The 60,948-nt window shown below is 35.8% G+C and overlaps 1 protein-coding gene and 1 long non-coding RNA gene across 2 annotated transcripts; one reads left to right on the top strand and one right to left on the bottom strand.

Annotated features, from left to right (window-relative positions):
• Window positions 1–4,065: 4,065 nt before the first annotated feature.
• On the top strand, window positions 4,066–49,882 carry LOC116151843 (uncharacterized). The gene is made up of 3 exons (XR_010379954.1): window positions 4,066–4,330; window positions 41,037–41,086; window positions 48,591–49,882. It is a non-coding gene; the product is annotated as an uncharacterized LOC116151843 (long non-coding RNA).
• On the bottom strand, window positions 8,498–27,601 carry LOC135320676 (serine/arginine repetitive matrix protein 2-like). The gene is made up of 12 exons (XM_064483799.1): window positions 27,574–27,601; window positions 27,052–27,485; window positions 26,163–26,971; window positions 24,198–24,313; window positions 24,011–24,092; window positions 21,775–22,710; window positions 20,350–20,417; window positions 18,190–18,394; window positions 16,787–16,894; window positions 14,820–14,934; window positions 14,378–14,440; window positions 8,498–12,149 (listed from the first exon to the last, which is right to left on the bottom strand). Exons 1-4 carry the CDS (start codon window positions 27,599–27,601, stop codon window positions 24,235–24,237), a joined length of 1,350 nt encoding a protein of 449 aa, XP_064339869.1. The 3' UTR covers window positions 8,498–12,149; window positions 14,378–14,440; window positions 14,820–14,934; window positions 16,787–16,894; window positions 18,190–18,394; window positions 20,350–20,417; window positions 21,775–22,710; window positions 24,011–24,092; window positions 24,198–24,234.
• Window positions 49,883–60,948: the final 11,066 nt, after the last annotated feature.

Genomic DNA, 60,948 nt, shown 5'->3' with positions numbered 1-60,948 from the left:
TTTGAAGCTAAGAACATGGTCACAGCGAGGGGTAAAAGCTGAGATGCTACAAGGCTGCTGAGAAAGGGGCTTGACTATTGAATTGTAAATGTGTAATTTAATTTAAAAATTAGCCACCTGGGTGATAAGAATTTGCCCCTAAGGGCAAAATTGGCCACCTGACCCCTGGGAACCCCTCAATTCCAGGATGTAATCATCTGAGCATGGAGGGGGCTTAAATTGGGGTGCTGTCCTCTCAGTCATGGTGCACCTGCCCATGTATGCACCCATGAACTGCAGTTCTCACACATCAAGGCACCTCTCATGCCCTGCCAAGGAGGTCCAGGTCATAAGGAAGGGATGACAGACTGTGAGGTCACACGTGTGCCCCTGCAGGGGTGAATGTTGTATAGGGAAGAGCCACCCCCCACTCTCACCTCCAGGAGGGGTGCTGGAGGGAGGACTCCTGAGCCCCTAGGCTTAGCAAGCATCCTGGCTGAGGGTGGGGAGGCTGTCCACTCTGAAGTCATAGGTCAGATGGTAGATTGGGGTCCCACCCCCACAGCTCACCAGTGAGACCGTCTAGTCTGTTTTCTCTGTAAACTGGAACCCAGTCACCCTCACCCTCAGAAGTGGGGGCAGCCTGTGTAAATTACAACACAAAGCCCTGGGCTGTTTCAGGTGCCCAGGGGTGTCCAGCCCCCCTAGGCCGGGCAGGTGGGAGAGGAGATGTATGAGTTAGCAGGTGTGAGAGCAGAGTTGAGACTTGGCTGAGTGCATGCACTCTAATATCCAGGAACTGCGAGCTACAACTAGCAAATCTGTTCACTGAGGCCATGTGTACTCTCCCTTGTCATTTACAATCCCCTGTTTGAACAGAGGCCTCTGGAGTCTATTAGCCACATTGTTGCCTGTCACCACACTGTTTGAGTTCCAGGGTCTCCATTTAGCCAGCTTGAAGGAATAGTCAAACTTTTTCTTAAAACCAGTGACAGAAAACCAAAGTGGCTTAAAGAAGCAAACAGGGCAGGAGAGAATGACTTACCTAACTGAGACATCCAAAGGGAGATAGCTTCAGGCAGGGCTGTACCTGGTGCTCAGTGACATCAGCAGAAGTCATCCTTCCCCACCTCTGGGCTCTGCCACTGGTGTCATCTTCACATGGCTCTGCCTTTATGAGAGCAAGATAGTCACCAACTGCCACAGGCTGATATCATCACCCCTCAACTCCCAACTGAAATAGAACTTCTCTGCTCCCAGGATTCCAGTAACTAGGCCTGACCTCCGTGGAGCCTGATAGGGCTGGTGCCCAGCCCTGAGCCAATCACCGTGGCCAGGGAGGATGGAAAATGCTGATTGGCCAGATCAAGGCCATGTGATCATCCTCTCCAGGAAACCTGTGAGCTGTTCACCTGTTTTCAGGTTGGGAGAGTGTGATGTCTCCCAGAGGATCCTGCTACTAGTACAACCTGCAGGTGGCACAATGAGCTGAAATGAGCCTGTCTGCTTGGTGACAAGTGACAGGTCACTTAGTGGTTCCCTGCTCCAGGGAGGGAGGCATGTCCAAACAGTATTGGGGCTTCAGAGCCAGAATGTAGTAGAAAAGCCTCCCAGTCTCCCAAAAGGTGGGAAAGTGAGCAGTGACACTGGAAAGGCACTCCTCTCTGTGGCCCTTGGCTTTCTCCTTGTTACAGTGGAGAGTGCAGTGTTGCCCCTGACAGCCCACTTCCCTGCTGGGAGGCCTTTGCAACAGGTGGAGAGTGCTTGGAAAAGCCCACTTATTCTGAGGAACTGTTATTGCTCCTGGTGGCATTATTATTTTCATGTCACTTGTGAGGTGGGCCCTGAGGGGTCCCTGATCTGGGGGCACAGACACCCACAGAAACTTGGCCCAGTATTGCTGTTCATTCAACAATGACTTACCGAGCACCTACTGTGTGTCAGATTCCCAGGGTAGAGCAGTGGTGTTGACAGCACAAGCCCCTGCCTCACCTCATCTCTGCATCCCAGGTGGGGTCACCAGAATGGGAGTTCAGGAAGCAGAGGACGTGGCCGAAGCCTTGTGGGAACCCCTGGGTTTTTCTCTGTGCTGAGGGCACTAGCAGCACACCGATTGTGGGACTCAGTATCCGCAGGACCTAGCATTGATGGGTAAAGGAGAGGAGCATTTCTACAAGCCCATCCTCACTAACCCCAGGCTCCAGAGGGCAGCTCCACTCTGCTCAACCCAAGGGGGCATCTTCCACCATCCTGATCACCCTCTGGTATTACTCCCCGCTCAGATACACTTTTCCCTGTGGCAGCTACACTCAGAATATGTGTTTGTTTCTCTCCCATGTGGTTAAGTGGACTTCAGACACATGATAGTGATGGAGTGGCTAAGCCTCTGGGCAGATTGCTGGGTGACCCATGGAAATTGCTGCACATGGTGAGCTCCCTTCTGCCAACCAATGGGCCAGGCCCCACCACTTCTGTCTGTTCTACCTCACTTAATCTGCACAGACACTCTGTGCAGGACATCCTGTTATCCCCCATCTCTGATGACCTTGGGTGGACAAAGCTTGGATTTGAGAAAGTTGCCCAGGTCACATTGTTGACAAGTGGGGAGCTGGGGATTTGCACCCTGGTCCCAGGATTCTGGATCATGGAAAGGCCTGGGTGGGGCAGCTTATTGCCAAGGGAAGTCCTGCCCAAGCCTCTCCCATGAGAGCCCACCCAACAGCACATCTAGCAGAGTCAGCATTTCCTGGACCAGATGGACAGAACCTCAAAACTTCTTTGCAGATTGTTTCCATGTTCTTTTGCAAACACAGAAAGGCCACAGGCCAGGGAAGGATAAGGCCAAGAGTGTTTTCATTGGGGAGAGTGAAGGACAAGTGTGAAGACACACAGCACTCCCAGCAGCCTTCTCGGCAGAGCCTGCCACTGGGTGAGCAGCTACCATGACTACCTATCATAACACTGTGATGTTCATGCCTGTACAACCCTGCCTGTGAGAAGAGCAAAGTGAAGCTCAGAGAGGTGTGGGGACACTCCAAAGACAAACAGATAAGGTGGGATCATCACCACCATGCTGTGCTGGGACAGGCAGTCACCTGTCACACTGCTCATGCATGGCCTGCTGGGAGTAGTGAAGGCCTGATAGGAGCACAGGAACACTGTGGTGAAGGTGATGTTTCTACCTGGGACAGCTGGTACCGGGAACTCTAGCTGATTCTTCATTTTGCCTGCTTTGAGTGTCAGAATGTTGCAGCCTCATGTAGGGGAAGGGCTGTCTCCTTTCCACACCGGTGCACAAGGAAGAGCATGCACACACTGGCATCACCATAGACCATCGGCAGGATCAGGATCTGGAGCTCAGAGCAGAAACTGCCAACACCAGGAACTGGTGCAAGAGGAGGACCTGAGTGCCCCCTGAAACATTTCTAATTTTAAAAACATACTTAATTAGGGGGAAGTGATAAACAGTTGATCCCTTCAAAATATTCTGTTTTCCAAGGAACAATAGCACCTCAGCATTATAAGAGGATTAACTCAGTCGTCAATAACCATCACTATAGGTATGAGAAAACAGTGTTAGGAGTTACAAAAGGGTCTCAAGATCATGCAGGTCATAACTGAGAACCGTCCAAAGCATGTGCTGCATGATAGCCTCTCTAAGCTACCTGAGGCTTGGTCTGCTCCTGACACAGGGCAGATGGTTCTGAGAAAACTACACTCCTCAGGGGACCCCAGGGAGTTGACAGAGTTGAGTTTGGGTTCCTGATCATCTTCTAAGTCTGGAATTTTGAGATTCTTCTGCACCTGTCCTTCCTCCAGAACAGAATCTGATTCAGGCGGGATTCCAAAGACTGAGGCATGTGCCAGGCAAGAGAGCAGGCGTGGCTGGATGAGCGCATCGCCAGTGCCACCAACAAAGAGGCCAGGGCACTGAGATTTCCAGTGATTTAGCATCCTGGCTGGGAGGGGTCATGTGTTCTACAGTGAGTTCTGAGTATACTGCACCGACCTCGAGGACCTGCAGGGGGCGCGCGAAGCCAGCGTGTCTTAGGTGGCGGTGCGCATGCGCAGTCCGCGTCAGCAGCCAGCATCTTCCCTGGGGGCGGAGCTTGTTTTCCTCAGCACTGAGCGGGCGGCGCCATGGAGGCCCCAGGACAGCGCTGCCTGCGTGTCCGCGGGAGGAGGACGCTCCCCGCCCGCTGTCTGAAGTTACTCCGGTTTCCCACTGCCTGCGCCCGCTTCCTGCCGGGGTGTGTGTGGACCTGACCGAGCTAGGGCCCCGGCCGGCTGGGCAGGAGGGGATGGGTGTGCTGGCGTGCCCGCTTCGACTATTCTCGCCCGCCGGGAGCGGGTGAGTGTCCTCGTCCCTGGTCCTCACTGCCCGGTCCCCGCTCCCCCGTGTGATCGGGGGTGTGTACACCGCGGGTCAGGAGCGGGGACGCAGGTGTAATGGGAAAGGGGCTGAGAAAGTACTGAAAGAGTTAAAGAGAAGTGTGTAAATCACATTATGTTAATTTTTATATTTTAAGTGTGTCAAAGTCAGAGTTTATCATGCTTTTACTTTCTTGTCTTTAAAGGCATGCAATCATTTATTTTATACTTAAAATATGCTTCTCAGCTTGTCTCGTTTTCAAGTCAAAATACTGCCATGGTTGACATTTTCTCATAATATAGTGACAATCTTCAACATGTGTGAATATAAACTCATCGAAAAAATCTTGCACAATTCCATGGTGAGTAGTCTTGTTAAAAATAATATCCGGGCCATTACTAAATTATTACAAAAATATAAATTTTTTGAATCACTTTTAGAAGTTCCACACACAGTGGTATTTTTAAAACACCAACCACTGCATAGTGCTTAAGACCATTTAAGATGAAATATATTCAAACCTAAAACTTTAGAATACTCAAAAGGCAGGATAATGGCTGTTTTTTCATTTCAAATACATTTTTTCTTCGTAAGTGCAAAATACGAAGGTATTCAGCTAAATTTTGTATATCTTTATTCAAAAGGTGAAATTAGAATATAATCTCATTTTTTATTTTAAGGCTATATTTCCCATAAAAATTGGTATTTTTATCTGTAGGATTTTAATTGTCCATTCATTTGTTTTTTCTTTTGGTTTATTTTCTTTAACAGAGAGTGCATTTTTGTGTCTTGTTAAGAGTTTTTAATTCTCCTAACTTATTCCAAGAGACTTTCTCACACTGATAGTAAATAAGGGGAGAGCCCTTATAGTAACTGTGCATCTTTTCATGTAGTCAGGATTTTTTTTTTTTTTGGATGACTTTTTTTTTTACAACTTCCACTTGGTTCACAATATTCCTATTATGACAACTCAATAAAAAATTGTGATCTATTTACACCAAGATACTTATGTCAGCACAGTGCTTTTGCTGATATGATTTTACATTAGATTATAATATAATTATTTTATTTGATTTACATATATACTAATACATATTTTACATATGTACACACATATATGAATATCTCCTAAATGCCATTAATTTGCATGGGGTGGTAGCTGGTAACATGTGATCTTTCTGACCATTGGTTATTCTTATGTGTGTCTAACGTACTTCTTAGAACAGATACTAGAACATCACACCTCTCATTATACAATATTTTAAAGGTTATCTTTTTTTTAATTATTTTTAAACATTTTTTATTGAGTAATAGTCATTTTACAATGTTATGACAAATTCCAGGGTAGAGCACAATTTTTCAGTTATACATGAACGTACATACATTCATTGTCACTTTTTTTTTTTTTGCTGTGAGTTACCACAAGATCTTGCATATATTTAAGATTCCACACATGAGTGATCTCATATGGTATTCCTCTTTCTCTTTCTGTTCTGCTCCACCTAGAATAACATTCTCCAGGAGCATCCATGTCTCTGCAAATGGCGTTATGTTGTCAGTTTTTGTGGCTGAATAGTATCCCATCATATAAATATCCCACATCTTTATCCAGTCATCTGTTGATGGACATTTTAGGCTGTTTCCATGTCTTAGCTGTTGTAAATAGTGTAGAGAAATCAGCTGAAAACCTTATGGGTGTTCCCTTGTAACTCACTCTTTGTTTTTCTCTCGTTTCCTTTAGGATCATTTCTTTATCCTTGACTCTGGCTATCTTGATTAAGATATGCCTTGGTGTGGGTATGTTTGGGTTCTTCCTGTTTGGGAACCTCTGAGCCTCCTGTGCTTGGATATGATTCCTTCTTTAGGTCTGGGAAGTTTTCAGTCATGAGTCCTTCCCATACCTTTTCAATCCCCTTTGTTCTTTTTCCCCTTCTGGAACTCCTATTATGCATAGATTGGCACACTTTATATTACACCATAGGTCCCGTATATTGTTTTCATTGTTTTTTATTTGTTTTTCTCTCAGCTGTTCTGATTGGGTGCTTCCTGTTGTCCTGTCTTCTAGATCACATATTTGTTCTTCTGTATTTTCTAGTCTGCTTTGCACAGCCTTTAGGTCAGCTCTCATCTCAGACAATGAGTTTACTAATTCTACTTGGTTCTTCTTTATAGTTTCTATTTCATTTTTGACATATTTTATATCCCTAAACACTATTTTTTTTAGTTCCTTCAGTACTTTGATCACTCTTTTTTTGAAACCTTGATCTAGTAGGCCATCAATGTCTTTTTCCTTGATCATGCTTTCAGGGGATTTCTCTTGATCTTTTAATTGGGAGTGGTTTCTCTGCTTCTTCACATTGCTCATATCTCTCTGGCACCGTGGCTTAAGGAGTATCAGTTACCTACTTAACCTGGAGATGGTGTGCCCTTAATGATTTGATCGAGAGGTCTTTGTGTCTTCGCCCTGCTTCGCGAACTCAGCTTGCTGTTTCATAGGCCTTCTGTTGGCGCCCTCATCTGTGCTGCTCTCAGTGGCTGTTGGCTAGCAGATTGTGTCCCCTTCTAACACTAGGTCAGGTGCTGAGCTCTTACCCGGTGGGCGGGCAGGTCACTCCCCCTCCTGATGCCACAGTCAGATGCTGTGATCAGGGGGAGGCAGGTGGGCAGATCACACCCCGTCCCAGCACCGTGTTCAGGTGCTGTGTTCCTGCCAGGAAGGTGGGTGGCTGCCCACCTGCCCTCTCCTCGTGCTGGTCACTCTGCTGCGCTGTGCAGCTGCCTGCTCTGCCTCGGGTAGGCGGTCTGTAGGTGGGCTCGGGGAAGACTGCGGAACAGCCCCAACTATGCTCTGTGCCAAATCTGAGCTCCTTGTTTCTCTTGGCAGCACAAGTTCTCTGAGGTGTCAGGGTAGAAAGATCATCTCTGCCTCGGGCTATAAACAAGTCTCAGTCCTGCCTAGGAGGTTGTGGAGCCCCCACGTGCAGATTCAGGCCTCAGCCCCGCCCCCGCCCAGGCACTATGCACAGGAGGAGATGGTAGCTGTGGCTGAGCCCTGCCTCTCTTCTTGCGAGATGTGCCAGTAATGGCACAGGTCTGAGGAGACAAAGGCTACAGCACCCCTCCCCCCAGGGCACATGCCTGTTTACAGTTTTGTTTACCTTCTGAGTTAAAATTTACCTGACAATGAAATGTATAAATTAGGCTTTTGAGGTTCATCCTTGTATCAGTAGTTGATTCTTTTTTATTGTTGAGTAGTATTTCATTGTTTGAATATACTATCATTTGTTTTATCCATTCTCCTACTGATAAATACTTGGGCTTTGGATATCTTTTTTTGCAAGCAAAATTTTTTTTAAAAAATGCAAATATAGTATACATGCTTAAATGTGAACACATCTTAAATATACAGCTCAGTGATTTTTCACAAAGTAAACACATCTATGTAACCTTCATCCAGTCAAGAAACAGGACATTGCTGTTCCACTTTGGGTTTCTTCCCAGTTACTACGGCACCCCTTTGATGGACTCACCATCCTAAATTCAGCCACCATGGATTGGTTTTTTTGCTTTTGAAATTTTTGGTCCCGTACTTTCCACTCAACATTATGTAAGATTCATCCACTAGTGTTTTCTGTAAACTAGTATATTTTTTTATTGCTTTAAAGTATACAACTTGTATGCATGTGCCACCACTTATGGTTATGTATTTATTGTTGACAAGTGTTTGGGTCATTTTCTATTTGGGGGTATAACAAATAGTGATTATGAGAATTTTCTGGATGTCCTTTGGTGCTCAGATGTAGAAGTTTCTGAAGGGTACACACATGGCTTACCCTTGGTAATAGGGTGTGGTTGTGTGTGTATGTGTATGTGTGTGTGTGTACATATACACACACACACACACACACACATATATAACTTTCATTCAAAAAGCCTATTTCCAAAGTATATGTAAGAATCTATATGCCCCCTGGCCATGTGTAAGAGTCCCCATTGCTTGTTGCCCTCACCAATGCTTCATATCACTTAACAACTAACTATTGTAGTGGATGTCTAATGGTGTTCCAAGTGTGGTTTTAGTACGTATTTCCATTATTACTAAAGAGGTCAGCCCCTTTTCATAGCTTATGTGGATTTTTTTGTGTGTTTGTGAAGCACCTGTTCAATTATTTTGCATATTTTAATATTGAGGTTCTGCCTTTTTCTCCACTGGTTTTTGTTCTTTATATGCCCTAGATACAAGTCTTTTGTTGGATATAGGTATAGTAAATATATTTTCCCACCGTGTGGCTTAGCTTTTCACTTTCTTAATGGTATCTCTTGATAAAAATAATTCTTAATTTTACTGAAGTCCAACTTAAAACTCTTCTTTTATGTTTCATGCTTTGTCTGGTTTAAGAAATCTTTGACACTTCAAAGTCATTAAACTATCTCCTACACTATTTTCTAGATGCTTTATTTTGGTGGGGGATTAGGTTATTTATTTTTATGGAGGTACTGGGAGTTGAACCCAAGACCTTATGCATGCTAAGCACACATTCCACCTGAGCTTTACCCTCCCCCAGATGCTTTGCTTTATGTTTCAAATATATTAGATTTATAATCTATCTAAAGTTACTGTTCATGTATGGTACAGGGTTTAATTCAATGCTGTTCCATTGGTCTATATGTCTAACTTTAGGTAGTTATCACATAGACTTAATATTGTTTTATAAGTCCTTTAACATTGTTCTTTAATATCATCTTGGCTATTGTTGGCCCTTCACGCTTCTCTATGTATTTAGAATCAGCTTGTCAAGTTCTACAAAAAAACAGTAACAACAATTAACTGTTGGGGATTTTGATGTGTACATATAAAACTTTGAATCAGTTGAAGGGGAACTGACATCTTTAAAATGCTGAGCCCTCCAATCCATAAAGTTGGATTAACTCCCCTATATTTATTTTTATCACTGCTGTAACAAATTATCACAAATTTTGCAGCTTAAAGCAACACAAGCTTATTATTTTATGGTTCTGTAGGTCAAGTCAGGAACAGGTATCATTTGGCTAAAAATCAAGATGTCAGCAGGGCTGTATGCCCTTCTGTAGGTCAAAGGAAGAATATATTTCCTTGTCTTTTCCAGCTTCTAGAGTTCACCCACATTTCTTTACCCATGGCCCTTCCTCTATCTTCAAAGCTAACAGCTTTACAGCTTTCTAATCCTTCTTCCAAAGTCATATCTTTCTGACCACAGCTGGGAAAGATTTTCAATTTTTAAGGACTCCTGTTGTTAGACTAGGCCCATGTAGATAATCCAGGCTAATCTCCCTGTCTCAGAGTCCTTAACCTGATACATCTGCAAAATCCCCTTTGCCATGTAAAATAACATATTCACAGATTTCAGGATTAGAGCATGGATATAGGTAGGGGTCAGTGTGGTGCACTATTCTGCTTATCAAACTGTTTAACATTTGACGCTTTCTGACAAACGTACAAGATAGAAGATCCTGATCATGTTTAGAGTGCTTCCTCTGCAAAATATTGGGCACTGAGTTTATTTGAAAGGACTGAAAACAATATTACCACAGGAATGGTTTCCTAATTCTACTGACATTTACTTACTTTATACTTAAATACCCAAAATGGTCAGCCAGGAGTGGGATCTTGGCAAATAAAATAAAAGTATAATTCAAGCTTTTATCACTGAATTTACTAGCTAATTCTATTTTAGAAACAGACAGAAAATAAAACAATTTAGAGTAAGTCTGATTACTTATATATTAAGTGAAAATTAAGTTTTAAAAGCATGTCTGAATATGGGATAAAGTAAGCATCATAAAATGTAATGTTAATATTTAGTACCTGCAAATCTCAAACTCCCAATTTATAAACAAGTTCATACTGTATAGCACAAGGAACTATATCCAATACTGTTTTGTAGTAACTTATGGTGAAAAAGAGTATGAAAATTAATATATGTATGTTCATGTATGACTGAAGCATTGTGCTGTACACCAGAAATTGACACATTGTAAACTGACTACATATATATATATTTGAAAGGGCTGAAAGGACTATATATACCAAGAAAAAAAATTAGATTGATAACCAACAAAAAAATCTGTCAGTAATATAATGCTAGAAACACAGACACAAAAGAAAATCTCAGGCATACATCTGTTTATAGAGTCCTAGAAAAAATAGTGCCTATGCAAGCCCCTGAATAACATGAGAAAATAGGAAAGGCAATATAAAAGTTCAAAATGCTTTGCTATGTAAGAGCTGCAAGGTGACTCAGACACAAACTTAAGTGGTCAAAATGTTTATATAATTAATGATAACTTAAAGTAATTGAGGACATCATTTTAAATGAGATAAAAATAGCTGCTTAATTTCCATATTACTAAGCAAGTCATTTCTGTTTATAGTAGGTTTATATTATTTTTATATGTATTTATATTTTATAAAGACATCAACTTAGATCCTGGCTGATAACTGACAGTGGAGCAACTGATTGATTTAAATAGGTATCATAGACTTATCAGATTTCATATGCTTTAAATATACATTAAATATTAGCTGTCAGGAAGAGTTCAATTTTCATTTATTCTAACACAGCTGTGTCACAGGCAGGTTACTCTGTATTTACAATGGAGAATCATGATAGATATAAAGATATCAAGCCTTATTGAACTTCATAGGGGTGCTTTTATAAGAAAAGGAGAATAAAATAAGAAAAATCTAAAATACTACTTTTTTTATAGTGTTCTAACAGTTTTATCTTATTTTTATTTTTTTACTGAGTTATAGTCCGTTTACAATGTTGTGTCAATTTCTGGTGTACAGCACAATTTTTCAGTACTTTACGAATATACGTATATTTGTTTTCATATTTTTCCCCATGAGCTACTACAAAATTTTGAATATATTTCCCTGTGCTATACAGTATAAACTTGTTTATCTATTCTATATATACCTGTCAGTATTTACAAATCTTGAACTTCCAGTCTGTCCCTACTCACACCCTGTAAAATACTATTAAATCAACATATATTTATGAAGAACTATGAAAAATGGGAAACTATAAGTTGTTTCTTTAAATTGGAGCAAAGAGAACTACTTTAACTGGAAAATAGTTAAAATCTGGCAAGTTTTATGATTTCATGTTCACCCCTGACAGCTTTTTTTCCTCCTTTCTCCTTCAATCTTTTTTGGACCTTCTAAAGAATTAAATTAAAAAAAAGAAAGAAAGAAAGAAAGAAAGAAAGAATAAAAGAAAATTAAGAAACAGCTTTGCATCTAAAATAACCTCCTAACTGGAAAGATTGTATACTTTGTGAAAAATTTACAGCTGCCGACTTATGATCTATGTCTCTGTCCACACTGCCTTACTTGTTAGGAAGGGTCTTTAAAAAAAAAAAAAGTAAAGAAAAATAGCAAATTATAATGGCTTTTACATTTTAAATTCTTTTCTATGTGTCTACAATCTGCTCTATCATGAGTTAGTAAGATAAACATTATCAGCTATACTCTACTTTCCTATCATGCACATTGTGACTCTGAGAAGCATGCACGCTCTAACTTACCATCTGCAGGTGGTGTACAGGTTAATGCAGTTCTTTTGACAATATATGGTTTTGTAGTCTAGTTGTCTAACTACTACATAATGGAAAAGATGTAGAACTACTGGTACCACTGCCCTCGGTCTCTGTCATTTACCTTAAACATACCTGGAAAAGTAGATTCAAAAACTCATTGGCAAGAACATTTTTCACACTCCAGATATGATATTCCTCTAGAGTTAAGATGGCCATTCTGAAAGAGAAACTATATTTAAGAATATCTTAAATCTTCATCTTCTTATATTATTTGAATAAAATCTGTTTTATTAAACTTGCAATGGTCATTTGTCTGAAAGAAAACTAATGATTTAATGTAGATGCTATGTGTTCATCTGAAAGTAGGCCAGCAAGAATAAGTTCAAAAGTAACCTAACTCTGAAGTAGTCAGTCACAACGTGGGCAATTTATCACCAAAAATCTTCTTCCTCCAGTAAGACCTGGGAAATAACTCACAGTATCTTCTGGTTCAAGGTGAAGTTTACTAACAGAACCCACAAAAGGTTCTGGTTAGAGAAAAAGGACTATTTACTAACTTTGAAAGCATCTTTCCAAACTCTCTGGATTATGCCCTTTGACCCTAACAATTTTCTAAGATCTTCTTTAAAACATCTGGCAATATTATTAGACTTCTTAAGAGATTTAAAAGAACTAAATATATATAATAAATGAGTATCTATATTAACATTTCCTCAAAATAAAATTTAACATTACTTTCACAAGTTGAATAAAGCAGTATTTTTTTTTTTGGTGACAAAGTGTACCAAAAATTACATTTATATACAGTAGGCAATATTTCTTGGCAGGCAAAAATATAACCAAATGCTTCTTACTTCATGTTTTGAACAATCACCTTAACAATCCTAGATGAATAATAATGTTCTTAGCTTTTATTACTTAATTATATTTTTATTATCTAATGATTTATTATTTAATGATATTTAATATTTATTATTAATGATATTCATGTATTCATTCAATATATAATACCATTTATTATAAGAAAAGATTTTAAAGCACTATGATGGTAATTATTGGCTTTCATGATGCAACTTCCATAAAAGTATATTAATACCAATGTAATGGTACAAAATAATGGGTAATATTGTCACAGTCTAGTCACCAGTGAATATGGGTAATAGGTTTGTTTGAAAGATCCAAATTCTATTCTAAATTTTTACCATTTCATTATTATGGTTACACGGAGATGGAGCAGCTAAATGATCTTTTTTTTTAATGTTCAAAATTACAGCCATAAGAAGAAACACGGTCTTACATAAAAATAGACAGCGATGATAACTTCCATACTTATCAAACACCCAGAAAAAAGGCAATGGAAATTGTATCTCTACATAAGGTATTTCCTAACAGAAACTTTCCTATGTTTCTGTATTCATATATACCAAATAGAAATGGCTACCTTAGTTTTGGGCAGAAAAGTAAATGAAGACAGTTATCTGAATTGCCAAACAAAGATCAAGCCCAGAAAAATTCATTTCTATTATTTATTTCTGTTGAGTGTCAGTTAATAAGACTATGATGATTTCTTCTGGATTTGTGATTGAAAAAAAAAGTTACTTATTTTTCTAAGCCTGTATAAGACCACTGTGGTCTACATCCTTCCATCTGCTACTTGGTACATGTCAACATTTGAATAGAAAGGGTCAAATTAACTCATATGTGTCTCACATATATGGATTATCTTCAGTTTCACAGGGATACATAGACATTAAGGCAAACCTATTATAATATCTTTAATAAATGTTGTGAAACTAAAAAAAATTCAAGGCTTTATTCTTAGTAAAGTACATGTTTGTTTCTGCTAGTATACACTTATTCTGGCTGCTATTAAAAAACTTAGAACAGACCCTCACCAATATTATTGAAAAAAAAAATTTAAAACTATATACACCACCCAGATTGAGATAAAAAATAATTCCCATCATCCCAGATATCCTATGGTCCTTCCCAGTTAAATCACCCATCTCCAAAATCACTATTGTAACACTTATTAACATGAGTTGTCTCTGTTCTAGAACTTCATATAAATTGAATTGTACAATGTGTTCTTTTATTCTATGGCTTCTTTTGCTCAATATAAGCTTTGTCTTACCATAATGTAATAAAATGGGAGAAGTAAAGATTATAAACTACAGATGGCAAGGGCTGTCTCTACTTAATTTTTATAAAATGCCTAGCTTATAAAATATAATGTTTTTATGTAAATAACACTTAATGGAGTTGTTTAAAGGTGGAATGGGATTTCCTTAGGGACAACTTGGAGGAATTGTAACCACAGGTCCAAATAAGCTTTTAGCAGGGATGGTGTAGAAGAGATTCAAGTATGTACATGTAAGGTATGTATAACAATTCAGAATATAATGTATTTTTAGAAAAGAATAAATTAGTCTCTGCTAGACTCACCTTTGTGGTGTCATGTGCATTCTATGTATCTTCTACAATGTTGGATACATCCACATGTAATTCCTTTAAAACCAGAAACCCAAATCAGTAGTTAGGATAGAGAAGGTATAATTTAATTAGCCAGTAGCTGAAGTATAAAGTATTTTCGGTCAACTTTTTTTTTCTTTTTTTAATTACAGAAATAGATTGCTTGTTTGCCTTAAAAATTTATGACAATTTTCCAGTGGTTTCATTTTTTTAATATAATACATTCAGCTTATTAAATTTTCTAAGGCAAATTCTCTTCCCAATTTTGCATCTTTGGCTATGAATATTTTGAGTAGCATAATATAGAACCTAGAAGTTGTAAGAAATCTTTTTCTCAACCTCTTTTAAAAAATTCTTCACTCTATGTTCCTGTTGGAAGTTTACATTCAAGAAGATGTATACAATCAGACTTTACCAGGGTATCATCGGTGCAGTTGTCCTTCCAGACCTCTAAATGTGCAACCACGTGTCTCTCAGTTCAACCCTAGAGAGAACTCCATCACCGTCAACATCAAATACCTTGAAGCAAACTAAAGAAAAGAAACTCTTATGGAGGGAAATTACTTTCATATTCTGAAGTATAATACATTTTATTACAAGCTGCCCTAGTAAAATTACTTAGTTCCTCAAACAATTACATTCTGGATTAAGTTCTTATTTGGAGGAGATTGTGTCATTAAAGTCCTTTGAACTTGTAGGAATTCCTGTACACTTCACAAGTCTCTCTCCTTATATCACTAGCCAGCTTAGAGAACTCTATCCTTCACCTAAATCTAAAGTTAAATTTCTTGCAAACTGAAAAAGAAGGGCCACGTTACTATACAATATCTCACAGATTTTGAGAAGGTAATTCAAGCTTTTAAATTAATTTCTAATATTTAAAACTGATCACTTCAGAGTTGATTCTTACAATGTTGAAAATATTCCATCTATATTAAGAATCAACAAAAAGCTGGTACAGTCAGCCCCCTGTATCCATTGGTTCTGCATTCACAGGTATAAACAATAGATCAAAAATTATATATATATATATATAAATTTTCCCAGAAAGTTCTCAAAAGCAAAACTTGAATTTGCTATTCACTGACAACTATTTACATATCATTTACATTGTATTTACAAATAATTACATTGTATTAGGTATTACAAGTAACCTAGAGATGATTGAAAGTATACAGGAGGATGTGCATAGGTTATATGCAAATACTATGCCATTTTACATAAGGACTTGAGCATCCATGGATTTGGTATCTGAAGGGGTCTCAGAACCAATCCTCAGCAGATAATGAGAGATGACTGTATAAAGATTTTGCCTCTCCAGTGTAATTAATGTGCACCCAATATTTTTGCCTAAGAACAATCTCAAATCTTCAATGAAGTTTATATACAACAAGCTAAAAATCCAAAATATCAGCACTTTGCTAATTAACATCAATATCAGCAAAATTGCTAGTTAGTCTAGTTGGTTAACTTCCACTAGTCCACTGGCAAAAAATAAATTAAAAAAAAATTTAAGACAATAATTAAACTCAATTGAGAAACAAAGACTTCAGCCTCTTTAATACCAGAACTTTAATGTGAACAAATAATCTATCATAAAGCCAGGTTAGAGTAATGGTATACTATCAGGGAAGATAAAAGAAATCTAAAGTTTTAAGATTAAATAATTATCTACTTCACACACCCGTGTAACAATTATGCTATTAAATTAACTGAGTGCATCACAGTACAACATTACAAAAGAATATTGAACTAATAAGTATCATACCCAAAATACGCAGTATTTGTGAAGCTGTATTTTAGAAATATGCAGAGATAATGACCCTAGTGAATATATAAGAATTAGGTTCCAATTAAATGTAAACTGCTGCATTTTCCTAACCAAATATGGTTAAGATTTATTAATGTAATATGCTTATAAATTACACTATAATATTTTATCTAGGTTTAAAAGATAAATTTAGTATTTAATAAAATTGTTTTATCATAAATTTAATTTTGCTAATATCAATATACACAGTGCTAGAAAATAAGTTGGAATTCAAGTTAAGCTAGACAAATTTTCTATATAGACTACCAGAAAATATTTTCTATATGCTTAACATTTCCAAACACATCATGAATGATGTAGTTCATTTATCATGAATTGTACATTCATCTGGAAAATCAACCATTATTAATAACAAAGATCTTAAATTACTCCACAGTAAAAAAGAATAGATGATTGAACCTTTACACTGACCTCAGTAAAACCTCAGCAAGAGATTGCTATTTGCCAAAGGGATGAAAATTCAAGCCTTAATCAGATGATTTTTTACATGAATGGATGCTAATTTTTTTCTCTGTATAGCTTCCAAATTTTGTGATGTTTAACACACTTACATTTCTGTCTTTCAGCCAGAGGTCCTCTGCAACAAGCTGATAACCCACAGGATATCTCCTTAAAATCTATGTGGCTGTCATGATTTTCACCAAAAGCATTAAATAAACCTGTAAAATAGGAACACAGAATAAATCACAGCCAACAAACTTCCTGTTAATAATGACATGCTTATGAAAGGAGGCATGACTCGCATAAACTGACTTAGTTTTTAAAAGTTATCAGTAGTTTCCACTGTCTTAGGAAGTTTTTTTTTTTCCCCTGGAATAATTATAACCAAAATTTAACTTCCTAGAAGAAAATACTATCATATAGTGTTTGGTTTTGTCTGCCTACCTGTCTCTATCTTATATTAATTCCAAAAGTCAAAAGCGATTGTAGAATGTAAAAAATAAAAATATATTTTAAAAATTTAACTGGAAAAAAGTCAGAGACCACAATTATCCTAATTTGGAAAGACTAAGAAGAAAAAAGAAAAAAGAAGAAGAAAAGTTGAACTCTATCAAAGATATACTGTGTTGTTATTAACAAGCTTCATACAACTCCTTCATGAAGCAAAGAAAACTAACACACTATATTATAAGAGAAAGAAATTCTGTACTGCAGTCTTCATTGTACCACTTAATCTGTATAAATAAATATATTAAATTTCAGAAATAAAGGGCAATTTATAATCTAATCTTGTGGTTTTTAAACTTTTCATAAAAAATAAATGGAATCATTTTGTTTTCAAATGAAATGATTTCTCAATCTCTAATTCTAAAAAGGTAAAAACATAACTGCACTGCTGAAGTGGAAGCCCTGTCTGTTCTAGCTCCCCTAACAAATATTACTAAAACACACTAGAAACCTGAAGAATAGACTGTCTATTTCAAGAATCTAATTCTGTGCCCTCAAAGAGCAGAAAATTGAAGCTAAGAAGTAGTTAAATGACTTGCTAAAAGTAAGAAATTTTTTTAAAAAGGTCTGAATCAGAAGCAGAACCCAAGCTTTCAGATTTCAAATAGTTTTTGTGATTATCAGCCACAACTACTCCTTGTAAACCTCATTTAATATATATATATATACTATACATATATATATATATATAGTAGTGGAAAGTTTAGAGCTAAGTGGGGACCTTAGAGATGGTCTAGTCCAGTGGTTTCTTAATTTTTTAAGGGTGGGGGAAGGATACAGCAGTGGAACCTTCTTCTATATAAAAGAAATACAATAGACACTACTCAGCTGAAGAAGAGGTGAGGTCACGTGTGGAAGCTAGAGCTTTGCCTATTCAGTGTCCACCACCCTGACCTTGCACCAGATGCTGAGGCACCACACTGGAGCACAGTTTCATAATGATTGTCTTGGTCAAACTGATTTTATATATGAGAATATTCAGGTGCAGAAAGGTAAACCAACTTACACAAGGCTCCAAAGGTGGAACAAGGCTCACGTGTTTACCAAAGAACATTTGTAGAAAATAGAAGGATTCCCATCTTCACTCAGAGATGGACAAATTGGTGGTGAAGCCAATGGGCCAAATGTCTCTAAATCAAATCATCCAGTTCGGGATTGAGCCCTCAGCAACCAACAGCATTTCTCCAGATGAATGATGTCTGATTCCTCCACTGACAATCAAATCAAAAAAGATTATAAAATCTCACTCTTCTCTTCTGGACAATTAATTAGTTCATCCTGATAATGTAACTTCTAAAGATACATTTTAATTTCCCAGTTAAACTGTTAAAAAAACTACCTAAAACAAAAACTCTGAAAGACAAATATACTGTATCTAATACAAGTGGCATGCAAAGTAAATTCAAATTAACATAAAAGAGGCTTTAAAATTGGAAAAAAAAATTGCAATTTCCCATTAAGCAGGCTGTTTAATTCCAACATGTAAAATAATAAACTAAGATATTTATTTTTTGCTTCCCACACTTTTATCTGTATTCACTTTGGTGATTTTAATCTCTATCTTGGATTTGAAAATTCTTGATCATAGTCTCTCCTGGCTACACAGGTAACACACTAATAGCAGAATCTCTGATTTATCCTGTCATTATGGTAACCACTTACACATTTAATACTTATTAAATAAATGTACAAAGGGGATAGACCTAAGCTTCTCCTTCTTGGTCCTAAAATTCTTACTACCCCTCCTATAAAGGCAGGAGCCTCCTCTGTAGGACAGAGTGTAAATGTATCTCCTGAGAAGGATTCCCCAACAAGGGCTGTCTTTACAGCGTGCTTTTAGATAAGATGTTTTTATGGGACATTTCAATAAAAGGATCAAGGACCTAAGCTTCCCAGTATGGTGGGACTTGTGATGGGCATCTGAGGATGCTCACTTGGGAGGATGAGATGTTAAAGACACTAACAGTGAAAAGGACAGGGCAAGATGAAGGGCGATTGGGAAACAGGACCACAGAGATGTGACATCTACTTCCCACTGTCATCTAAGTGATACCTACTTGAAAGAAACATTTCTACAGTTAAATTCTATAATGGGGGGTTATTTAAATGAAGCACACATATTCTCAATGAGTAGATCACATAATTTTTAGAGATTCAGAGTGCATTAGCATTTTCAGAGTACTTTTTACATCAATAACTAGTATTTATAAATTCCTGTGCGCTAAATAAGTATGTGGAATTATTTCCATTTTGCTTTTAGGCTTACTACAGCTTAACCTATTCACTGCACTGATACAGAGTAATTTTTCTAATGAATAAAAATGATAATGTACAAACTTGTTAAAGATTCTTTAATTTCTCCATCACCAGATTTATGAACATTTAGGCCTATGTGTCAGTTTCTTACCAGCTTTTTCACCAAAACCTTACATTTAGGTTATATTGCATTACCCAGAGGTCAGGAAATGTTCTTTCACACATCCATGTCTTTATTAGCTCTTGTGTCCTCTGAGGAGAAACCTTCTCCCCACTTTCACATCCTTCCATTTTACAGCCTAACCACTAATCCTTCTGTGAACACCTTCTAATGCTTTCCAACCTCACCAGCTACCCCAGGGTCTTAGCTTCTCTCTTCCGCAATTGTCCTCCACTGTATATAGTATCCAATATTCAAGTGAAGTATGAGTCCTCATTTACAGGTCTGTGGCCTCTCTAGATTACAAAGTATTTGGATTCAGTAACCTTGTCCTTTTATCACTGTTGCTGCTAGAATTCATTTCATAGGACCTGATACATAGTAACCACATAATAAATACTTGCTGAATGAATGAATGAATGAATAGCCAAGGCAATCTTCACAGCCAAGGCTTCCCCATCCCAGCTCAGTATTCTTTCTGTTACATCAAAGAGACTCTGCCCCATGAAACAACAGACCCTGTACATTTTAACAAATGTATACAATTATTAGGAACTATTATTAGAACAGAGACTAGCACTACTGTTCTCATAGTTATGTCACATAAGAAGTGTATTAAAGCTCGTTCTGATTTGTTATTTATACAAATCAGCTATGTCTGTCACCAGTTTAAATATTAGTAATTTAGAAAACAAAAGTTATTGACTTATCTACTCATCAGAAAACATTATGACAGATCTATTTACATACCTCTTTTGTCAGTTCATATACCAACTGGAAAAGAAGAGGTGTACAGTCAACTCTGAGGGTATAATTGCCTGCAAAATAAATAAGAGAGTATTTTAATACCTCCAAATGGACTTCAAACCTGTATTTAATTCTAACTTTATTTTCTAATTATAAACAAGATATAACAGATTTCAAATTGAAGGCATCATTCCTGGAGAATTAAAAATAGGGTGGACCCTACAGATTATCATATTCAGTGAAGTATGTCAGACAGAGAAAGGCAAATATCAAATTATATCACTTACATGTGGAATGTAAACAAACAAAAAAATGATACAAATGAACTTATTTACAAACCAGAAATAGATTCACGACATAGAAAAGAAACTATGGTTACCCAAGGGGAAAGGGGGAAGGGAAGAGAGATGTTAGGAGTTCAGGATTAACAGATATACACTATTATATATGAAACAGATAAACAACAAGGACCTACTGTATAGCACAGGGAATTATATTCAGTATTTATATAACCTATAATGGAAAAGAATCTAAAAATGTATATGTATATGTATATGTATATGTATATGTATATGTATATGTATATGTATATAACTGTGTAACTTTGCTGTACACCTGAAACTAACATTATAAATCAAATGTACTTCAGTATAAAAAAATAAATAAGATTTTAGAATAGATAGATAGGTAGGTAGATAAATAGACAGACAGACAAACAGTCTGGCTAAAACTAAAACACAAGGTGGAAATAACTCTTCAGGAGCCAGAGAGGCTGCAGCACACACTCGGGATAGGAGACTGCAGAGGCGGACACTGCTGCTAAGGCCGCAGCTCCTGCAGTAACAGTAAGGGCCATTGCTCATTACGGCAGCAGTACCTAGGGGTCTTTGGCAAAGGAAGTGGTAAGGCCATAATGTTCATGTTTTTATTCATTCATTCAATTCAATATCAAGACTTTAGACTAGAGCATGTCAGTAACTAACTTGTGTCCTGTGACACTTACCTAGAAATAACCATAATATGATGAAAGCCTACAGATGCACATGCCACATGTCAGGGTCAAAAGGAAGTCTGTAGTGGGTGCTTATTTCAGAGTTGGTCCAATACATACAGGAACTATTTCTGTATGAAATACTTTAGCCCAACTTTTAAAAATAGCTCCACAGGAAGAATGTCAAAAGTACTAAAGTTTTAAGTAGTAATCCAAGATAGGCCAATGGTAAATATACTAAAGAAATTAGGATCAATAGCTTAGTTATGAATCATATTGATTCATTTGAATCATAATAATGTTCTCTCTGGTAAAATGGAGAAATGGAGGTATTATTGAGGCATCTCATAGAAAGAGGATAATCCTAGTTTATGAGTTGGACTTGACAGACTTAAATACTGGTATACTATTTAATGACAATCTGAAATAAAATTTACCTTCTGTGTATGAGTCTACATTGATATATGCAACCTCTCTCTCCTGGAGTGTTTTCACATTCTCCTGTAGTTGAAGAAAAGCAGTCACTTAACTCACAGCGTTTACAATTGTGGAAATACAAGCAAAACAAACAAATTAATTCAGTAAAAGAGTGGTTTGCAGATACCATTATAAATCAAACGCCTATGCCTTTGACCATAATTTTAAGAAAATGCTATTAACTGCTTGATAATATTAATGCAATTAAAACAAGAAAGAAAAATATTAGTGATGCTGTAGCCACTTTTCATAGCAACAGCACGGAGACCCAGAGGAAAACTGCCCCTGATCCCCTGCACCATAATATGAAGGGGGAAGGCTCGGAGATGCTCAGCCTCACCCTGGATCTACTGGAAGAGAACTGCTCAAAGTAAGGCCTGGAAATCTGTACTTTTAAAAGGTGTCCCTGGAAATCCTTACAGACATTAAATTATGAGATCCCTTGACGTTGGGGATCCAAGTAACTTTACCATATTAAAAGTGAGGAAGTTGGAAATTTGATTTATCAAGAATTTTTGGAAAGAGAAGATATTGATGAAAAAGAAAAAGAAAGGAGGGGAGGATAGAGAAAAAACTAGAGGGAGAGAAGAGTGGCTATTAGGACAAAGACAAGACATTTCTCTCTCACACATACATGCACACACGCACACACATTCTAGAAAAATACAGAAGAAGACTAATGCCATCACACACATGGGAATATGCGGAGAGAACTCTTTTCTTCTCTCTATTTCTCTCTCTCACTCTCTCTAGCTTGCTACCTTATAAGAGCAGTTACAGTAAAAACATTTAAAGCTGTGAGTGGTCATCCCACAAATGAGAATTCTCACCTCTGCACTTGGCCACACGGGATAGATGACAGCTGATTCTGCTGCAGAGTTTCCATTATGACAGAGCTACAATAGAAATAAAAAAGATTCCTTAACTATATGTAAAGGTAAATGTGCTGCTGAATATGATCAAGAAGCTAGTAGAAAATGGGAAACAATATTCAAATTGTCTTTTAACTCACATGAATTTAAATTAATGCAAGGCATATTATCTTGTATCTTGGATTTTTTTTATCTGTATTCTAAGCTGCTTAAATTATAGAAAGACACATGTATTTCTATATACATGTATTCACAAGAAATTACATATTTCTAAAAGTAAATGACCTTAATGAATAAGATCTGATTCATCTAAATAAGTGTATTATGAAATGCATGTTCATAACACCAACATAATAATAAGACTTTGCAATATAAATGGAATCAAATGTGATACAAGTAACTGTGATTTTATTCCCATACTTATTTAATTCATATTATTATTTTAAAGTATGCAGAAATGAGTCAGAAGGAAAGCATTTTAAAAACCAGACACAATGATAAGAAAGATATGACATTCTTCAAATCAATTCTATAAAATTTGGACTCATAAATGATGAACAAAACAGAGGATAGTCACAGGAAAGTGCTTTTTGGTGCACCTGCCTTTAAACAAAACACACAAGCCTACCATGAACATGTAAGAACTTAGAGTTACTGGACAGAGAGCCTAAGTGAAGAAGACGAAAGAAGGGGGCCTATGAAAGACACTTTAAAATAAAGCATTAAGAGCCAGTGACAAATGAAAATTAATCATAATTGAATTAAAAATAAATCCTTGAAATTTTAGAGTAATTCAATTTACAAAATCATTGTATTATACTTCCCAATCAGGCACTTTTGTAAATGGTAAAATATACCTATGGTTACAATTTAGTACGGAATCCATAAAGGAGAGACTATAATCAGAGTATAGTCATCTTAAAAGAGCATGTTGTTTTCCTAGATAGAAAAAATCCAAGGAAACTGTAAAAACTTGAAAATTAATGCCAAGGATCTATATCAGATTTTCAATAAGCTAATTCACTTGTCAGAAGCAGCTTCCTAGGTTTGACTATTTTCTGAGCTTACAGATTTTACTTACTTATCACAAAACAAATACAAATAGAAACTAAAATATTTTAAAAATAATGAAAAACTTGGTTTGTACTTAGTAATTAAGAGGTTGTTCTGTTTTAACAAACTGATGTAAAAGCAAAAGCAAACTCTATTTCTTAAATTTTCTTGAGTATTTATCCAAATTAAAACAATATCAGGTAATGGAACACATCTGTGATTACCCTGAGATACATGTTGACCAAGAAGATACGTTTTCTGTCTTAGTTACCTCAGCCCATTTGTGGAACCCAGAAGTCCAAATTTTTCTGCATCCCAGCTGGCAAAAATGGTAGTTCTTCTCGGTCTCCAGCCTGTAATCATTGTTAACATACATGGTTAGGTACATCTGCCTAAAAACAAAGGAAAATTCACTCAAGTCACTTTCTGTCATCACTTGCCAAGGAAACATTATTTACCTCTACTAATCAGTTTTCCAAAATTCTGGACAACTTCTTATAAATCAGCAGTTCCACTGGTTAGGTCAGTACCTCCAAACACCCAGAAGTCCTGATGATCTCCCAGAATAACACACCTGTTTGGAAAGGAAGGCATTCAAAAGAATGACAACTTAGAATGTATTATAAAGAGCAGTAATTTATGTTTTTAAATTAAACTTCCTCCTGCTTGAGTTTCCTCCATAGAAAACCATCAAGGTAGTGTCTCCTTTTAGAATTTACCTTTTTTCCCCACATTTAATTATATCACATCAACCAGGAAAAAAATATTAAGAGTTGATTAAAATTTATCTTCTCTTACTCCTGTAATCTTTGTAAAAACAAAATGTTTTAAGACATTTTAAAAAATCCACCAACTCAACAAGTTTCACAGATCCTCAGGTAGTTCTGATTACATCGTAAATGCTTGTGATTTTCTTGATGTTAAGAACATGCATTTTAACCTTCCTAGAATTTCACAAAGGGAACAAATTACTTCACATAGAGCATTATGTCTAACAGGTTCCTTCCAATGTTTTATTCTAAGTCTCAGAAGTACAGAAAACTGTTTAATAGGATGATAAATTCCCATATGCCCACCATCTAAATTCAATCATTGTTAATACTGTTGAACTATTTGCAAGCGAGTTGCGCAAATCATGACAGTTCTCTCCTATGTATTTAAGAATTCACCTTACGGTGAGATTAAAAAAAAAAATCAGTATTTTATATTTTTCCTCCCTCATAGCTCTATTGTTGGTATTTATTTAAACTTCAAAATCATTATTCAACGTGAAAAAGAATCTTGTTCTTAGCAATTTAAAAAAAAAATTGTGTATTTGTCCATTTAGAGCTCAAATCAATTAAAAGATATAAGCCCCAGATGCTTTTTTTGATATTTTGACCAGGGAAAATTTCTGTTTCTGACTTTTCTCTTAAACTGTTACTGAAGCTACATACTCTGTTTTCCTTGTGTCTGTATGTGTCTGTTTATAAATCACATTTTTCATTGTGTACCTCTAGAGGGTATTAATACATGAGATAATAAAGTCTATGTTAAAGGAACTCAGTTCTAATTGAGTTAAAGAAACACTTTTTAAAAAATTCTTGTAAAATAAAACTGAACTTCTAATATCTTAAGAGTTTTGAAATTTTAAAACAAGCTTCTTACAGAACTTATAAAATACTTGCAGAACCCAAATTCACATTGCTAAGGCAAATCATTAACCAACAAGGCTCATTTAACCATTTTAGTTTAATAAAAACAGCTATCTCCTCTCTGATTCATCAGTGTGAAGTTTCCCTTTCCCTCTACATTTCAAGCCAGTCAAACTAAAGTTCTGATCATGCCATGCTGTTCCCCAACCCTGCACAAGCTGTCCTCTGCAGCTGGCGTTTACTGCCTGTCTTGATTCTGTGGAAATCTTAGTTTGTGTAAAATTAAGCTCAATGAGCACAAGGTCCATGGTCATGCCTCCTTAACACCAGTTCCGTCCGGGGTTAGTAACAGTAACGACTATGCTGGTAAGTGCACGGGGCCATGTAGCAGTTAAGCGTTCACCACTGTGACCATCTAACCCACCCCCACAGAAGTGACCAGTGAACTTCGCTCCTTCCCCTCTTCTCTCCTACTCCTTCCCTTAAGTTAACCTAGGGTTTTGCATGCATAGCGTTTTGACAGTTATCTGAAACACTGTTTTAAACCCTCAGTTGAAAAGGGAAGACAAAATGTTACACCTGGCCCGGAGAAGGAGAGGGGTGGGGAGTGGCCCAGAGGAAGCCGAACGGGACGCGCGGCCTCGGATCACAACACAGCCCCGTTCCTTCCCGAGTTTCGCAGCCGGGAAAGCAGAGGCCTGGGGCCCGGACCGCCTCGGGGCCTTCGGGGGAGGCCGAGGGAGGGACGGAGACCCGCGCAGGGCTGGGGAGGGACCCGCAGGGACTCACCGTCTGTGCAGCGGCTCCTGACCCACGGTGGACGGGCGGCGGTGGCGGTTGAATCTGCGGGGCCGGCTGAGGCGGCGGCGGCGGCGGCGGCGGTACCGGCTGAGGGGGCTGAGGCGGCGGCGGTACAGGCTGAGGCGGCGGCGGCTGCGGTGCCGGCTGAGGGGGCTGAGGTGGCGGCGGCGGCGGTACCGGCTGAGGCGGCGGCGGCGGGGGTTGAGGCTGCGGTGCCGGCTGAGGCGGCGGCGGTACCGGCTGAGGGGGCTGAGGCGGCGGCGGCGGCGTCTGCGGTGCTGGCTGAGGGGGCTGAGGCGGCGGCGGTACCGGCTGAGGCGGCGGCGGCGGGGGTTGAGGCTGCGGTGCCGGCTGAGGCGGCGGCGGTACCGGCTGAGGGGGCTGAGGCGGCGACGGCTGCGGGTCCGGCTGAAGCGGCGGCGGCTGCGGTGCCGGCTGAGGGGGCTGAGGCGGCGGCGGCGGCGGTTGAGGCTGCGGTGCCGGCTGAGGCGGCGGCGGCGGCGGCGGCGGCTGAGGCGACGGCGGCTGCGGTGCTGGCTGAGGGGGCTGAGGGGGCTGAGGCGGCGGCGGCGGCGGTTGAAGCTGCGGTGCCGGCTGAGGGGGCTGAAGCGGCGGCGGTACCGGCTGAGGCGGCGGCTGCGGTGCCGGCTGAGGCGGCGGCGGCTGCGGTGCCGGCTGAGGGGGCTGAGGCGGCGGCCGCTGGAAGGACTTGAGGGACTCAAAGGCCTTCGCCAGCTTTTCCAGGGTCGCCATGGCGGCCTCCCGCCCCGCGGGGACAGCCCACGGAGTCGCCAGGCCTACTGGCGGCTCCGGTCAGCAGCGGTAGCAGTTAACGGGGCTCGAGGCCGCCAGCAGGTGCGGACCCCAAGCGCGCGGCCATCTTGGAGCCGTCCCGACAGCCCCCGCGGCCCTGCGTCCTGCCACGCTCCGCCGGTGGGGCGGGGCCGGGTCGCGGGATTGACAGCCGGAGGCAGCGGCCTCCGCCAATGGCTGCCGCGCCCGCCCCTTGGGCCCAAAGAGCCGCCACGGCTGCTGGAGTCACTTCTTCACGGCGAGGGGCGAGGGGTACTGCAGGGAGATCGGGAGGGCGGTTCGGGGGCGGGGTTGCGTGGCACGGCGAGGAGGGTGGGCAGGGCGGGGTGACTTGTGATTGAGGGTCTCTCTCGGCGAGGGGCGTCCCCGGACGACGCCTAGCGGGTGGCGGGGAGGCGGGGCAGTGGGCTGGGAGCCCGAGACCCCCGCGGGGCGCTTGCCCACCCCGCGGCGCGGGCGGAGGGCCGGCTCGCCGGACAGCCTGCTGTAATATGCTGACTGTTATATATTTGGCCTTACCCTTGTTAGTTGCCTCAAATCACTCCTTGTTCACCTTCATGATCATTACCATAGATATACGTCTTACAATCCTCGTACTTACTATGTTCCCTCATGCTACAGGGCCATACACATGCTATTCTCACTCTCAGAAATAATCTTTTACACATCAATGCCCTACTCCCCTCAAGAGATTTGCCTATCTAATTCCAATCACTCTCAGTGCTCAGCTAATTTGTGAATTCATAAAGCCCATTACATTAACATAATTTCTTAACACCATGTCATTCTCCTTTATCACATTATTAAAATATACGTTATAATAAGATAAAAACTCTTCCATGCATGAGGGTAGTTATTAAACAATTAAGTTCACAGTATAAAGTTGTAAGTACATATACTGTATATTATGAAAAATGTTAAGGAATAACATACTATAGTTAAATGCATTCATAATTTTTCATAGAAATATGGGAATATTTATTCCAAGTTGGATCATCACTATATGTGTGTGTGTATATATGTATATATCTCTCATCCTTCATTCACATTAAAAGTTCTGATAAAATATTGCCAACAATTAACTTTTATACCCCAAATTACCAATAAAGGAATAGGAAAGAAGGGAGAAAAGAAGAAAGGAAAGAAGGAAAGAGGAAGGAAGGAAAGAAGGAAATTGAGGGGTTTTAGAACTCTTGAGATTGAGACATATTAGATAAAGACTCAGATGTGTACATTTATATATGATAATTATTTTCCTGAAATTATATAAAAACACATAAAGAAAACTGAAAGCTAAATATAAAATTATTTACAACCCAAATTTGAGGTTAATTTATATCTTCAATTGATATGCATTTTTTAAAATTTAATATTACACTGTTCCATTGCTATAATATAATCAAATTCATAAACAGAAAACTATATATGATATATACATCCTCTCACCATTTATAACATCTCTGAAAGCATTTTTGAAGTAGAATATTTTATGTTTACAGTTTTTATCATTAGAAAGGCTTAGAAAGTTTTCACACTACTAGATTTAATTTACTTCATCGTATAATTTTTTTCCAATACATGAGAAATAATATCTTATATGGTTTTGATTCATTCTTTAAGCAGTTTGTTAATATTGTGTAATAAGTGAATTCATGGAATATTGTTATAGAGTTAGACATTTTTTGTTTGAAGATGTCATCTTTTGTAGTATAATAATAAGGCCATTATTGTAGGAATGTGAAAGAGTCAGACATTGCTTTTAGTAAAAACATCACTCTAAAGGGCATATTGGCAATAGCAGCATGTGGTTAAGATCATGTCAATTTTTTGTAAATCTTTAACAAATTCTGAAATCACTCTGGTTGCTTACAAATTTATAAAACACAATTACTTACAGGAAGAACAAGGCTATAATCACTGCATGACAAAGGAATGCTGCTTAATAAATAAGTGAGGAGAAGAATTAAGTTTAATTCAAGGAAAGCAGCATTCTTAAAATATTTTGAATTGATTTGAGAAACAGGGATTTTATGATTATTTATTTAGTAGAGTTTATATAGACATTTATGTTTGTGTGTGTATCCTTCATCTCTGTATCAATTCAAATAAGATTTTGCCAAAAAAATAAACTTTAGAGCAAAAAATACCAATCAAAAAGAAAGAAAAGAAGAGGGAAGGAAAGCAGGAAGGCAACTTAACATCAAAAAATTTCATCATTATTTAGAGTAAAGATCTATATCAACTAAACATGTGTATTGTGACCTCCACATTCCACTAAAACTTATGCCATTTACCTATAAATATAAGCTTTTATTTGCTTCTACAATAAATAATACATAAATTTAATGAAACTGCAGCTCAAAAGAAGGAAATAACATTAGAAATTCAGTCATCCAGTGCAGTTGCTAAAGTATGGGTATGACCTGACTCTTAGCAATCAGAGAACAACCAAGAAAATGTGCCAAACTGTTGGATACCCAGATCTGTTCCCAGGGCAGGGAATAGGCATAGCAACATAAGTAAAAGAATATACCATGTTTAAAGCTTAATTATAATGCAAAATAGATATTTATCTATATCTATTTCAAAATGTTAAATTTAAAAGTGGACCAGAAAAAAATATAAACAAAATTACTTCTCTAGAGAAAACAAAGAATAGCCTTGTCTTCTTCTATTAAAGACTGACTAGCCACAATATATTATGGAAATAGCTATAAAGCTTTGAGGAAAATATTATAATTCTATAATTGTGTTACCACTAAGGTTGTTATGTTTGTAGTTAAGCCAAAGTAATACTAAGACATTCAAAGAATCAGAAGGAATGGTAACTATATATTTACCCTAAAAAAATAATAGTAAGTACTAAGAAAAGGATACATTTTTTAAAATGTAAGAAGTAAGACAAGATTATATAAATGCCATGTTAAAAGGTATTGAATCTACAGGTAGACAAAGTGAGGATCACGTCTATTTTGAAAATATTTCAAAATAAATGCCAATAAATAAAAATAATTCTTAAAATGATATTTCAGTCTAACTTGTTTGATTTTGTAAATGCATGTTACTTTATATCAATTTGCATTATTGATTATTATATGGTTAATAACACAGATACAATTAAAAGAAAATGTATAAAAAAGTTGAGATAGCAAAAATAACTTTCTTTTCTAATATTTACAAATAAAAGATTTAACAGTGAATTTTTATCAATCATAAGTCTTTATATTTTCAAGTAAAATATAAAATTATAATGGAGAAAAAAGTGATCAAAAATAATTCAAATAAAAATGTTAAGGAGAATAATCATTTATACCATTTGCCATCTACTTCTGCTTGGTACTGTAACCAATCACGAGCCACTGTAGCCGCTGACCTCCAACACTCCCTGAAAGTTCAAGGTGGAGATTAGGAATGGGGCACTTTGTGCTGTGGGAAAACTGACAAAATAGAGATTCAGATAGATATTTTCAGGAGAAAATTTTATGAGCCCCAATTCTTGCATCTCCTTATATCTAGAAGAGCACTAAATTCATTAACAGTGATGTCTGCTCCTCATAACTGGCAAAAGAACTCAATGTGTGTTTGACTGCACATACTCCCCTTCACTAAAATTACATATATAATACTGAGTTTCCCCCTGCCTCTTCAGAAATGTTCCTCAGAGCCACCTGAGGTGCTGTCTCCTAGATTATAGTCCTCATTTAGCCCCAAATAAAACTTAACCCACAACTCTTATGTTATACAATTTTATTTCAGTAACCAGCATGTATATTAAAATTGTTCAAAACATTGATGTCACAATTGATGAAAAGATACCTCTGCCTATATAATTTCGAATTGAAATAAAAAAAAAACTGGGCCACCGTGATAATGAATCTGTGTAAGGAGAGACATTTTCATCATGATGAATGGAAGATAAATCACTCTAAGCTTAAAACTATGCATCTGGACAAATTAGCAGTTGTGAGAATAATAACCAAATACACTTCTAGAAATAAAAAGGATGCCAAAAAATTTACACCCAGACATCTTCACAGAGAGAATTGCTGGAGGATGTACTTCAGCCCAGTCTGCTTGATGATCCACGAACTGGTCCAACACAGAGGGGAAGGAGAGGCCATAGAAAGAAGCAGAGCACTGCATTTTAGTGGGTGGCAGGTCTTATCAGCAAGATAACTTACTTATGAGACTTGTCTTGAGCAGCCACAAGAGTCTCCTCGCAACCCCACCAGAATCTTAAAAGTTTATATAGAAGCCTTAAAATACTGTCCGGATAGTCTTGGCAACAAGCACATTACTGTCACAAGGCTAAGTACTTGGTAGGGCTTCTTCAGAGAAGGCAAGTGAAACACATTCCAGCAGTCATGTCCTCTTGATGATCCCTTCAAGACTGATCCATATCAGGTATAAGTAGTGGGGAAAAAGAAGAAAAGGAAAACAGAGTTAATGACTTCTTGGATATGTAAAACATTTTAAAATTTCTGTGCAAAATTTATGATTACAATATTGAGTATATTTTTAATGATTCCGTTCTGGAAGTCTCTATATCAAAGATTAAATTTAGTTAATTATGGGCTTGTGAGTAATATTTTTTCTGTCTCTAAATTTCATAACCTATATTATTCACTAAAGATTTTTGAGAATTAAATTACAAAGTTAAAGTCGTTTCAAATGCATAAATAAAGAGATATTAGAATGGTTATTTTAATAGAAAAATGCCAGTGTGAAGCATTAAAAACAATGTAACAGCATCAGTAAAGCTGAGTAATTATATTTCTTATGGTTTTCACAAATAAAAATTACTTTGTTATTAATTATATTTAAAGTCTTTTAAAACCATAAGGGATTCTCAATATAGAATGTCTAATGTTCATAGAGCAAAATTGTGTGCATAATTTGATTCTAGGACAAAAACATTCATATATATATCATACACACACATAACTAATACCCAGGAATTACATGCAAAAAAAGTTTAATTATTTGTTACATTACAGTAAGATTTGATTATATTATTTTATTTACATTTCTAAATTATGAAACATTTGATACATACAGGTTATGATTATAAAATATATATCCATTACTCTACCACCCAAACTGAGAAATAAAACATGACATTTCCAATATATTTACCCTTGCTCTTTTATGTTGCTTAAATCTAAAACTGATATAACTACTTTTTATAGTAATAGGTATTTCTTTCTGGTGTTTCTTTTTCCATATTTTATTTTCAATAATTTTTGTAGCATGTTTAAATGTTCCTCTTGCAAATATCATAGAGATTCCCCCCAAATATCTGAGAATCTATGCATTTTAATGTCTTTTAATAGGAAAATTGACTCAATTTAGGCTTATCCATATGTATTATTGACTAATTTATTTATGACTGTCTATTTTGTTTTCCACATAAAACTTTGTTCATTTATTTTCATTTTTTTGTGTGACTTTCTTTTGTTTTTCCTTCAGATGTGTTTTTCAGGCATTAAACCCCTCATTCTTTATATCACTGAAGATAACTTCATTTATTTCATACTTGTATAATATTTTGGCTATTTCTAGAATATAAAATTCAGGATGACTTTTCTACAAAACATAAATTTCAAGAAGCTGTCTTCTTTAATCCAGTTTTGCCAATATTATATAAAAAACAACCTGTTTGTTGTTTTTTCCTGATAGTTATTATTCTGTAGTTAAATTTTTTCTAATTATATATTTTTATGTATTTTCTACTTTATATCAAGAAACTAGACATTTTAACTGGTTTTTATATTATAGGTACATTATGGTATTTTGCTCCATCTTTGGAAATTTGGTTCTGTTATTTAAAGGATTATCTAGTCCATATTTTGACTTTGTTCACTTTTCTTTTTGATAAAGCACCAAAGGCATGATCAACGAAAGGAATAATTTCAAAGCTGAACTTTTAAAAAAATTACAATTTGTTTTCTTTCCAAAAGACATTGTCAAAAGGATGATAAGACATGCCAGAGATTGGGAGGATGTATTTGCAAAAAATATATCTGATAAAAGACTATTAGCCAAAATATACAAAGAATTCTAAAAAGCTCAACAATAGAACATTAAACAACCTGATTTAAAAAATGAGCAATTTACCTGAGCAGACACCTCACCAAAGAAGATAACAGATAGCAAGCAAACATATGAAAATATGTTCAGCATTATATGTCATTAGGAAACTACAAATTAAAACAAGAAGTTACTACTACATACCTATTAGACTAACCAAATCTAGAACACTGACAACACCAAACATCCTGCCAAGATGTAGAACAACAGGAACTCTTATTTATTGCTGATGGAAATACAAAATGATTAAAACAGTTTGGAAGATAGTTTGGCAGTTTCTTACAAAACTAAATGTGCTCTTACCATAAAATCCTTCAAGTCAACTCTTTGCAGTTTACATAAAGGAGCTGAAAACTATGTCCACATGAAAACCTACACAAGGATATTTACATCAGGTTTGTTTGTAATTATCAAAACATGGAAGCAACAAAAATATCCTTCAGTAGGAGAATGGATAAACCATAGTACAATCAGACAATGGATTATTATTCAGTGCTGAAAAGAAATGAGCTATTAAGCCATAGAAAGATAATATAGATCCTTAAATGTATAATGATAAGTGAAAGAAGCCAATCTACAAAGGCTATGTATTATATGGTTCCAACCTCATGATATTCTGGAAAAAACAATACTATGGAGATAATAAAAAGATGAAAAATTGCTAAGTGTTATGAGAAAGGGAAGATTGATTAGGTAAAGCACAGAGGATTTTTAGGGCAGTGAAACAATTGTGTGTGGTACTGTAATAGTGGATAAATACCATTGTACACTTGTCCAGACATATAGAGTATTCAACACCAAGAGTGAGTCCAAAGGTAATTATGAGTGATTATAATGTGCCAGTGTAGATAAATATATATTTATATATGCTGCTGGGTCCTATATATCCCAGGACATGGGCTTCCTCTGGGAAGAATGATTGTGGCATCAGGGTCTTGGTCCTCTCATATATGTAGATATAGGGTAGACTGATAAAAAAGAATGTCGGGATATTGAGAAACTCAAAATTAAAGTGAGAGGATTTACAGTAATAAAAACAAACAAATCCCTTGAAACTTTGTAGATTAATTAGACAAAAAAGTTATAGAGAGGATTTTCTTATAGAGTTTCCAACTTTTGTCTAACAATTTGTACACCTCACAGAATATATATTTTTAAAGGTACATATAAAATTGACAAAAAGTAACTATGTAGTAAGTCAGAAAGGAAGTGTCCACAAATTTCATAAGGCTAAAGTTGTACTATTTTCACAAAAATAACTAAGATAAAATTTAAACAACAAAAGTGGATAATTGTCTGGCTAACTGAAATTTATGAACCTTCTTTTTGAAATTAACTAAAGCATGTACTTTATTATTAAAGCCCCTAATGTGCTTTTATTTTTATCCTATTTACCTCTCTTTCTTCACTATGGAGGTATCCTGAGATTTTAAAATGCATTCTCCTGCTTTTCTTTATAATTTCTTGAACACACATATATATCAATAAAATGATATCATTTAGTTTAAGTTGCCATTTATATTTATTAAATGTTATATTTTTGTTCAATTTCCCCTGAAACATTCACTTTACTACAATTTTTATATTTAGAATTATTAGTTTTTATAAAACTGAAATTTTTAGAATGCAACTTAGAAATTACTCCATTAATCCATTTTCCAAAAAGTGGATATTTGAGTTATTTACAATGTTTGATTACTATAAGCAATGATGTTATGAACATACTTGTATATTTATCTTGGTGAACACAGAACACATGCAGAAGGTTGAAGGTAACTTAGGAAAAAAATTGCTGGAGTTCGTGTGTGTACACCTTTAATTTATAAGGATATTATAATTTTCTGAAGTTAATGTAATAGAGGAGAACAAATCTGACTCTATATTAGATCTGTTCCTTTAGTTTTGACCACTGTGTCCTGTTTCCTAGGCTTAGTCTTGCTAGCTCTGCACTCACATAAAGATAAGAAGCTGCAGAATAGAGAATAACACTTGTTTGTTGGAGGTTTACAGGGACACCATGAACTGACCCACATGGACAGCTGCAAGAACAAAGAATTTCTACAGCAAGAAGTTTGCAACAACCAACCATACACCCTCCCTTGTTTTTGTTGTTTGTTTTTTGTTTTTTGTTTTTGTTTTTGTTTTGTATAAAAGAAGCCTGTATTGTGACTGGATCTGGATGGTTCTCCAAGACATTAGTCGGCCATCCTCTCGGTCTGCCAGCTTTCCAAATAAAGTCGCTATTCCTTGCCCCAACACCACATCTCTTGTACTTAAAGTTTAAAGTTTAAACTTAAAGTTTCACATTTGTGTGTTTTTCTATCTTTTCTGCTAAGTGTTACTGGCTAATATTTATGGCTGGAATTTACACTCACCCAATTTTCTTCAAGAATAACTTGACTATTATTGGCTGTGTCTTTTTCCATATAAATTTTAGAGTAAGTTTGTTGAGTACCATTCAAACCTCTGCCAGTATTTAATCATAGAGATTAAATCTGAATCACTTTGGTAAGATTTTATATGGTTAAGATATTGGCTTTCCATATTCATGAAGAAGCTATATTTATCCAGTTACTTTTGTATCTTTAATGCATTTCCACACAGTCATAATTTTTTTTTTTCGGATGGCATGCAAGACTTTTATTTGGTGAATTTCTTTTCTTCATATTTTTCTGTGGTTAAAATTGTATCTGTTTATTGCATTTCTAACATTTTGTTTCTAGGCATAGAAATACACCTGATACTTAGTCTCTGAAAACTACTCTTTTTATACCTATCTTTTTGGTTTTTTTAACATAAACAGTTTAGATTATTTCATTCAGATTCTAGTAAATAATACACTTGATTCTGTTTCTTACTAAGGTCTTAAGTACCTCCATTACAATGATGAATGGAAGAGGTCATAGAGGTTATTGTTAACTTGTTTTAATTTTGAAGTTAATGTTTTTACCTTTTTTGTATTCATCACAATAGTTTACTTTGTTGTTTTTTTTTTTTTCAGGTATTCTTTGTCAGAATAAAGAAGTTCTTTCATTTCTTGTTTTCTAAGAGCTTTTTATTAGGACCAGTATTGGACTTTAATCACGTATTTTCTCTGCATCTTCTGAAATGATCAATTGCTTTTCCCCTTGTAGTTTTGTAATCTATTAATGTGCCATACTACATTAATTTATTTTATACAGGCAAACTAATTTGCATTGTTGGAATAATCCCATTTATTTTTACAGGTCAATTTTGCCTACAGATTTATATTTTTCTACTGTATTTACCTATTTTTGTTCTGTTATTTTGTGTGATAGTAAATATGAGACAGTTTACACTTTAAGAGTTAAATATGCAATGTTGAATCTCACTTTTTTCATAAGGCGTACATGAGCTCAAACTATTTAAATTTTGAGTTGTGAACAAGTCACATTTAGTCAACCTGAGTTGAAAGAGTCACGGTGAAAAAACGCCCACTATAAAAGTATGTAGAGTGAACGCTAGGGCCTTGCTTCACCTAATCCACACAAACTATTTACATTTGCTTTTCTCACAGGAGGGTACGTCCTTCTTTCAATTTTATATTTATATATAACGTCCTGAAAGAAGCATTTTCTTGTCAGAGATTTTACAGTTACTAATAATTTAATCTAGTTTTTAAAAGGTCCATGTCAAAGTGTACCAAATAACTGCTTCCAGAGATTTGAGGTGTGACTATAATCACTGAAAATACAGTTAATTTATGCCAGATGACTTTCTATTATTAATGTACATATGTACATGAAAAGGTTGTTTTAGTAAATTTAGTAACTTATACAAGGACTAACAATACAAAGGTCCCTAAACATTTAACTTTTCATTAGTAATATATTTATGTGTGATCATTGTTTGAGTCACATAATACTATTTATTGCTCATACATGATATACCAACATCATGAAAGACATAGCTCTAAGGACTAGAGGTGTATAATATAAAATAAGAGTGTGCTTTATTTTAAGGAGTTAACAATTGCATATTAATGGCTTTAAGTCTAGCACATATTTCTTTCTCTTAGTGGCCTTGAATTTTTATATTTATGTTGCCTATTTGTCATTTTTGAGCCAACTCAGATGAAACACAAACACAACTCTAAAAAATTACCTAAACACGCTGACACAACTTTTTTTTAAATTAAGAAGCAACTCCATCACTGTCTTCCATGTTTATGTAAACTGGTTAACTACACAGGGAGCTTACAGGGCCTTCCGAGGAGAATAATTTGCCTATACTTTGATGATCACTTAAGAAATTGTCATGGATACATTTGGCAGAATAGAATCATTCATATTATTACATTTACACCATTGATGTTTTCACTGTTTCTGCCTTTGTTGCTTGGTTCTTAAATTATAGTTAAATAATGATGAAGCCTCTGTTTCCTTAAAAAAGAGAACACATATTTATACTCTTGTAAATATTTTTAAATACAAGATCTAAAAAGAAAAACAGATCTGTTATTGCAATCACTATAAACCACAGATTCATTTGTGTCTGTCAGCTATGGGTCTGCAACAAAACATCCCAAAGCTTAGAGGCTTATAAAGCTAAGTATTCTTATGCACTGACTAATTGTTCATCTGGGGTTCTACCTCAAACTGCTGACCCACTGGGCCAGCTCTGCTGAGAACTCTGATGCCCTCACTTAGGTTTAGTTCCAGGACATGGGTTCAGTTCAGGTCTAATCTTAAGTGCCTTTGAATTGTTTGAGGCCAATCAGTCTACTCAGCATGTCCTCATGGTAGAGGTAGAGTACAAGACAGAAAGCCCAGTGCATAAGCACATTTCAAGCCTTGGCTTGCATCACATCATATCTGCTGATAGCCTACGGGCCAAAGCAAGTTACAAGTTCAAGCCCAAAAGTAGGAGAAGATAAATACTCCTCATGTGGAAATAGAATGCCAAAGGATATTCTAATACACACCATAACCTTCTCTGAATTCCACTCAAAATTTCCCCATTGAAAATTAGAAGCTTAAGTTAATTATAATGGTTAGTAATTTAAGAAAAGATCCTTTTGAGAAAAAGGTCTCTATATTAACACTTTCTATATCACTAACATTTAACACAGTGCTGGTCACGTATTAGGCACTCTCTAAATGTTTACTGGCTAGCTGACTGGGTGACCTGGTGTAAGACATCAATATAATAATGTCCAACTAAAAGAAAGTTACATTACTGTACCAAGAACTGGATTGTCTTGCCCACACAGTTTTTAAAAAATATGCATATAAAATATAATATACACTATAATTCACTCAATTCACAATATGAAACACAACAATGAAGGTAATATTCCCACTGGATATTCCCCATTGACATTCTCTAATGTATTAACTCTCCTGGAAGGAGTTGCATTAATTATTAGATATTTAATTAGATTTTCACTAATGGTGTAAACACAATATGAAAATTCACTTTGATCTGCATTGTCATTTAGAATTACTAATCAACTGAGAGGTATGAACAATCATGGCAGGAGACTGAAACTTCAGCATTGAGGGGTTTTTAAAATATGCTTGGCATCATTAGATGAACATATAGTCTCAATTACAGAATGTGAAATTCCATTAAATTATCCCATATGAGCCAATGCCCAGAGGACCATTTCTGATCAGGGTAGAATAACTCATTTTTGAGGACCTTAGGATGGAAAATTTCATATTTTAATGAAAAGTCACATCATGAATACTCTTTATTCCTTCACTGTAAAAGGCAGGAACTGTTATTCCCCTTCACTAAGAATAACAGTAGCTTGAAAAAATAAACAGATTTTGGATTTAAAAACTAGAAAAACTCTGTAATTTTTACTTATTTTGCCAGTGTTTTTCTTTAGAATTATTAATAGTAAAAATCACAAAGTCACTTGGGATCTATGTCCCACCCTTTGTTTTTAGTATTGGCTAAACGAGCTAACCCTGCCAATAACACATACCTTTGCCCACAACAGGCATGTGTGTGTGTGCCCCCACATGCACAACACAATGTATCCACACATCCTCCTTACTACTATTTATTGTAGTATAAAATCTCCTAAGTTTAGGACCAAAGTCATTGTTTTGAACTCTATGTCTCTGATGAAAACACAGAAATGAATTCTTCACTGCCTCTCCTATGAAACAGTCATTGTCAAATACTTCCACTGCTCTGTAACTACTGACTACATGTCTTTCACTATCTTAATAAGACCACATACTCCCAACATCAGGCACTGTGGTTTGAACCTCAGTCTATATACCATGTACATAACAAGGCCTAGCCCAGATTTGTTAAAATCTGTTTTCTGCAATAGGGCCATAGGTTTGATTGGGATAGTATCTTGCAAGGTCTCCTTTGATTTTTGTTTAAAATGAGTTTCTAATTCCTCAGTTGTTTTAGTTATGATTAGGTTTGCAAATCCAAATGAATTTGGAACAAACCATAATCAACATTTGTATGACTGAATCATAGAAATATGTGCACAATTGGTAACATATATACCAATTGGTGGTTGGTGTAAGTAGTCAGTTGTATTACAAAAAGCAATAATAAAATAAAGCAGGCACATGAAAAGTTCAGTAACATATACAAAAAGTTTATTTATGATCTATATAATTTTTCTTACTTTATCTGGGTAATTTTCTTTTTTTATCTATCAAATGATAGGATTAAGAAAGATAATTTTGAAAGTTCTCTTCATTTCCAAGAAAAATATAGTAGAACTTTAAAAATCTATACATTAATGGCATTTTCATTTATTTATACACAGTTCCTAAGTGTTTCTGGCCAGAAGTAGAAATTACCAGCTTAAATGTGTGTTGGTCTCCACTGTTCATTATCTAAAATTGAAGTAAATAAGTATTAAATATCATAACTATTAAAAACTCAAAGCACTGAATTTCCTTCCAACTAATTTTATCAGAGCAGCAGTTACATAAAATTCAAATCTATATTTATAATTTTCTTGGTAGTACAAGAACTTCAGAATTCCATGTAATAGAATTTGTAAGCTATCCACCTCTTTGTCTGTATGTGTCATGAACATTAAATTATTAATGTATTATCTTATAAGTCACAAATAAGGATTTAGTTAACATGATTATTGAAGTTTTTATGTAAATTGTGCATACTGCACTGTAAAAATTTGAAATCTACAATCATAGACTATAGAACAAGCAGATATACACAAGACAAGTTAAGCCCACACTGTTTCAAGAGGCTTCTATTTTTAAAATGTATTAAATATTTATTTTCACAGATTGATGTGTTTAGGCAAATCATTTTAAAATATGTTGTCACAATTACTTTGAAACAACAATAATTTTTATCATTATTGTAATTTTCAGTGTATATTCACATGTGATTCCAACAACTATGACACTGAGTTGCTGAAGTAAAATCAAACATTTTAGAAATAAAGAAATTAAAGGACAGGAAAATTAATTGACTTGCAGCAATTTTTTTATACTGTCATCTTGGCTAAGCTAGAATACTTTACAAGAATCCCCTATCCTGTATGATAGTTGGTTAACTGGCCCAAATAAGAAATTCTTTTTACAAATTTTGGAAGGGGAAAATAAAGCAGCTCATCTGAAATCTGTTAATTTAGAGGTACGAGTAACAAAGAGATACATGTGGATTCTAGCTAGTTCTTGCTGTCTTTGTCTCCACACCCACATCATCTTCCCAAATGAAAATCTTGCTGACCAAGAGCCACTGAGACCCAACAGATATGTGGAGACAGCAGCTTTCCATAATCTTTTGCACCAGGTCTCCTTTGCAGACCCACTTGGGCAGCCCAAACTGCTTTACTTCAAAGGGTTGGTTATTGTCTTTTCCATGAGCCTCCAATTCTCCCTTTTAGAAATTTATGACCCCAGCAATACACACAATTTGGGGAAGTGCTATCACATATCTAACCCCTTTTCACATAATACTCATATTTGTTTTCATTTTCAGATTGAATCTGACTGAGACATAACTTCGATGAGATCACACTGCTATTAAACGTCAGTATTGAAAATCAAATATTTCATACTATTTCTCAATCTTGAAAGAAAGAGTATTTCCAAAAAAAAAAAAAAAAGAGGAGTTGTTAAGGTATGTATTTACTGAAAAAAGAAGTTGGGAGCAAGGAATAAGAGGTTTCAAGAGAGATAGAAGTGAGAAAAAAGGAGATAATCTAGCAGGAGAGAATGATTCATGCTTAAGAATGTTTTCATGGTAGCCAATGCTAACTACCAGGTGGCTGATTATATCAGGAAATACTGGAATAATTGATAACATGGAAAACTTTCAAAGCTTCATGCCCTTAACTTTCATTGAAGATGAAAATGTCCTGATTTTGTATATAGGCTAAATGTCCTCATATATGTGTGTGTGTGGATTTAATCCAAATTTCAGTGGATTAAACAACAAAGATTTAGAATTTACTCTAGCAAAGTCTGTATCCAGATAAGAAGCAAGATGAACTGTCCCACAACCAGCAACTCAGTGATTCAGAATACAAGGAAAGTACCACCATCTTGAAGCAACATCATATGGAGATTACTGCCTCCTGATGGGCATCTCAGAAAAAGAGGCACCTGCAGAGCCATTGCTGGTTTTTCCATGCTTTGTGCCAAAACTTATACATGTAAATTTGACTCATGGCCATTGGACAAAGCTAATCACATGACCTTAATGATCTTCAAGTCGATAAATAATGTAGTCTTGCTGGTGCACAGAAAGGATACTGATGAACACTGATAATATTCTTTCCATAAAGCTTAATATTTGAAATAATTGACTTTGGCATAGGGCTTTATGATATTGGTCATATTAGTTAAATTATCTTTTCCTCAATTTTCTCATTAATAAAATGGAAGGCAGTAATATTCCCCTATTAGAAAAATTAGGGAATCAAATGCAGGCATATAACACTCAATAATATTAGACATTATCAAAATCATCATTATCATCATCATCATTCTCTATATCTCTAGTCTTTGACAACATGTATCACTAAGGCTGATAGATTTTGACAAAAAAAAATAAAATATTAGAGCTGGAAAGAATTTTAGAAATTACCTACTCTGATCCTGTCCTTTCATTTATGAGAAAAGAGATGTCCATCATTTAAGTGACCTACCTGGGCCCAAATCTCCTTAACAGCAAAATTGGAAACAGATGTCTAAGTCCAGTGTCCTTTGTTCTCAAGATAGGGAAATTAGAACTTTCTATCAAGCATAGACTGAAGATATCCAACTCTTTCGTATACTGCTAAATCTGTTCCATGTTACCTTTGTTCATTTTACTCTATCAATTAATTGACATTTTGTAATTAATTAAAATCTTCCCAAAGGTGTCAGCTTAATGATTTTATAAGCATGGCAGAAATATGTTGATATAGTAAAGCCCTTATTGCCTGAGCAAATGCATTTTCCAATTTCTAAGATCTAGTCACCCAAGGAAATTTTGCTTACTGTGTTAAAATTAGGGATTTTCATGGCGGGAAATGAACAAGAAAAAATTAAAAAGTTAAACTGTTAATAGGTCAGTTTACTTAAAATATTTAATTATTGAAAGAAAGTAGTATTTGACTTATACTGATACAAATGATTTTTTATTCTCCCATTTCCACCAAAAAAGAAAAAAGATGCTATTAGAATTGTATGGTTCGATAAAACCTTACAGAACACAAAATCAAGAATATAACTACGATTCTTGCCATTATGAACTTTCTTTGGGGAAGAAATTTGTATCATCTGGAAATATATGAATAAGACAGAAAAGGCCAGGTGACAAAAACACATTAAATTGCTTAATAAATGGATAAAACTTAAAATGTTAAATGCCAAAATGTCAAAATTCCACTTCAAGTTTAGGAATGCTATTTTGAAAGACTTTCCAAAGCATTTTACCACTTTATCTATGAAATCAAAAATTTCTTTTTAATCAATCACTTACAGATGCATAAGAACCTCATTCAGACTCACAAAAAGACCAACCAAGAAATATGTTTGCTATATCCATGGCATGTTGCTGACACAATTGAGAAAAAAAGAGAGAGTGATGACTCTGTGTGTGTGTGTGTGTGTGTGTGTATGTGTATGCATGTTTTCGGGGAGGGGCAGGAGGTTTGAAGGTGAAGTAGACAGGGAAAAAAGAGGCTTTGTTTATGGTGTTTTAACTTAACAGATAATAAAAACACTGATGAAAATTTGTTTAAATCTGCAATGTTTCATCATTACAAAGAATGGAAATCAAAATGCATTAAGGTTAAAGAAACCTAGATGCTAAAAATAGAAAGATGTGTTGCATAAATGAACTGCATCTAAAAACTGTTATTCTCATTAATGTGTATTAAGAATCACAATTTCTGAATCACGGCCATTCTGACTGGTGTGAGGTGATACCTCATTGTAGTTTTGATTTGCATTTCTCTGATAATTACCGATATTGAGCATTTTTTCAGGTGCATATTGATCATTTGTATGTCTTCCTTCGAGAATTGCTTGTCTAGGTATTCTGCCCATTTTTGGATTGGCTTGTTTATTTTTTTCTTATTGAGTCATATGAGCTGCTTATATATCCTGGAGATCAAGCCTTTGTCGGTTTCACTTGCAAAAATTTTCTCCCATTCCATAGGTTTTCTTCTTGTTTTATTTTTGGTTTCCTTTGCTGTGCAGAAGCTTGTAAGTTTCATTAGGTCCCATTTGTTTATTCTTGCTTTTATTTCTTCTAGGAGAAAATTTTTTAAATATATGTCAGATAATGTTTTCCCTATGTTTTCCTCTAGGAGGTTTATTGTATCTTGTCTTATGTTTAAGTCTTTAATCCATTTTGAGTTGATTTTTGTATTTGGTGTAAGGGAGTGTTCTAGCTTCATTGTTTTACATGCTGCTGTCCAGTTTTCCCAACACCACTTGCTGAAGAGACTGTCGTTATTCCAATGTATATTCTTGCCTCCTTTGTCAAAGATGAGTTGACCAAAAGTTTGTGGGTTCATTTCTGGGCTCTCTATTCTGTTCCATTGGTCTATATGTCTGTTTTGGTACCAATACCATGTGTCTTGATGACTGTAGCTCTATAGTATTGTCTGAAGTCTGGGAGAGTTATTCCTCCAGCCTCTTTCTTTCTCTTCAGTAATGCTTTAAACAAAAACAAACAAACAAACAAAAACAAAGCGTAAGTAAAGGACATAAATAGACTCACAGACAGAGAATACAGACTTGTGGTTACCAGGGGGGTGGAGGGTGGGAAGGGATAGACTGGGATTTCAAAATTGTAGAATAGACAACACTGTATAGCACAGGGAAATATACACAAAATTTTATGATAACTCACAGAGAGAAAAATGTGACAATGAGTGCGTATATGTCCATGAATAACTGAAAAATTGTGCTGAACACTGGTAAAAATAAAAAATAAATAAATAAAAAAAAGAATCACAATTTCAATTTATTTGTCAATTATTCCTGAGTTAAATGAAAAATAAAATTAAAAAGTCACAATACACTGTATTATATCTTACAGAACAGAATGGGTCTTTAAACAGAACAGCAATGAGTTCGGGGAAGTACACAAGGCAGAAGTCAGAAAGGCTAGTTAGGAAAGTACTGAAGTTGACCAAGAGAGAATGTAAAGGGTTATAAAAAGGTGGATTTATTCAAGAATTATTAAGGAGATAGAATTGATGGGCTTATGTACTATTTAAAAGTAGGACATGAAGTTGGCAAATATAGATTGACCTTCATTCAAGATTCTTGCTGGAGTAACTGAGTCAAAGGAGTGACTTACAGCAATAGAGGGTGGGGAAGAGATAAGAAGATAGGGAAATGCACCAAGTGTACTGAATTCAGTTTTAGATATGTTGGGTAGTCTGTGCCTGATTTTAGAAGACATATGCAATTTTGGTATATAAATGAGTACTAGTTTAAACCACAGTTTTGATATTATTCCAAAACTGTATATAAAGGACGATCCTTAAGAAGACCAGCATTTTAGGCATTATAGGGGATGATAAATCCAAATTTTTTAGAGACATAATAAAGATGAAAGAGCCTGAAAAGAATACTGGATTTGATAAAGAAAAGAAAAGGCTATGTATTAACCGATGAGGCCTGTATAATACCACAAACTAGATGGCTTAAGCAGCGATTTATTGATTAGGATGCTAAAAGTCTGAGATCTAGGTGTTAGTGGGGCTGATTCCTTCTAGGGTTTCTCCCCTAGTTTCTGGTGCTTTTCTGGCAGTCCTTAGCGTTCCTTGGTGTGAAGAAGCATTGCCCTGATCTCTACCTTCATTTCCACGTGGCATTCTCCCTGTGTCCATGTGTATCCATGCTCTAATATTCCCTTTTCACAGGGACTCCGTTCGTATTAGGTTACAGACCCACACTAGCCCACCATGATTTCATGTTCACTAATCACACCTTCAACAGCTTTATTCCATATAAGGTCACATTCTGAGGCAGCCAAGTTTTAGACTTCAGCATACAAATTATACAGGGACACATTTCATTCTATAACAAAATTCTAGCTCAGTGGTAGAGTGCATGCTTAGTATACACAGGATCCTGGGTTCAATCCCCAATATCTTCATTTAAACAAACAAACAAACAAATAATAAATAGATAGATAAATAGATAGATAGATAGATAGATAGATAGATAGATAGATAGATAGATAAATACCTCCCCATCAAAACAAAATTTAAAAAATATGACCACAAGGAAAGTCATTTTTACTAACCAGTTTCAATTGGTAGTAGAGGCTGATGTTGAAAATTGTTTACTTAGTTTAAAAGATAAACTAGAGACAATAAATTTAAACTCATTTAAAAAGGCACTTGGATTTGAAGTGAAGGTCAATTATAAAGACACATTTAGAAGAGGGAGTTTGATCTTGAATTAAATATGAGAAAAAAAAATAGATGTTCAATTTTTTATTTAATTTGGCCTACCTGAAATTTCTTTTGAGAAAGTAAACTGTGGAGATAGATCTGGGCTGCCTGGATCTATTTCTGGAAGTAACATGATCTAGCAGAACGAGTAAGAGATTGGAGTCACAAGATTCACTGTGTGGTTCTGAATCTGAAATCTAAACTGTGCAACTTTGAACATGTTTACTGACCTCTCGGACTCACTTCTCTTCAATTGTAGATAATAGCATTCCTGCACCAGAATGTTATGACAATTAAATATTATTATGTTGTCTAAATGCACTTTTTATCAAAATATTATATGTGTATACTATTTTTTATATTGTCAGCATCATTTTATTCTGTCTTATGTTCCCTCATATTAAAATTATTTGTGGTAGCTATAAAGCTTTTATAAACATTTAGAAAATGCAGAATTTGACTTCCTCTGATTGCCAGAGCATAGGAAGGATTGTTAGAAACATAACCATATTTCCAAAATACTACATCTTATTGTCTTAAAATACGAAAGGAATGTATTACTATAAAAATGTGTTGTATTGTGGCAATGGCAGAAACAAATCATAAGAAAACTTTATGAACATCACTCAAGACACAGAATGTGCAAACCAAATGTCAGCAAAAACAGAAACATTTTTGAATTTAATAAAATAGTTCAATTGCATTCTGGTGCATGGACATCAAACCACAGGAAATATTAATAGCTATTTTACTCACACTTATAATTCAATAAAATGTAATTTTATATCCTTTTTAATATCAGAAAACACTAATAAGATGGATTGATTAAATTAGATTTGAGTAATGACAATATGTCATAGAGAAAATCGGAAACCACGTTGTTTCAATCACAAAAGCCCTCATTGTTTGCTTCCCCAAGCTAAAAGCAGATAATGGCCTTTAAAGATTGATATGAAAATTTTGAAATTGTGAATTTTCTCATGTTAAAGTGTTCTATTTTTTCTACACAGGGAATTAAAATGTGTTCAATTTGTATTCTATTTACCTGTAACATCAGGTTTTCTGACAGACTATAACACTGCATAATTTGTCCAAAAGTTTAATTGAATTAAACTAAATATCTAAGGAGATATATTATATATATCTATAATACTATTATATATATAATACTAAAAAGTAGCTTATTTTGGGGGGTACACATTGTAAGAGGAGTAGTAATGTATCGTGTCATATTCCAGAGCATTCTGTGCCCACCATCCCCTACAGCCATCCACAGGTAGTGTGATTGCCCTGATCACCTACTGCAATTACCCCACAAGCATGCTGCATGTAAGAAGCATGACCTCAGTGTTTCACATACAAAAGGGAAACTTAAATCGTCTTAGTGCTGTGCTTAGACATTTACACTGAATCTGTCATTCTAGCCAGTGGCAGAATTCTCCAGTTGAGTATGCTACCGAGTTTCCTATTAAAACAATTATCTTCACCCAGCATCTTCATGATATGTATATGTTAGTGATCAAAATGCTCAAGTACACTTCTGCAAGAAAGTACATGTATTGAGGAACACATAAAAAAAGGAAGTACCCTCAAATAATTTGTCCTATTGATTGAGTATATTTACACCTTGTCTCTTTCCCAAAACAAGTGGAAATATTTCTTCTTCTACTTTCCCTTTGAATGCAAATTACTAAGGATTTATCTCCTGGAAAATGGGAAGAATGTATTACTCACCTCTACAGTAAAGTGTATAGTATAATACACTATAGTATAATATAATATGTAGCATACATGTTGTAGCATGTATAACATAACATATTCTATATGTGGCATGTGTATGTGTGGTAAAGTTGTTCATGATGGTTGTTGAAATACTTGTCATCTTCTCATTGTACTATGAGTGTCTGGGGGTCTGTAACACATCACAATTTTATCTATATTTTGTTCTCTTCTAAAGTAATTATCAGGACTAACACAGATCTTGATATGCATTAAGTCCGACCAACATTTACTCAATGAATAGCATCATCCAAATATATTTAAAATGAAATACAGCTACCTGTCCCATGCTCTAGCACAAACTTAAAGGAACCAAAAATAATTATAACAATCACATAACATCCTGAAGGCCTTCAGTGTCGAGGACTGAGCAGTGTCTAAAGTTTCTTTAGAACACACTTCAACTCTTTCACAATAGATCAATTTTGCTTTTGGCATCTGAGAAATATTTTCTCCTATGAATGAGCAGCTGACTTACTGAGAGCAAGTGACGTTAGAGCAGAGGAAGGCAGGACAAAAATGCCTACTCTTGATTCTGATACTCACTTTTCTTTTCTGTGAGACAAGGGTTGAGAGTCATAAAACTACAGGTTTATAAGAGGATTTACACTGATTCTTTATTAAAGGAGATGTGGGCCAGACTGCCAGTTATCTATCATTCAATGTCTACTGCTCCTTTCCTGGGTAGAAATGATACTTGTACTTATCTGGGAACATTTCCCAGCATGACTTGTAGCTAGATTTAGTGACTAAATTGTAGTCAGTCACATATAAAAGTAAGTGTCACTTGTTCTTTGAGTACAATTTTAAAGGGTTTCAATGCCCTTCTTCATCCTTCTTCTTTTCAGCTGCCCCAGATACATATGCACTGGCTTGAGGACCAGCATATTGAAGGAACTTGAAAATGGAAGACCACCTCCACCCTACTGCCCTCTTCAACAGAAAAGCAATCGGGACTGGTTCCTGACATTGTGCCCTGTGGAGCTGTCATTACAGCTTAATCACTCCACTCACCAGAGAACTCGACATATCACATCACACGTCTTAAGACTATTTAGGATGATGGCACACATTCCAAGCCAACTTTATGATTTCCTTTTTGGTGATATCCTCCTGTTGAAAAGTAAAATGTCCTCTCAAAGGTTGTTTTCTGACGTTGGTTATTTTAAGTGTCCCCTATCAGATTGCCATTCTCCCCTCTCTTTTCTCATGTTCTCCTCTGAATGGATATCCATCCCTTTGTCATCATTTTGTCTAGTTTTCTGATATCCTAACCATTCTCTTAATTTCCAGTTCCACCTCCTGTATACAAGGAACATTATTCTGGAAGACACTTCCCTGAAACCTGAGTTTCAACAGAAACTTGGGGGCAAGGATTCTGCCCATACAGTGAGAACAAGCAATTATAACCTTAAGAGAGTATGGGAATTCTGATGTCACTACTCCATGATTCTTTATTTTCAGTCAATAAATAACATGTACCTCTGATGATGGCTGTATGGTCAGGCAACTCAAGATGGCTTCTCTCTATACATCTCCTGCTTGACTGGTGCCTGCTTCACCTACACACAACTCATAAGACTGATCTTCCTTCATATTCACCCCAGGCCCCAGCTAATGACTGTTCTAGATTTAGATCAGAACTCACCACTATGCTTATCCAAGGGGTGGTGAGAGGCATGACCCTGTGCTGATTACCCTCGTAACCAATGAGCCAACCTGACATCAACTCCCCTATGACTGGTAACCTATTCTTCCCCACCAGGAGCAAAGACTGCCATCATGTCCTGCCCTCCAGCTCCCACACATGGCAGGATGTTGCTCCAGGACTTTGCTTCAGATGTGTAAGATCACCCTAATCATTAAACTATTGATTATCTCTGTTGCTGACTCTGGGATCTTTCTCAGGTCTTGAAGCTGGGCAAGTACAGGGCTTGTAGACCTGCAGAGTGCAGTCCAGTGCTGACATAGCTAATTAATACCCTCACATAAAACACTTCGTTTATATAAACATAATGTAACTAGTAGCCAAATTGGGTTCAAAAGAATGGAAATACATGGAGATCAGAAGCAACCTTAGCTCTAGGGTCCTCAGAAAGCCCAGATTCAGTGGGATATCATGGTACAGCACAAGGTTTGTGGGGAGAAATGAATAGCAGGCACAGCTTTGCCCATTTCTTATCTAATTCTCAATAGTTCCTTCTGCTATTGGACCAACCTGGGATGTGTCTATGTCCATTCAAATACTATCCCTTTCTGAAACTCTTATGAAAATTTCAGTGCACATCATGTTAATTATGATGTTTCACTCATGATGCCACTTAAACTTATCATCATCTTGCATTGTTTCAAAATATTGAATGTATGTAATTACTCTAATTATTTATGTTGCCTTATTTTAGTTGTGATGGTTATATATTTTTCCAGGTTTATTTTCTTCTCTTGTAAAACTGTCTGCTGAAGCAAAGTAGATCTACCCAATGTTTCACAATGATACCCTGTACATTTTGCCTTCCCAAAATGTTACTTTAAATATTCTATTTGAAGAGTTTTCTCTCTCTTCTCACTCTGTGTGAATAGTGTTCATCCTTCAAAAACCAGTCAATGCCAGTGACTTCAAAAGGGTCATTCCTCTCACAAAAGTGTATCTGACCTTGTGAGTATGCTTTTTCTCAGAAAAAAAAATCATGAATTTGCATAATTTGTTTGGCAGTTTCTATATGCTGGTATATCTTATTTTATTGTGCTTCACTTAACTGTACTTTGCAGATACTGAGTTTTTTCTTTACAAATTGAAAGTTTGTGGCAACCTGGTCTCTGGCAAGTCTATCACTGCCATTTTTCCACATTGTATCTCTCTGTCACACTTTGGTAATTTTCCCAGTATTTCAAACTTTTTCATTATTATATTTGTTATGGTGACCTGTGATCTTTGATGTTACTATTGTAATTGTTTCAGATTGCCATGAACCCCACTCACATGAGATGAAAACCAGATTCACAGATGCTGTGTGTGTTCTGACTGCTCCATTGACTTGACTGTTCCCCCATCTCTCTTTCTTTCCTTGGGCCTCACTATTCCCTGAGACACAATAATATTTAAATTAGATGAGTTGATAACCCTACAATGGCCTCTAAGTGTTCAAGTGAAAGAGGAATCAATCAATATTTTGCTATTAATTATTATTTATTGTTATTTTAAGAAATTGCCAGACATCTCAAATTTCAGCAACTGCTAGCCTGATCTGTCAGCATCGAGGCAAGACCCTTCACAAGTAAAAAAATTATGACTCACTGAAGGCTCAGATGATGGCTAACAGTTTTTAAAGTATTTTTAATTGAGGTATGTGTATTGCTTTTTTAGATATAATAGTATTGCAAGCTAAATAGACTACAATGTAGTATAACATAAATTTTATATGCACTTGGGAACCAAAAACATTATGTGGCTCATTTTACTGTGATATGTGCTTTATTGTAGTTGTCTGGAATTGAACATGCAATATCTTTGAGATATGCCTGTATGCCTCCTTCTATCATGTATCTAATTATGTCCCTATGGATCTACTTTCATATCTTCACATATATCACTTAGTTTGTAAATGCTAAGAAAGTTAATACAATTTGAGGTACCACTTCACACCTACCAGGATGGCTATCATTAAAAAAAAAAAAAAGACAGGCAATAACAGAAAAGAATGTGAAGAAATTGGAAAATTCATACATTGCTTGGAGTCGGGGGAGATGTAAAATGGTGAAGCCAATTTGTAAGGCAGCTAGTTCTTCAAAAAGTTAAAGAAAGAATTATCATATTATCTAGCAACTCCACTGTCATGCCCAAGAAAATTTTAAAAATACATTCAAAAATTTGTACACAAATATTCACAGCATCAGTATTCATGATAGCCCCAAAATGGAAACAAGCCAAAGACTATCAACAAGTAATTTTGTAAATAAAATATGGTACATCCATAGAATACAATATTATTTGGCCATAAAAAGAATGTAGTTCTGATTATGCTAAGTGAAAGGAGTCATACACAAAAAGCCACATATTGGATAAAATTTATATGAAATGTTTAGAATAAGTAGGATGATAGAGGCAGAAAGTAGGTCAGTGAATGTCAGGGGCAATAACCAACTGATATATGGTTGAATAGAGGACTGACTAAATTATAAATAATAAGATAAAGGGGTACTTTGAAACAATCCAATCCAATTTTCCTCTTTTTGTTTATTAATTTTGTTGGCCTTCTTTTTTCTTTTAAATTTTTTAGTTTCTTTCTTTCTTTTTTCTTTCTTTCTTTCTTTCTTTCTTTCTTTCTTTCTTTCTTTCTTTCTATATTTCAATTGAAGTAAAGTCAGTTTACAAAGTTGTGTCAATTTCTGGTGCACAGCATAAAGTTTCTGTCATATATGTATTCATACATATATTTGTTTTCATATTATTCTTCATTATAGGTTACTACAAAATACTGAACATACTTCCCTGTGCTATACAGAAGAAACTTGTTGCTTATATATTAAATATATAATAGTACATATATCTACAAACTCCTAATTTATTCATTCCCACCTCCTTTCACCCTAGTAACCATAAGTTTTTTTCTATGTCTGTGAGTCTATTTCTGCTTTGTAAAGAAGTTCATTTGTGTGTTTATTTTTAATTTGTTTTAGATTCCACATATGAGTGATATCATATATAACTTTCTTTTTCTTTCTGGCTTACTTCACTTAGAATGATAACCTCCAGGTCCATCCATATTGCTGCAAATGACATTCTTTTATTCTTTTTATGGCTGAGTAGCATTCCATTGTATAAATATTCCACAGTTTCTTTATCCAGCCATCTGTCAATGGACACTTAGGCTGCTTCCATATCTTGGCTACTGTATATAGTGCTGCTATGAATATTGTGGTGCATGTATCTTTTTGAATTAGAGTTATCTCCAGATATATGCCCAGGAGTGGGATTGCTGAATCATATTGTAAGTTTATTTTTAGTTTCTGTTAAGGAATCTCCATATTGTTTTCCATAATAGCTGTACCAAACTATATTCTCACCAGCAGTGTGTGAAGGCTCCCTTTTCTCCACACTCTCTCTTCCGTTTATCATTCATGGACTTTTAATGATTGCTTTTGGTAGTGTGGCCATTTTAACAATATTAATTTCTCCAATCCAAGACCATGGGATATCTTTCAATTTCTCTGAGTTATCTTTAATTTCCTTAATTAATGTTTTGTAGTCCTCCTGATACAAATCTTTCTCCTCCTTGGTCAGATTTATTCCTAAGAATTTTTTTTTAATTGGATGAGATTTTAAAAGAGATTGTTTCTTTACTTTCCTTTTCTGATATTTCATTGTTAGTGTGAAGAAATGCAACTGAATTGTCAATGTTAATCTTGTATCCTGCTATCTTGCCAAATTTTTTTTATCAGATTTATTAGTTTTTGTGTGGAGCCTTTAAGGTTTTCTATATATAGTTTCATGTAATCCACATTTAGTGACAATTTTACTTCTTCTCTTTGAATTTAGATTCCTTTTATTTCTTTTTCTTGTCTGATTGCTGTGGCCAGGACTTCCACTACTCTGTTGAATAGAAGTGATGAGAATGGGCATCTTTGTCTTGTTCCAGATTTTAGAGGGAAGGTTTTCACCTTTTCACTGTTGAGTATTATGCTGGCTGTGGGTTTGTTATAAATAGCTTTCATTATGTTGAGATATGTTCCTTCTATGCCCACTTAGGTAAGAATTTTTATCATAAATGAGTTTTGAATTTTATCAAATGCTTTGTCTGCATCTACTGAGATGATCATGTGATTTTTGTCCTTTCTTTTGTTGATGTGGTGTATCACATTGTTTGATTTGTGTATATTGAACCATCCCTGGGATGAATCCAAATTGATCATTGTGTATGATCTTTTTTATGTGTTGTTGGAGTGAGGGATTTTTGCATCTATGTTTATCAATGATATTGGCCTATAATTTTCTTTTTTGGTAGTATATTTACCTGGTTTTGATATTGGGGTGATGGTGACTTTGTAGAATGAGTTTGGTAGTATTTCCTCCTCTTCAATCTTTTGGAAGAGTTTGAGAAGGATCAATATGTGTTCTTCTCTGTATGTTTGGTAGAATTCCCCAGTGAAACCAAATGTAAATTTTCTTTGCATTCATCATAGGATGTGTTAAAGCCTATAGGACTACCATTCTAAAGCAAATAGATATACTAATGGGCTAACATAATTAAAAAACAGGGTAACCACAAATCAAAAGCAGGGTACACAGACCCACGGTTGATGCCAAACCCATCCCCAATGTGCACCAAATCTCCACTCATTTGTCTTAGAGGCACAGGTCCACAAATGCACCAGGAGAGCAAATCAACCACCTCTGCCTGGGACTAGAATGACAGTCTTGCCTGTGATGTTGCAGGGCCCCTGGGTAACGGTTCATGTTTCAGCCCCTCCTCTGCCCAGAAGACAAGCACCAGCAGTTGTACCCCTCCAGAGCAAGCTGAGAAGATGGCTGTGACTGAACCCCACCTCTCTTCTCACAAGAATGCTCATCAACATTGGTGCAGAGCAATACCCTGTGCACTAGTGGAGATGGCAGCTATGAAGGTTGCAATGCACCCCTCATCCCACATGCAATGGTGCTTTCTATGGAGGGACCCAGATTGATTTGCACTCTCTTCTAGCCACAGCCCACACCACACTCCAGGCTCCTGAGGCTGCCTGTGTGCAGTCAACCCCAGTCCCCTCCCCAGGCTCATCCATGGAAGACTGAGTTGCAGCAGCTCAGCCCAGCCTGTCCCCACTGGCATGCATCTTAGGCTAGGGTTCACAGTGACTCTCATTGCTGTTTTCTCTTAGTTCTTTCTGCTAAGCTGCTGTTGCTGCCTCCTCTAAACCTCTGAAGCTCCTGTTCTGTCCCTGTGGATCTCTTTGCTGGAGAGGGAGCTTCCCAGGGTGAGGGCACTTTTCTTTCTATGCTGCTCTCTCTCTGTGAAGCATATCATGCACCAATTTCCTTTTTCTTTCTTTTTTTCCTCTACCTGGTTTTGTGGGGCTTTCCTTGTATTTCCAAAGTAAGAGAAATTATGTCAAATTTCAGGAGTTATTCTGTGTGAATTGTTCTGTATTTGTATATAATTTTTGGTGTGTTCATGGGACAGGGTGAGCTATGTGTCCTTCTACTCTGTCATCTTGGCAATCCCTTTTCTGGTCTTCAAACTGCCATAAATTTTCTTAACAAATAACACCAACTGTAAGTGCATAGCAGTTATATGACTGTCCACTGCTGTGCTTCCCTAAAGAGTCATAAAGAATGTGAATGGATCTACACTTAAAAGTGCAAGTATTCAATCTTTGATCTCAATTTTTCAAAGACATTCCTTGCAGTTGCAGTCAGTGCTTGGATGTGTGGCTGAATTGCAAGAATTCAGTCAGTGAGTTTATTGATGTTGAACAGCAGGAACTTGTAAATACAGACAGTTGAAATTGCCAGTTTACTGATGAACCCTTGCATGGGTAAGCAGTTGAAAGTCTCCTGCAGTCAGCCTTGCTGAGCAATCCCTGGTAAATTGGTAGAATTTCTTAACTTTTTTCTCCCAGTTTTCTGCCCTAAAGAAGTCAAATACAATTCCTTGGTTTGACCCATTTTAATTATTCACAAGAAGTACGATGCACAAAATTTTGCAAATGATAACTCAAGATTAATATAAAAGAAAGAGAAACAAAATATGAGGTCAAGCTATGGCCAAAGGTGTTATTTTAAATACCAACATCTAAAATTTAATATGGAAATATCCTATCTTTTGTTTCTAAAGTTATTAAATGAAAATAATTCACCTTATCCCACAGGAAAACCACATAGCATTCAGATATGAAGACACGAATATATCTGAGTCCTTTTTAAGACTCAAATAAGCTGAATCATCTATAGAAGCAAGTACTGATATTGCCAAGTACTGCACTTCTTTTCATTAAAGGCTTTTCAAAATTTGCTCATGACAGGTAGCTGAAGTATATTTTAAGTTAGTGTGTTACTTTTTCTTTCTACTTTGTTAGTAGAGATTTCATATCCTTTCACTCATATCAATTTTTATTTAACATGCAAAAGAATTGCAGGGAAATGAGCAAACTGCATAAATGATGGTTATTTACTGAAATGGCCAAACTCCCTTAGCCAAGCACTTCCCTTTAGCATAGTTTAATTTAGTATAGTTTAATTTTGTACTGAGAAACAAAGCTGACCTTATGCTTGTGTTTTGGAATTTGCATTTACACAAGTTTAGTAAAACAGTATTATTCTATTTGTATTATGTTATCACAACCTTTCAAAAGTGTATCTCAAAAAAGTAACTATTTTTATTATTAAGAGATGTCCCAACAAGATGTCATAAAAAATGACATCTAGAACAGACTGTGAAATAAATGTTTTAAGGAACAATTAGGCCCTTTGTCCCATTCAGTTTCTTGCTGATTAATTTTAACTACCATTAATTGAATTTATCTTCAGCATGCTGAGTAAAAAAATCTTAAAATCAAATCTTTTGTATAGAAAATATTTTTTCTATTTCTCCTGTTACAATGGTGAAATAAAGAGACATTACATCCTGAGTTTTTGCTGGTGATTATCAGTTATAGGAAAGTACATAAATGATAAAAACAAATAGTAGTAAATATTTGTTTAATCAGTCTATGTTTAAGTAAATTGTGTTGTCCAGATGTAATAAAAAGTCAATAGTTTAAGATCCTGTTTCTTCTTTCATTATTTATGTGTTCACAGAAAGTTTATTTAATCTTCCTAAACCTTGATGTTTTCACCTTGGAAAAAAAAAAAAAGCTAAACTAAATTCTGGGGATAACAGAACCAGTGTTGGAGAATTAAGGAGATAATTTATTTTAGGGCCTGACATGTAACAGTTTGACTACAAATCCTTCCTTCCTTCCCTCCTTTTCCTCTTTCACTCCCTCTCATCTTCCTCTCTCCCTCTCTTCCCTACTTTCTTCTTATTCTGTCCTGATTTTATTAATCAGATTTGCTAGCTAGCAGGACCATTTTACTACCTCTGTATATCTAGTAATCCACAATTATAGCCATCTTATTCTACATTATATTAGTGTGATAAGCACGCATATAGATTACTTTTATCAAATATGTAACTTATTATAGTTTTGATTTTAAGTTAATTAGCTATTTAATTCAGATTGTCCATCATTTCTTAGAAGTCACTGAGTATTCGTTCCAACACTTAAATGAGATATGTAACCAATGGAATTTTTTCAACAGAATTGTGAAATTGAATTTTAGCAGTGACATGCAATAGTTTTGTGGATATTTATTGATAGAAGTTTGTAAGATCTCTTCTGTAATGTATACAGTGTGTACATTTTTTCCACCTGTCCAAGAACTCCAGGCTTTGAAATGTGAGGTTCCAATGGATCATGTGTTAAACTGCATTGGTTGCTTGATCCTTATAAAAGCATGTTTAGTCATTGCTATTTTTGGTAGTGGTTTTACCAAAAGAATCTGACAAATTTAATTGTGATAGTTAACAAATAATTGATAGATTATGTGTTATCACATAACATAGAATGAATAATTGAATGCAAAAAATTCAGCATGACTACTTCTACTCTATTGAAGTGTTCATATTGACAACTACCTTCTCCTTATACTATAGTTACATTTAGTTAAATGTCTTGAAAAACATTATTTGGAAAACTCAAGGTTCTTGGGTGCCAGAACCTTTAATGTGCAATTCATTTTCACAATTTATGATTCTAAGAGAGTTGCTCCAAGTCAAGATGAGGGAATCTGTTAATCAAAATTAGCAGAAAGCTACAGAAAGGACTGCTTCCAGGTAGTTTTCTTTTTTCAAAGACACACAGGCATTGTGTGAACAAGACACTTCTGTTGTTTTTGTTTTTGAGTTAAGATTTTATTGCTGAATTCTGATCAAGATAATTTATACATTCTAAACTTGCACTGAATGAAGGGAAAATCTGCACAAGATGGATTGGTTAGATGGAACTTTGTATTCTCTTTTGAGAAGTGTGTGTCCCTTTACTTTTGCATATAGATCAAGAACAATACTTCAAGGCATTCTCACCAACAGCAAGCAGATCTCCAATTTAGAGTGTCTTGTCTTGCTTTTAATTTGTATTTAGAGTGTACCTTATTCTAATTGGGAAGTTGTAGTCTCACTTCTGTAAGTGGAACAGTGAAGATGTTTGTGTCTGAACTTGTTACATGTTGGTATTATTGTGTCTGTTGGGGACTGGGAAATAAGTAAGCTTAATAAATTGATTCAATTTTGAGTGTGTTTGAATTTAATGAAACAAATTGTACTGATTGATTCTCAACACTTTAATTACAGGTAAATTTCAGATCACTGAATAGTTTTACTTATATCAGGGCATCACAGATAGGATAGAATATGTTGTAATATTTTGGGGGGGTACTGTTATTTTGGTTTTCACACTATTTAAAAGTTTTATCTCCATCTCCACCAAGGACAAAGGGACAAGAATACAGTTGTTTAGAAAATGATACATTTGTAGACCATCTGCTCTTTGCATAGAACTGCATGAGCATTTGCTTATAAAAAGGAATTATGCTCCTCTTTTTAGTGTGCAGATTAAAGACAAGCCAGGAGAGAAAATGTTAATGCAGACAATGAGAGGGCAAAAGCAATATGATTTGTTAATTACTACAGGAATGTAAAATAAAGGTGGAAAGGTACATCAGTGAAGGTTAACCTAAATCTTGAATTGTGAAACAAGCTATAACCGTGTAATTAAGCTGAACTATTTACAATTGTTCAAATGCTTTGAATTTTTTAATCTCAAATCCTTTGCTCAGAATGTTCTTCCCTGTGTCCTATTAGCTTGTTATTTATTTTGAAGATTTTTCAGAATTGCTCCATATTATCCTTCTGTAACTCTCCTCTGAACTACCCTCAGTAGAATTAAATGTTTCCTCCATTGTGCTCCATTAGTAGCTAGTACATATCTTTATCATATAACTATTCAGATACATGTATATCTCTTCAGCTTGACCTTAATCCCTTAGAAGTCAAAGCTTTGTTCTATTTTTTCTGTATCTCCATTTCCTAGTGCATGCTCCCAGATTTTATTCCTCTACTCAAACCTTACTATTGAATCTATACTGGAAGTATCTTCTCTAGACACTCTTTGGGGAACCTGTTTTTATGACTTGTAATTGCAGCCCAAGACACCTCTCATTGTACCTCTAACTTCAATCTGATCACCTCCTCTGAAGTTTGACCTATACTCAGCTTTCCACCTGACATCTCTGCTTTAGTGCCAGAAAAGGTGTCTCTAACACATTTTTCAAACTCATCTCACTCCTTCCATAAACTATGTCCCTTGTTTTGCTGCTTAAGCTCAGATTTTAGGGGTCATCCTTGATACTTCTGTATTCCTTAGTCCTCACATAAAAAATATCACCAATTCCTGATAATTATATTTCCAAAATACACCTTCTTGATCTTCAGCATCATGGCCACCACCCAGCATCTTCTAATATCTTTCTCTCCTTTTATTCACTGAATTTCAGTTGCACTGGACTCTGGTGTACTGAAGACTGTGACTTTTACCCATCTCAGTACTTAAATGTGATGATATTCTATCAGAAAAACATGAATTTGAATTCTTGGGCATGGCTATTTCCTTCTCTTCACTCAGCTCTCATATTGACTTACTTCTTTAAGGACAATACTGGGCTGCATATTCTATACAAGAATCTGGTACCCAGATTGTTTTCTTACAGAGCATTTGTCTCTTTCTTAATAATTAAAATCTCATTATTTTGTATTCATGTCTGCCTTTATTATATAATATTCATTTCCCCATTCTAATTTAAAAACCACGAAGATAGTAATCATCTCACCATTATGTACCAAACATGTAGAACAAAGACAAGCACATAAGAACACCATAAATATTTGTTAAAAAGATGAATGTATAGATTGAGAAAGAATCAAGAGAAACACCATAATCAGAAGGATAGAGGATGCTATAATGCAAGCTTCGTGGAGGCAAGCATGTTTTGTTTTAATCATTATATCCCTTTGTCTAAGGATATACTGATGTGTTATATGTATTCAATATTTGTTGAATAAATGTAAGAATTTAGAAAGTAATGCTTAAAGCAGTTTTGAATGACAACATCAATGTCAGGATATAGATTCAAGAAAAATAAAATTAAATTCTTCCACCTACATGAGACACTTCAGTTTTTACAAAATTTCTGCTAACTATATTCACTGCCTTATCAATCAGTAAATAAAAGGGTTAACAGCAGTTTTTTGGGTCACTGTATAAGATAATGTAATCAAGATAATGAAGAAGCAGAAATAACTTAAAATCAAGGAACACAGTAATAAACGGACTAATTATCAAAATGACTTACATGGAGAAGAAAAAATAACAAAAAGCACTCATTTTAAATTTTGATCTGTAAGTAACAAAGGCAAAAACAAGAATTTCAAAAAAATTAAGTATACATTTAATGGTATAAAACTTCTATAAAAATTGGTTTTCTGTCACTTCATACAATAGTTATCCAACTGCAAAACTGTACAATAACAGATTTCACATTTATTTCTTCTTAAAGTCAATGCGTTAGGCTAATTTCTCCTATCCCATTTCTTTTTCTTTTCACTCTCTCCAGGAGACAATGGAAAAGACTTCTAAATAACTACAGCATTTGGCCAGTTCACAATGGAGGAAATAATGAACGGCGTAAGGAGCTAAAAATCATCTATAGTTTGAGTTTTAACTTTCAGATGATAAACAACTCTCAACCTCTTTTAGATTCTATTTTAGAAAGAATGAGAGGAGTAAATATGATATAACTAAATGTCCATCCAAATAAATTTCAGAAATACATGTAAATAGATTTTTTAAAAAGTAAACATAAAAGCATAATTTAAATTACAACTTAAAAAAGGCTTAAATTTAATCCTAATTAAGCTGCACATATCTTTGTATACTGTTCAGTGTGAGGATCTCATTAAATAAGTGTTTTCTTTTAAGTCTTCTCAAAAAATAAGGGCATTATATTGCTTTTCATATGCTTAATGATATCTGTTTTGTAGTGTACTCTGATAGACACTAAAAAAATTCCTTTTATGGGCCCCAAGATCCCTGACATCACAAGGAAATGATTCATTT

This window comes from Camelus dromedarius, unplaced genomic scaffold (genome assembly GCF_036321535.1).
Source record: "Camelus dromedarius isolate mCamDro1 unplaced genomic scaffold, mCamDro1.pat HAP1_SCAFFOLD_114, whole genome shotgun sequence".
NCBI lineage: Eukaryota > Metazoa > Chordata > Mammalia > Artiodactyla > Camelidae > Camelus > Camelus dromedarius.
The sequence above is the reverse complement of the archived record's forward strand: the minus strand, read 5'-3'. Positions and strand labels throughout refer to the sequence as shown.

What these genes read in the sequence shown, in the direction of transcription:
- LOC135320676 (XM_064483799.1), bottom strand. Translation starts at nt 27,601, where the DNA reads ATGAGGGAACATAGTAAGTACGAGGATT. An exon ending in ACATAGTAAGTACGAGGATT is followed by an intron (nt 27,486 to 27,573) that starts GTAAGACGTATA and finishes AATATATAACAG; the next exon opens with TCAGCATATTACAGCAGGCT. An exon ending in GTCGGGACGGCTCCAAGATG is followed by an intron (nt 26,972 to 27,051) that starts GCCGCGCGCTTG and finishes AGCCGCCAGTAG; the next exon opens with GCCTGGCGACTCCGTGGGCT.